At 32.8% G+C, this 72,089-nt stretch overlaps 3 protein-coding genes across 3 annotated transcripts; 1 reads left to right on the forward strand and 2 right to left on the reverse strand.

The window, feature by feature from the left end:
* Positions 1-3,301: 3,301 nt before the first annotated feature.
* Positions 3,302-4,655, forward strand: LOC140864963 (transcription factor MYB53-like). Its single transcript, XM_073269419.1, has 3 exons — positions 3,302-3,473; positions 3,628-3,757; positions 3,849-4,655. Exons 1-3 carry the CDS (start codon positions 3,341-3,343, stop codon positions 4,555-4,557), a joined length of 972 nt encoding a protein of 323 aa, XP_073125520.1. The 5' UTR covers positions 3,302-3,340; the 3' UTR covers positions 4,558-4,655.
* A 6,170-nt stretch (positions 4,656-10,825) lies between these two features.
* LOC140862253 (uncharacterized) lies at positions 10,826-12,694 on the reverse strand. Its single transcript, XM_073265258.1, has one exon. The coding sequence runs from the start codon at positions 12,692-12,694 to the stop codon at positions 10,826-10,828; it is 1,869 nt and encodes a 622-aa protein (XP_073121359.1).
* Positions 12,695-15,073: 2,379 nt separating this feature from the next.
* On the reverse strand, positions 15,074-22,582 carry LOC140860116 (diamine oxidase [copper-containing] 1, peroxisomal-like). The gene is made up of 12 exons (XM_073262930.1): positions 22,138-22,582; positions 20,351-20,460; positions 19,925-20,230; positions 18,899-19,011; positions 18,479-18,809; positions 18,179-18,394; positions 17,854-18,090; positions 17,309-17,494; positions 16,984-17,124; positions 16,514-16,782; positions 16,100-16,181; positions 15,074-15,376 (listed from the first exon to the last, which is right to left on the reverse strand). The coding sequence occupies exons 1-12, from the start codon at positions 22,352-22,354 to the stop codon at positions 15,242-15,244; spliced, it is 2,343 nt and encodes a 780-aa protein (XP_073119031.1). The 5' UTR covers positions 22,355-22,582; the 3' UTR covers positions 15,074-15,241.
* Positions 22,583-72,089: the final 49,507 nt, after the last annotated feature.

Here is a 72,089-nt window from a genome sequence, read left to right on the forward strand (position 1 = left end):
AAAATAGTCAAACACATGTTGATCATATTAAGTGTCATTAAATACGCTTAAGTGCAATTTTTTAAAATACCAAAATAGATTAATAACACGAAGAAATAACATGAATTATCAAATTTATTAGTAAGTAATGCTAGCAATGTAAAAAATGTATAATCTTGGATAATTAAGTGTATCAATGATGAATATATGCAGCACATATTGAAGAATATTAATACTAATATTTTAAAGTAGTCTAGTTAAATTGAGTTTGTATTTGATGACAATTGATATAAAATGAATGATATAATAAATTGAATTAGACTTTGGCAAAAAATCAATGCATTCTAGTTAAATTTATTATATTTAGGCATTATTTACTCCATTAATTTGTGTTAGATATTTAAAATTTTACGTTTAAGCTCATATTAATACCACATATGCTTGCTTACTTTCGCGCTTCGATGTATTTCGCGTTTTTTAGAACATATTATTAATTGATAATAAACTTATTTTTATTATATGATTTTTTAGATATGTAGGAAACTATTAATTAATATAATTTTAATACTTTTATGTTTTTAAGAACTTGAAATTTATTCGTTTAATATTAAATTTATGATAATTTTATCATTTTATTTATTATTTGAATTAATATAATTAAAATTTTAATAAAAATTGAAAGCGTTTTTTTGCGTTTAAACTCGTAGTAATCTCGTTTAAACTTGAAAAACTTGAAACTTGACCTTCACGTTTCAACGCGTTTCGCGTTTTTTAGAACCTTGGGCGAGAGGTTTATTCAAAGTGGCAGAAAATTCAATTAAATCAAAATTATTGAATAAATATAATATATTGAGTGTAGTAATTGCATGTTTTTGTTCGCAAAACGGTTGAATCTTAGCGTTTAATCAGCTTATACATTGTTTGATTTCAATTATACAATCATGTCTGTGATAGTTTTCTTATAAAACAAATGTGAGTTAGATGTTAGAATATATTAACAAATATATATATATATATATATATATATATATTTGTTAATATATTCTAACATCTAACTCACATTATATATAATATATATACATACATATATTGTATGTACCAAAAAGGACATTATATAGTTTTAAAACAAAGTACGTCATTGCTTTTACAAAATTTCTTTTTAGGGATCGAATCATAGAATTATTATCCAAAGTGTTATCTGATCAAATGATCAAATACGTTATAAGTTTTTTTTTAAAAAAAAACAAAAATTTGATAAAATAAATTTAAATAATTACCTCACCTGTCAGACGACTTGATTTAGATACTTCTCAAATTGCACGTACGTACGTCAATCAAATTACTTAATTAATTCGTAATAAACATTTCTAACTAAATTTTAATTGTACGTAGCTTTCGGTTTCACTTTTCCCCACCAAGAAAAATTGTCTACACATAACCACACTCAACATCGCCTTAAAACGCCTAATTACACCAATATTTTTTAATTATTATTTTTAATTATTACTAATAATAGTTTCCTTCAAAGTCAATTTCTTTGTGGCCCCTGCACTTTTTTCTCACACACTTTTTTTTTCTCACACTTGTGTCGGTAGAATTTGGCATTCAACATAAATTTATATAATAATTATAATAATGAATTAAAAGATTATGACATTTTTGTTTTTTCTAATCTTCTGCTAACAACTAATTAATTATATGGTCCAATTATAAAGTTCCATTTACGCATGATTTAATAGGAAAAAAACTATTAATGGTCAATTACACGAATACAATTGGTCCATATTTATATATTATATATTGATGATGATTAATAAAATGGGAAGGGTCCAATATTATTATATAATAATAATTTTTTTAAAAAAATTAGATAGAAAATGAACGTAAACAAGTGGCAACCTGTCCAATAATGTGTATATAACTTCCAACGTGTTTAATTTAAGGTTAATTTTCGTGATATTTAATCAAGGCATGTGAGGAGCGTTAAGTGATATTTAATTGCGCCAACACAATTTGATGTCATATAATATATCATGATTAGACACCCCTTGCATGGGAATTAGTGGTCACTACAAAGTCATTAGTGGCATTTGTTACTTGTATCATGTGAACTTTATTAAAATATATCGGCATATAAAATTATCATTGTTGGATAGAATAGGTTTTGAGTTGTTTTATGGTTTAAAAAAACTTGAGTTGTATTATATTCATCAGTTATAGTTATAGTTTTTGGCAAAACACTTAACAAATGTTTTTTTTAAAAAAAATAAAACATATTTTGAGATATTAGAATTTTGATGTATAAAAATTTGATACTTAGTACCAATGAAAAAGATATGATCGAGAGAAAAACATATAATCCGGTTTATCAGATAATCTTTGTTTAATAATACAATGTAGATAATAACAGTGCTGCTAAAAATTATAATTATTGTCAATGGTGCACAACTAAATTTTTTTAACCACGCGGCAGTTTAATATATCATGTTTCGATCGTTTTCCTAGCATGAATAATTATTGTTTTTGAAAAACCATCTTCCCAACTATTTCACTCTTTATGATCAATGAGAGTCAAATACGTGATATTCATTATGATGCTAGCTATATGAAAACAATCATTTATATTTGTTATTTCAGATTCAATCTTTCAAAACACACTCGAAGCATCATTTTATCACAAATTTTAAAAAATTTGAACAATCCCAAATGCAAGAACTATTGATCATTTTGCATATTGTAATCTCAAATCTTGATTCAAATCCAATCACAAACCAAGCTAACCGTCTCCAACACGAATAATCCAGATCAAAATCAATACAATAAAAATTGCAATTATGTTCCAACAACATCGATTTAATTCACATTCAATACATATATCGTCAATTTTCATGCTTAATTACACTTAAATATTTATAGTTGCTCCTATCATACAATTATTGCCATCTATAAATATTATTTACTTAAAAAGACATATCTTAAAATCCAAACAAATCCAATGCAAAAAGCAGCACCAAAATTTACTTAGAAACCACTTGATCGCTTCACCCTATACCCCACCATCCCCCTCACTCTCTTTATTATCATTTTTTCCCTTGAATTCTAAGTATGATTAAATTATTTTTTTTTTATTTTCTGTTAAAAACCCATTAAATTTTGAGAGATTATCTTTCAAGATTTTCACTCAAAAGGGTTGATCACAGGTCTTTTTAATCACAGTTTTGTTTGGGGTTCCAAACACCTAATCACACAGTGTTAACCAACACATTTAGGCCTTAAAAACTTGCTGTCGTTTTTAAGGTTGTCATCGGAACAAAACCTCGTTTTCCACTACTTCACATAACAGAAAAACAAAAGCGTAGAAATGGGGCGCCATTCTTGCAGCTTGAAGCAGAAGCTGAGGAAGGGGCTTTGGTCACCCGAAGAAGATGAGAAATTGCACACTTTTATTACAAGATTCGGTGTCGGTTGCTGGAGCTCTGTGCCTAAATTAGCTGGTTTGGATTTTGACTCTTTTTTTCTTGAAATCCCACTTCCATTTTGCTGTTTTTGTTTGTTGGATTGTGTTTCTTGTGAGTTTTGAGTGGAAAGATTTAAACTTTTTTTTTTTTTTTGAGATTGAAGTTGTGTGGATTTGTGGGATTAATGCAGGCTTGCAGAGATGTGGGAAGAGTTGCAGATTGAGGTGGATCAATTACTTGAGGCCTGACCTTAAGAGGGGAATGTTCTCTCAAGAAGAGGAGGATTTGATCATTACTTTGCATAAAGCTCTTGGAAATAGGTATGAAATTGTGATTTCAAGTGGGCTTTTTTAAGAAGATAAGATCAACAAAATCTTGATTGGTTTGCAATTTGGATACCTAAAATTGCAGGTGGGCACAGATTGCGACACAGTTGCCAGGAAGAACAGATAATGAGATCAAGAACTTTTGGAATTCTTGCCTCAAGAAAAAGCTCATCAAACAAGGCATTGATCCAAACACACACATGCCGGTACCCGAAATCGAAGTGAAGAAGGAGAAAGACTATGCAGACTCTGTTTCACCACAGATTCTACAGACTAAAGGGCTTCCGAATCTGTCGAATTCGGTCGAAATCGATCATCAAGACTATCATCTAATGCAAATCCCAATCCAATCTTTGAATGGCAATCTTGTTGCCAAACAAGTGTATGATCCTCTGTTCTTGACTGAGTTCCAAACAAGCATTGACTCAAATGGTTACAGTCCCAGTTTTCTTTCACAGAGTTTGATTCAGGGAAATCCCATGATGAATCATAACAGCTATGGATTCAACTCGATGCCGAATTTGACGACTTTCGATAGGCAAAACAATACAGATTACTCAGAGTGTTCATCTTCAAGAAACAACAACTTGGTTGAAAATGGAAGCACATTTTGTTGGGAAGCTGAGAATAAGCTGGAATCGATGTTTCAGTTCCAGTTCAGTGGGATTCAGATTGAAGATGAAAAACCAGGTTTGATTCAGGCTCAGAATTCCGGTGATTTTTGTGGGTACCAAATGGGATCCTTGTCTCAAGAATTGATTGGGGGAAATCTTGATGTGTTCCATGAATTGTGAAGTGTAAAACTTGGCTTTTTTCCCTCTTTTTTTTATTTTACAGTTTGAAATATATATATATATATACACACACGGATGTTGATATTTGTAGGAAAAGATTTGAGGTGGAAATATGTTGTTAGTGTTTTACTTTCTTTCTTTTTTTCTTTTTTCTTTTTTTTTTTTTTTCATTTTTTCCCTTCTTATTTTTAATCGAATTAAATAATATAAAGTTCTTATTGTAAATTTATTCAATTCATTGTATTGGTTTGAGGTTTGGTATATAATGTTTTTGATTTGGTTGTGAATTGATTTTCTTGTGGAACAAATCCATTATGGCAGTGAACATCATCTCACAAATGTTTCAAATTTCAGGTTGAAATGTTTAGGTTCAAATATTATTAATGTTAAATATATGTTATAAGTTTTTATAGTTTAAGAGAAGTTTTGTCAATTTCTAAATTCTTATATTTTATCATAAAAACTATGGCTTCAAAGTATTTGGATTAAATATATTCAAAAAACAATATCGAGAGAAAGGAATGGCTCAATTTAGTTAATCGACTCATGAAAAATATTATTTTTGTGATCAAAATATACTTTTTATTGGAGTATTAATGAGGTTGACCTGTCTCACCGATCAATGTTTATGAGATCGTCTCACAAGAAACTTATCTTTGATGTGGCCTTATTTTTTAAAAAAATATTAGCTTTTTTTTGTAAATAGTAAATACATAAAAACTTATGTGAGACGGTCTCACGGGTCATTTTTGTGAAACAAATGTTCAATTTGATATGACTCATAAAAATATTTTTTTCACGACAAATATAAATCAAGTCAACTCATATCATGAATATAAATCTGCAAGATCATCTCATAAGAAACATATTCTTGTAAATATTTCGATATGTTTTGTAAAAGTTTCATCAAATATGTTTAGTAATTGTATGATTTTATGAAAATGTTTTATTTTAAGCTATTTTAATTAGCTTTGGCTTAAATCAGGGAGAATCTAAATATCATTTTAAATATCAACTGCATATATGATTTTAAATAAATAATAATAATAATTTCTGCATAAACACTTATGACATTTTAATATTACACTTTAGTCCAAAACATAATTTTTCGTTGAAATAATAAGGCACGCAGTTCGAAAAACTTAGGGGCATTGGTCGTAAAAAATTCTTCATCAACAAAAAATAATTATTTAAAATATCTGAAAATTTTTATGCATTCATTATTGCTCGAGACAGAATCTCCATAATTCAATGTGTCATCATCTACCTCGTGGTCTTGTAGATCGACCACCTGAAAAGTTGTAAAAAACTCAGGGGCATTATATTGGTCGTAAAACAACAAAACACAAGCAATTAATCTATTCAACGTTGCTTGGTTCGAATGATGAAACTCTGATTATTTGCAGACTTGACTCAAATGTTCGATGAAATAAAAATAAATAATAAATTAATTTTTTTTCACTAAACAATGCTTTACAGTTTAATATAGTTTATCAAAAAAATTTGTTATGACACCATAATTTTCAATATCATTTGTTGTTGTCGCAACTATAAACAAAACTCGAAGATTCGAAACTTTAGTTGGAATAACTGATGATGCGACGGACCTCTTGATCTAATAATATCAATGCTAACAAATGTAAAACAATTCTTTCATCATGAAATGGCGAACTATAAATTTTTCGTCCCAAACGGCATACTTAAAATTCAATCAAGGGCACGCCATAACCATACCTATCATGTCCCCCATCTTCTTGAATTAAGCCTACCCAAAAACCAAATTTCTTGTTTACAAATTGATATCCAATAATAGCATATATTAACTCCTCGAAGCTTGAGTAAAGTTCCCATATATAATTTCAAACTATTGCTGTAAAGTTATGATATATTTGGCTGCCAAAGGGCAAAGAGACAAGTGTCATTGCCTCTTCTACTTTAGTATGCCACAAAAAAATTTCCCCATCTTTGAGTAGATAGAATTCTCTAGTCCATTTTAGTGTTCAGGAATTCCCAAAGCCAACCCTTTTGTCCATTTTAGCTTCTATAAATTAATCTCATGAGAGAACCCACTCAAAAGCCATTCACTATAAATAGAATTTGGATTGGAAATTTTTTGTATCTAAAAAATAATAAGTATAATTGTAAGATAATATCATATATATATATATATATGTGTGAGAAAGATTAACTTGATTTATAATTGCAGTGAAAAATAATAGTTTTTAACATAAAAATAATAATTATCACGAACCGAGTCGGGCCAGATATCCGTTCACAAAATTGATTTATAAGACGGTGTCACAAAAGTTTTTATGCTAAGAAAACATAACTTGGAATTAGAATTTATTTGTGATTCGGTGAATCATATGCTACAAGGGACTTGAAAGATTCTCGGTCTCGTTCCAATATTATTGGTTCTCATTGGTCATCTATATTATTAAATTTCGGTATTAATAATTTATCTTTGTTTTACTTCTTCTTCTTTTTCCAATTCAATCCTTCTCCGATATGATACCGTCTGTAGTATCACATCAGCATTTCGATCGATGAAAAATGGCTGAAATTACCAAAATTCAAAATATACATGACTAATTAAACCAAAATTTGATAACAAAGATGACCAAAATCGAAAACCATCAAACATGGAGAGAAAAAATACAAATTCCTATGGGAAAATGACATATATCACCCCTGTGAAATCTCGAGTTTGCTGATAACCCCATATGAAAGTTTTTTGAGCTAATAACCCCATGTGATTCTAGTACACACCCTTTTCAGCTAAAAAATGACAAAAATACCCCTACTTTAAATAAATAATTAAATTAATTTTGTTTTATAATTATATATTTAATTGAATAAAATAATCAAATTTTAGTTAAATAACTATGAAAGTTATATATAATTATTTTATCTTAATATTTGTTATACGAGAAATATTTTTTAATAGTAAATTAATATTAAATTAAGTATTAAGTTTAATTATTTTTTAAATACAATTTAATATTTAAATTAATTAAAGTGATTATATAAATAAATTTAATTAAAAATATAAATTAATGCATTGATGTTTTAATTTAAATTTTCGATAAAGGGTGATAAAAGAGTTTATAAAAGTCATTTAAGGGCAGTTTAGTCATTTTTTAAACCGAAGGGGAGGGGGTATGCTACAGATCTAGAATCATAGGGGGCAACTAGCTCAAAAACTTTCATAGGGGATTATCAGCAAACCCGAAATTTCATAGAGATGATATATGTCATTTTCCCAAATTTCTATACATACATGTATGTATATATAATTTATAAACTTAGAATTATATCATAAAAATTTGTTTGTCCAAGTTCATTATGATCTGTTGTCACTCTCAAGTCTTTCCAGCAGTTATGGAGGCAGTAATTAGCCTTATTGTGATGAGAGCCATAGGTCTTCAACAAACCAATTGCTACATGAAAGGGACATCAATTCTGCACCAAAAATACCCACATATATATGCTTAATAATATTCAAACAAAGTATATTTAATACATAAAAATAGATTAATTTATAAGAAAGTTCAAGACAAAAATTTGACTACGAAGTCTACTACCCCATCAATAGCGCCAGCACAAGTTAGTTGTACATGAAAATTACCCAAAAATCACCAATCATGCTAGCTTAGATTTAACAGGAAGCCTGAATTTGCTCCGTACGTCCCATCAAGTGCGGTGAGTGCCGGTGACATAGTTTTCTCTCAATCTCTGAATCTGCGAAGAAAAATAAGAGGAAAAAAAGGAAAAGAAAAACCCAATGCAATAAAATTTTTGAAAAAACAAACAAACAATTAGGCTGCAATTTTAGGTGGAATGCTGCAAATGAATACATAGGCATAGGATGTCATTAGTTCGTTCCTTGTGTTATAATTATTTGCTTGTCCCAAATATTAATAGTCCAGTTTATGCTTTTAGTAGTATTTTTTTTTTTTTTTTACTATTATACTCCTATCAACTAAAATTTTGAAAATATAAAATCACTTTTTTGAATGAATTAAAAAAGGATAAAATAGAGATTGTGTTGGTAAATTTTGTTTTTCTAACAGTTTTCTTAATTTATGTAAAACAAACAAACAAATCTACATATGTAGGACGGAGAGATTATTAGAATACCATAAAAACTTATTTATTTATTTTTAAAAAAAATTCAAATATATATATTTCAATTTCTATATTTTGTTGCATTTTTTTAATTAATATACTCTTATTGATTAAATCTTAGAAACCATGTAACCATTTTTTGAATAAACCAAATAATAGAGGTGATCACAGTGCGGTTTTATAGGGGTGAATAAACCAAATAATAGGGGTGAATAAACCAAATCTTAGAAACCATGCAACCATTTTTTGAATTGCCCTTTGCGGTTCGGTTATATTTTATTTTTTTAATTGCAGTTTTATATATAAAATTGGTTTCGCGGTTGTGAGCGATTTTAAGCGATTGCGGTCGGTTTGCAATTTTTTTTAATGATAAGTAGAATGAAAAAATTTCTCAAATTATTTAAAACAATAATAGAAAACAATAATAAATAACATATTTAAAGATAATATAACCACAAATATATAGTACAAATTATAATTACATAAAAAATAAAGCATCAAATAGATAAATAGGATCATTTAGGTTTCATTTTTAGTCATGATTATAAATAACTTTGAAAAATATTTGTTGTGCTAAAAAAGAAAGAAGATAAAATATTGAAAAAATGTTGCGAGAGAAAGTGACGGAGTACAATTAGAAATAAAGAATATATTATATATTAAGGTGTCGTTAATAACATTATTTAAAGCAACTATATAAGGCAAGGCGGTGCGGGCGATTTTGAGTAAAAAAAAAAACCGCATCATGGAAGCGGTGTGGTTTAATATTTTTTTAAAAAAACTGCGGTTATTTATAAAAAATGAAAAAAGCGGTACGGTCGGTTCGGACGGCTATTGAAAAATTTTGATCAGCCCTACCAAATACGCATGAAATATAAAGTTTGTATATAAATTTGTTTTTTCAATAATTTTTTTAATCTGTGTGAAAAACAAGCAAACTTAAATATTTGGGACGTCGAAAAACATTGTATTATATGCATTTGTAGTGGCCCAAAGAAAACGAATTTATTCCTAAACCCCATCTTAGTAAATGGATATCAAATACAGATTATACTGCACGGAGAGAGTAATTAGTAAACATGTCTTTAGATTCTTCTTCATGGATATCATTTAATAGTGAAAATAGTTTTAGATTTCATTTGCTTCAATTTGTTTCCTTTATAAGATTATCGGTTTTCAAAACGCACTATATATATTGCCTTTGTAAATTTGCTAATTCAGCCCATTCATAATTGCAATCTATGTGTCGTTTGACAGTTGAAATAAACAAATATCTGAAGATCATCTGCATCATTTCGCAATTGACGAATTTAATTTGATTTTTAACCTCATAATTAAATTGTCGGAGTATGGTCTTAAAAAAGTAAATTTTTTTATTAATCATTTTACATCATAGTACGAAAGTAAGTGCCGCACTAAGATCAAAATTTGATGCCATGATTAAAAGTTAAAACATGATAATTTACAAGCTTTTTTGCAATTTTCGATATCTATGCTACGTATTAAAAAAAAAAAACTTTAAAATGTAGGCATACAAAGTGTGCAATGTATATATGTGTGTGATTGTGTGATTATATGGATATGGGTTGAAAGAAGGGCATAAGAGGCATTTCACAATTGAAAAATGTTTCGGGGCGCATTGGATGGCGTCACAAATTGGATAAGAATAATCTTGACATCTTTTTTCAGAGGTTGCAAATATTTTCTTAGTATATCAGCGATTGATGATTAAGAAACCGGTTCATCTGTCAGTTGAGCCAACCTCGCCTACAAGCATTGGATCCTTGTCTCATTCAATCACTAGCAGTAATATATGAATACCACTATATATATATATATAGCAGATATATCTTGTTTGTGTATGTTGAACACAAAAATCCAGGAGAAACAGCAGAAAATAGCAACCATGCCACTTCTATTTCAACCAAAATTCTTGGCACATATGAATGTATATATACTCGCGAGTCGCGACTACCACGAATAATATATCAATGAATCCATACGCAAACTAAATAATTCAGATCATTAACTCCATTGTCATCTTCATCCGACTTTATTTATTTCACAGGCGAAAAACGTAGACAACTAACATAAAATTCCAAGAACGTGCGTTGGTGAGAGGCGTAAAATTCTCAATTACCTAGGGATGTCTATGGATATGATGAGCAGCAGGCTGATAGAGCATGAGCTGGTGTATGGCCTTGGCAAAGAGGTCCCTTAAATCAGGATTATGAGCCGTAGCTTGTCGAGCCATTCCCTCGAGTATGCTCAGAGCACGAGCTTGTTCGAGAACTTTGCTGTTCCCGACGTTTATAGCAAGGTTACAAAGTAGAACGAGCTCAGGCAAATGCAAATTACCCCTATCGTTGTTTCTAAGCAAATTCATCAGCATCGGCACACCATTGGACTCGATGATCACCATAGAATTCTCCACGCGATTGAAATTGTCCTCACATATGAACTTGCTCAGAGCTTTAGCTGCTTCGGCTGAGACATCAGGATTCCTATGACTAAGCTGAGTGACCAAAGGGGTGATTATTCGTGTCTCCTTCGCGTGAAACATTTTTGCCAAACACCCGATGGCCTTAATAGCCGGTATCACCAAGGGCACACCAGTTCCTTCGTTTATCACCCTTAAAAGCTGGTCTAAAACGGCCTTTGCTGCCGGTGAAGTTGGCTTAAAAGCAGCACGCTTAAGATCAGAGTTATCTTCAGCCACTGAAGCCAACTCCATCACAACCAACAAACTATTAATCTGCAAGTCCCCTCGCTCCTTCTCGATAATCTTGGCCAAAACGAGTAAAGCCTTGGTCTCGGTAATCTTGGTGCTATTCGACAAACTCCCTCTCGCCAATTTCCACAGCGCGGTCGCACAACCCACTTTAAGGCTCGATCTAACCTCCGGCAACTCCGCATCCCTTTCCTTCTCCTTCTTATTATGATCAAGATGCCTGCTCCCATCAAAACTGCTACCACTGCCCTTTCCACCAACCCATTTTTTCTCCATCTCTTTATTGATCAGCACAAGAGAATGGATGCTATTAGCAGGCTTCCGCGAATTTGTATCCTTGAACTCTTCTATATTCACATCCATACCTAAAAGGGCAACCAGGGGCCTCGTCACATTCTCCTTCCCAAACTCCTCCTGTGCTTCAACATCAGTTTCCGACATCCTCGACACCAATTCCACCAACTCAACTTGGACACTCATGGGTGCCTCCGAGAGTGCTTTGGCGACGACCTGAACCCCGAGGGCACTCGAAATCAATCTCACACGATCCAGATCATCGGCCAGATTACACAAAGCACGCGCCGCCGCTTTTTGTGCATCAAGATTCTTACTTTCTTTCAACAACTTCAAGAGAGGAGGTATCCCCTTTTCCTCTACTACAATCTTTTTATTCCTATCATTATTTCGTGTCAAACTAGCTAGCTCCTTCGCACCCTCGGCCCGACCCATATGCACAGCAGCGATAAAAGACCATACCATAGAGAGATTAGGATCATTGGTAGCAATAGGAGGCAAAGTTAAATCAATAGTCCCATTATCCGAATCTTGACTAAAAATAGAGAGCACCCATTTGATATCAGCAAGAGAAGAATCAAGTAAACCTGAAACCTTTCTGAAATCCGTGGCGGTGGTAATGGAGAGAACGTGGCGTAGGACGTTGGTTTTCTTGTGGCGGCACTTGCGGGTCAGGGTCAAGGCGCGGTTGAGGGTTTTGTTCAGATCATCCATCACACGGCGGATGGGGCGGTCGTAGGCGCCGGCGGGGGTGGTGGTGAGGCGCGCGGTGGAGCGGAGAAGATGAGAGAGCTCCACCACTTGTCTGGCAAGTTCCGAGCTTTCGGCCTTGAACGACTCCGCCTCCTGAGCTGATTTGATGACTCGTTCTGCCAGAAAGATTCGCAGCGAGAGCTCGTCTTGGATTGGCTTTTCGGTTTCAGCCGCCACTGCGGCCATTGAATTTTCAAGATTTTCTTCAAGTCCGAGAGCTGCAACTTTCATTCAAGAGAAGCAAAGAACATGAAAGCTCGCTCGGAGAAGAAATTGCCAAGAGCCGATGCATTATTTGCCTTTAAAAAAAAATTGAATTTGGGATAGAATTGATGAATCTTTTGTGTGAATGAATTTAATCCTTGTTTTTGTGTTAGAACCGTCTCCGCATAAAGCAATCAATCAAAGATTCAAATGTCTGAATCATTCAAAGAACCCAACGTTTTGACTTGCTTCGTATTTGGTCTCCATTTCCTTACGTGAGAGTGGTTCGAATACTATATGGTGGGACAAAATTTTATTCCGTCAATTTTTCATTTGAACACAAACATGTAAAATTCATCAATAAGTTTTATTTTCAAATGAGATGTAAGTTCATCTCTTATAAATATACTCAAAGTGTTTATCTCGATCTGACATAGAAATACGGGTCTAAACGAATCGAATCAAGTCGAATAATGATAAAATTTTAAGATTCGAATTCGGCTCGATAATAGTATGTTCGAGCTCGAGCTCGATTCGAAACTCGATAATTTCAAATATTTTCGCTCGAGTTCGGCAAGAAATGAAGTTCGAGTTCAGCTCGAAACATTCGAACCTATTCGCGAAATATTGCTCGAATATATGGTTCGAAAAGGTTCGAAATGTATATATATTTATTATATAATTATATTATATTAATTAAATATTAAATCTCGCGAACTATTTGCGAACTATCGAACAGTGTATATTTATTATATAATTATATTATATTAATCAAATATCTTCTTTTACTTAAACATGAAAGTGTAAAAATGTTGACATTGGGAAAATTGGAGATGTTTTTATTTTAACCTTTTATCGGAATCTTTTTTATAAATATAAATATAGGTGGAAAATCTTTTTTTTTTTTTTTTTTGATAGAAATCAATGAAAATTAGAGTTAATAAATAAATGGTTGGTATAAAAATAATTAACTTTAATTTAATAAGACCCCGGGGCACCGTTTGGTTTTAGGTATGGTATAAGTAATATATAGATGAGTAATATAATGTAATAAAAAATAAATAAAAAATGATAGTTAAAATAATATTGGATTTGATTGATAAATTATAGTATATTTGATTTGATTGACTAAATTTTATAATAAAAATGTTAAATGACTATTTTGTCATTTTAATAATAAATAAAATAAAATTTATATTATTTATAAGGGGTAATATAGTAATTTAAATTCAATGATTTGATTGATGTGAGATAAATAATTAATGATTTGATTGATGTAAAATAAATAGTTAATATATAAATAAATAATATGATAAGAAAAACGTGAGATGTGATGAGATAAGTTATACATATATTGGTAATATGTTGAACAGAACGGTGCCCAAGTATTTCACGTAGCCTTTTAAATTATTCAAGGACTATCTTAAGTTGGGTGGAACGTGAAAGGAAAGTGCAAGGAGATTTCCGAATTCCGAGTCATACTTTATATTATGAGACTATTGATGAATACATGTATGGTTGACCGTTTTTTCTCTTTTCTTTTCCTTTTTCCCATACAGATAATAAAGTATAAACAGATAATAAAATGCATTATTCTTGGGATTTACACAATTTGCGGTATTAAAAAAAAGTAGTTTTATATTAAATTTAGCTTTTATTTTGAAAAGTTAGGTGCTGTGACCAATTGTAGAAAAAATATTTGGGAGGTGTTTATTGAGGTACTTTTTCATTTCTTCTAACTTTCATAAAAATATGAAAGAGGACGACATAATTAAAATTACAGCAAAGGCTTCATCATAAAGTGGTTATTAAAGAGTTTTTTTTTTTTTTATATAAAAGGTTATTAAAGAGTTCTTGTTTTATTAATAGCAATAATGATTTTATTAATCTATATTTATTTTTTATGGAATAACTAAAAGAACTAATTGACTTATTGTTGATATTTTTGCCCGTGTATTCGACTCGATAATCTATGTCATTCGTTGATGAGTAATGAATTTATAGTTATTTTTTTATGGGATGAATTATAATGATTTATATTACACATCATTGGAGTTTTATTGCACATGTATTAATGGCACATTTACACCATAAATTCATAGCATTCAACCTGTCTATTTTTGTTTCCTTTCTATGCTTTACGTGTTTATGTGGGGAATTATACATATCACGCAAATACAGAGATACTAAATTTACAAAATTATTCATCCTCCGAATCCAATCCAATACAATAAAATAAAATAAATAAAATGAGAAATAACTAATTTATCATTACTAAATTAATTGCTTCATGCTTGATATGCGAACTAGACAAATTACTTTTCCTAAAAATTATACTCACCAGATCAACCTGAAATAATATTTATATATTCTTAATTTATGTGTGTATCAGTGTAGATCATTGACTACAAAAATATATATATTAAACATTCAACTTCAAATATAAGAAAGGGCCACAAAGTAATGCGCAACTCTCAAACAAACTACTCCGAGTTTACATGACACATACTTCAACTGAAGAAGTTCAACCCACAATCACGAAGAAAAAATAAAGAGACCATTTTCTACAAGCTTTCAGAGTTTTGCCATTAGACTGGACGAAATCGACTTGGCTACGACGTTGTCTTTTGCATCACTCTCTTTGCCATCCATCTCATAAGCACTAGGCGGGACATCGACTGCAGGCGAGCAGTTGAAGAATCCATGTGGCTGCGCACCAACAAGCAATAATGTTATGACTTGTGAGCTCGATATTGAAGAATAAAGGGAACTGGTGAATGAAAATCAGCGCCTGTTTATTGCAGAACTCGGCATATCAACCCTACAAGAAGTTCTAGGGGAGAATAAAGGCAGACATCCCCACAAATGGGGAGATGCTCATATTCACAAGTAATTTTGGTTTGCGCTCCTAAATATCTACGCCCCCGCCAAAATTTTCTAGATTAGTTCTTATCAAGATGTCTCAAGACTCTCAACAATATGATAGCCACCTATGATTTAGGAGATTCGACACTCTTTGCATTGTGGTGCTGAGGGTAGGCAAATTTACTGTTTGGCATCTTCTGTTTGTTGGGTATCGAATAGGTAAGCAAAGAAAAAGCATTTTCATCATGCATGGATATGGCATAGATACACAGAGACAATGTAACTGTGTAGTGTGTACTCTCTCAAGCTCACATTTTTTTCCTTCTATACAAGGCCCCCAATGGAAAACACAAAATAAAGCTCATTCAGGATAAGTTTAGTGAGGAATGAATTAGGCAGAACAATTTTTTCGAACAAATTATAGAAAACGGGTCGGTATGGCATTGTAGATACTTATGAAATTGGATTGACTACGTTCTCTCGTAATACCAAGGGAGAGTCTAATGAGTAAAACTATAAGAAGTCCATTCATGGCAACCAAGTCAAAGATTCAATAGGATAACACACCTGAAGCACAAAACCAATGTGTTCCACCGGCATAACAGGCCAGTCTTCTAACCGAGGAACATGCGTAATTCCAAAAATATACCTGCATTAATAAAATAAAATAAAATGAAAAGGAGGAAATATCTAGTGTTTTTCTTTAGTATAAGTATTAAGTTAAAAATCAATGACCGGTACATATCTAGCCAAAAACAATTGTGTATGACGGTTCAATTATATTTTGAAACAGGTAGGTTAGGCCAAAGCGAAGTCTATCTTTAATATACACATACTTAGATTGCACTGTAATAAGATGAGAAGACAAAAATTGAAAAATGAAGTGCTAGCTTTGAAACATACTGCATTTTGTCGGATCCCAGGATCATTACTTGCAAAGAAAAAAAAGGTTATGTTTTATAAGTGAAAATGAAAACTAACCACAGAACAATATCCGCTTCTTCCAGAGGCCGATTTTGCTTCACCCAAGAAGCCAGTCCCTCCCCAACACGTGGATTCTGGTTAGGAAACTCCCCACCAGGAAAATCCTCCCCTCGTGCATATGGTGTAACCCAGAGGTTATGCTTCAAAAATGCAGCTCTTCTCAAAAACTTCGCCTCAGGACCAGCCAAAGGCAAACAATTTGAACCAGGTACCAATTTGTAGCCTGTCAGTTGTCCATTCCGATTGACAGTTCTCGTGTTTCTCACCTGACATGTTCAACGGTTTGCAGGTCATTTCAATTTGTTATCATAAAAAGGAAAAAATTTTAATAGGATAGGCAAAAATCATCCACCTAGCAATCAAGAAATATAAGAAAAAGAAGATTCTTCCCATCTGACAGATAAGAAATGTCCCACTATAAAACTTTTAAATGAATTTGGCAAAAAGAGCATGATGAGAAAGCTTACAATCCAATGACGAGCAGACAGTGGATCACAGTCGCGCATAGCTTCTAATTCAGATTTAAGTAAAGTTTCCTCAGCATAGAATGCATTATTGTGAACATTATCCTTTCCAGGTTCTTCAATTCTAACATTCACTTCAACAACCTAAAGGAAATGGGAAAGATTGCAGAAGAAAAAAATATAAAGATCAATCATTTGATTTCGTCCTGAGAAAGTGTCCATCAAAATATTTATCTTGGTGCGGCAAAAAGTTCAGTAGAAATTAAATACCAAGAATGTGCCAAGGTTCAACTTAGCACCAAAACAACAATAAACAATTGCAACATACCTGATTCTGCATTTCTCCAGGCTTACAGTCAACTGCCATATCCATACGAGCAACAAAAAAGTGTTGATGAACTGGGGCATACAATCCTGGCGCAATTGTTGTGCCATATTTTCTATACTCTCCAGGTTGCAATGCTCCTAAACTGAGAATTCCAGTAAGTTTAACCTCTGCTTCAATTTTCCCATCCTGCACTCAAATATACAACACATATCTTGAATGGGAAGATAATAAAATAAAGTCCATTGCTTGGAATAATGGATATTGTGTTCTCTAACACACGGTCCAATATGTATGAAATACGACACATGAAAATCATCATTTCATAAATGGGCAAACACTCAAGACTTGAACGCTGATCACAGGACCATTCCCTCGGAGTGTTTGATACCACATTAAGACAACCTTTCATCAAACTTGGCATTTCTAGCAACCTCGACAACTATGCTCATGAAGCATCATCTCATAAATTTAAACTGCACACTTCTCACTTCCCTCTTTTGTAATTCGTAATCTAAGTAACGCCGTACAGAAAAGTGACAACTTGCCTGATACAAATGCCAGTAGAAACCATATTCATAATTAGCCACAGTGCAGATAAAAGAAACTGTAAGACGCCTTGATCTTCGAACCTCAGCTAGCCCAGTTCTCCAATCCTGATGCTTCCATAGGATTCCATGATCTTCTTCATGTAAACATACACAGTTTTCAACAGTATCAACTCCTCCAGTAAAATTTGTGAAATGGGCATCAAAATATTTTATGTATCCCAAACAATCACATCCCTGAAATGGTAGCATTTCATATTGAGAGTTTAATGGCCAGTAACCTAAAATAAAAAAATATAAAACAATATTGGACAAAAAGGTATACCTTCTTGAGGGAATGGGCATTCTTCCCAAGGCCATCTTCCCCAGCATCAAATGCATTCTTTCTGTAATGTGGATCGTTGGGATCCCCATAGGGCACAACCATCTCCACGAAACTAAGCCGCTGGGCTATAAGCCTCCGGCCCCGACTACCATCAACATAGGCCAAAGAATGGATAACTAAGCCCTCTCTTGGCGTGAAACCAATCCGGAAGTTCCACTGCAACAAGAATTTAAACGATGAGTACATCTAAACTGTGATAATGAAAAGAGTGGACGAGTAAGAAATGGAGTACGTGAAAACCTTCTGCCACTCTACGTAATTTCCATTAATTCGAAAGCTTGGACCTTCAGACTGAACAATTTGAAGGGGTTTGACATCACTTCTGTCCACTCCCCCTCTTGTTTCGCCAGCAGTGTAGTTCCTAAGTGGATCAGCAGGAGGCAAGGGAACAAGTTTACGATCTTCAAATTCTATCACAACCATATTTTGCATATCAACAAGAACATGAATTCCCTCAACTGGTCGAGCATAACCATTTTCCAGCGGGCAGTCACTCTCTGTCCGACAAAATATAAGTGGTTTTGCAAGTCTACGACTAGGAGCATCAGCATCACTGTGGTAACCGACACACCTGTAGCCATGTTTGGACATAAAGACTGTCATCATAGATAATCTGAATGGTAGATAACTCCATAGTATTTTTTTATATAGTTTACTAACCATGGATCAACCATGACTAGATCCATATCATCAATACCCCTTTTCCTCATTGCCTCTATAAATGGAGGGTAATCTTTTACGACTGCTTCACATTCAGCATACTCTGTGGCATCCTACAATTGGGAGGGGGGAGGGGGGAGGTTTTGCATACGTTAGACCCTAGATCACGTACCAGAAGTTAATAAAAACAAGAAATGTTATAAAAAAAATCATGCAAGATTTACATATCAACCCATGTTTTCATAAAATGGAAGGACATATCAATTCTATAAATGAACCTATGCGTTAGTTTGTGACTTCAAATAAAAAGCATATATGGAGAGCGCGTCTGAAAGCACAGTTTTTCAATGATATTCACCAGTCACTGAGATGACTTCATGATCAAGAAAATTGGCATACTGAAGAATAACTGACATAAAGCACTTGTTTTCATATGTGATATGAGTGGATGCAACTCCAAACAATTACTATCTTTTGAGTAGACAAACTTTCAAACACCAATTAAGCTCAAGTACAAACCGGCCTGTTACTAAAATTAACAAGCCATTAGAAATAAGCATAATGAACAAATAACAAAGTTTCGCAAAACCCAAACAAAGGAAAAATTGTGTATACATGCATGTGCTCTGACCCGTGTTGAAATTTTATATGCTATTGGCATGGCATAGAGGAAGTGAAGAAGACACAAGAAATCAATGTTGTGATAAGTGAGAGAAACATAAAAAAGCGAAGCAGATATATTATGCAAAAAGATAGGAATGATTTTGCGCATTAAACAGTTATTCATCGAGGAAAATGGTAAATAAGATTCATCACTCATACTGCATTTTATATGACACTTCATCAAACAATTGAATAATATGTTTCTTTCAATTTGAAGCAAGATTTGATGCAAGATGATTGTGATAGATTAATCAAATTTTCTAATCATTCTAGTACGAGTAATGAGTTCATAAAGATGGGATGCACCCAAGACCAAGCCCAAGAAAACAAAACAACTAGTGAATTTCCATCTAGCTGACATACCATAGGAGGTTGAACATCGGGGACAACTGTAGACGAAACAACTTTTCCCCTATGATGCCCACCTCGAGTTGTTGCATGTACTTCAGTCAGCTCAACAATCCATACACTAGTCTCATTAGACTTTTTGTTGTAAACAATTAATCTGGCTCGTCTTGGAGGGAGCTTACTATGCATTGCTGGTCCTCCTTTGGATCTAGGCAACAATGAAGGTTGAAATGGGGGGAAAAAGTAAGCATCTGCAAGTGCCACTACGTATTTATCAGGTTCCACTAGAACCACTTCAATAAATCTCATGCCATCTCTGACCTGAAGAGAGAGATAAACCAAATAATGAGGGGAATATACTCCAACAATTATATCAACTTGTTGCACTAATAGCGTATGCATCATAACTTTGATCATAGAAAGAAAATGACGAATTTAAACCTCGGGGGTTGCTCCAGCTGCTCTGACCGTTGCCACTGCCACAGATATTTCAGCAGCAGATAAAGGATCCAAAGGATGTTTGGTTTGAGCCTTTGTCATGATCTGAATCCCTGAATGGCGATTCATCAATCACAAAAAGGAATCAATCAACAACTGAATCTTCAAGTTTAACTTTGACAAGTAATTTCAGAGTGAGAGAACATCTATCAATTCTTCAAGTCAACCAGTACAACAAAAGGTGTCACTAGAAACTTACTGAAGCATTCTCCATGGATATATGAATCTGATATGATGTTAACTGATTGGTTGAAAAAGCACAACAAAACTGTTGATTTCACATAAAAACGAGTTTCCTTACGTACTTGAGAAAATAAAACTATAACATATTGGGCATTGCATGGAAATCCAAATAGTCTATGAATAACTAATAACTATTTCAATTAGCTGTTGAAAATCTTGGACGCAGATGTCCACTGGAAGACCATTAACGCAATAAGCCATTATTATCAATCTATATACCTCAACTAAAAATAAATTTTGCCTTCAGCTTCAAGAACAATCCGTCCCTAATAAGGAATAAGGTACCTAGGGTGGCTCCTCCAACCCACACGGAGAAAATATACACAATAATGGTGATGAGTGAATAATGAATGATTCTACCAGGCGGACACCTTAAGCTAAAAAACTATTTCCGCCTCCAATAAATCATAGAATGTACAAAATTATAGAACTTTCGGAAACCATTTACTCATACATGCACCCAAAGGCCTCAAATGTGGGAGCTAAAGTGTGGACCGTGGAACACCAGTTGGTTTCACCACCGCGCTAAATAAATCTGCTACTATAAACTATTTCACATTAATTGCTGCACGGCCCACAACTAATTTGCTATATTAATATGGATGGCAAATTGGCAATAATTTAACTGAAAATGATATGCAAAAGAAGAACGGAGGAACTACAACACAAAAGAAAGATATTTGAACTCCTTTGAAAAAAGAATAACAGAGAACTACAAGTCTGTCTCATGAGATGCATGTTGTATACAGAGAATTTTCAATTAACTGATTCTCAAATTTTAATCGGTTGGAAAACAAAGCATACACATAATATGATGAAGCAAGACAGTTAAAATGACAAGAACGTGTGTAACTGTATATCGACTGTTGAGAAAGACGAGAAATTTGCACAAGTGCGTACACTCGTACTTTCATGAACCATAAAACATAGGGATCAAATGCCAACCAAACGATTATAGCCCCAATACATCATATTCCATTAAAAAGCTAAACTTCAATGCTACTATCACTCTATATGGCTTAATTTAAAACAAACAAACAAACTGAGGGTTCTGTCTATAAACTATTGATCATTAAGATAAATCCAACAAATTATTTATTTTGCCTGGCAGATAACAGCAAACAAAATAATCGATAATATGTAACATCCAGAAGAGGAGAAAAGGTGTAGTATAATAAAGCAATGATTGTCAAGGACAGCCCATAAACACTCGCAAAGTATTTAAATTGAAGGACAATCGGGACTTGAACTCCAAGACATGGGTTTTTTTTAACAAGACCAAGACATGGGTTACGGTCGTAAATTAATGCATAACTCGTGCGCGCTGTCTATATACCCATACCATATAACAAATAAAATGCACGTATACTCCAGAATCAATGTCCTACACATATTCGCGCTCAAAAAAAAAATCAAGGAGTCCAAAGTTCCAAACACCGGTCAGTCGGTTGCATTTGGAAGAAAAAAGAAAACGGAAAGAAAAGAACCTTTATTGCTGGCCTTAGTAGACGGCTCAGCTCTGATCAAGGACGCTATTTTCTTCCTATCCTCATCACCTGCGGCATTCGAGACGCCCCAATCAGAGGCCGCCTCACGTCGGACGAGAATGCCTGCTGATCCTTCTCCGGCCGCCACCGCGGGTGGAGCACAACAAGAAGGGTCCTTCGAAGGAGCAAGCGTCGCCTTTTTCTGAGTTGTGGCCATTGTAACTGGTTCGCGAGCTCGGATCCACCGTAATGCGAGTCGCAATCTACTGACATACAGCAAATCACTCGAACTCCACTCCGCGCCACCAAAACCGCCGCCGCCGCCGAGAATAGACACAGGTTCCTGCACGTATAGGCCTGGGGAATGGAAGAGGGAAGAGCTAGGGCTCCGGCGGGATCAATCTATATCCGGATGTACAGTGTAACTTCCACACAAGGGAGAAAGGGAAACAGTCTGCCAGAATCGGAATGGGCAAGCGGGAATTTATAGTGCCACGTTGAGGGGCTTTTTCGTAATTTCGTATTGACATTATTTTAATTATTTGTTGGGCGAATTTAGGATTATTTTTTTGCGGATTTATTTATCTATTATTTATATTTATTTATTTATCTGTTTGATTGAATATTGATAAGTGCTGGAGGCTGTGATAGGATCTTTCTCTTCTTGTCATCCATCAACCTTCAACAACTCAATTGGACGTATTATAAAGTGAACCCGTAAATTATTTATTTAGTTGATCGTGATGCGTATGTTTTCTAAGAAAATAACGATAAAATATTTTTTAAAATAAGAATTATTACTTCTTGAAATTTAAATCATGGAAAAGAAATAGTGCTATCACAATATAGTAAAATCATGTAGTTAGTTTGATAAAATACATGTATTTTAGGCAAATATATACCTAGATGGCTAGATCATGTGTGCTCGAATTAAAAGATTTGATGTATTTTGGTTATTAATTCTTCATATCTCTTCCTAAATTACTCACTTCAAATCGAATCATTACATGTTAGAGTCCAATAGCTGACTAAATATAACTATATTTCATATAATGTACACATTATATGTAATGTATGATTTGATATATTACAGATCCATCAAAATTACCATTGCATCTAAATAAATTAACGGATTAGTGAATTTGAAATTTCCAAAAATACTTCCCTCCAAAAATATCGAATGGATTTTAGATACATTTCAAATCTCTTAATCCAGGCATACCATTAATTTTTCCACCAAATTTTATGTTGGGATTTTTTAGTTTTTTTTAAAAAAAAATTTATTATATTCTGGAAGGGATTTTTGGGAGTTTTTTTATATATAAATTCTAGGGATAAAAAATAATAAAACTCTCATTTAACTATATAATAATATTGAGAGTGTGAAATGTATTAATATTTATACTATATATAAAGCAAAAGCATTTATACTATATATAAAGCAAAAGCACCTTAATGCTTCCTTGGTATGCTCATTTTAAATTTTTTTTCCAAAAAAAATCCACGCAAAATTATCAACTTGTAGAAAGAAAAATTTAAATCAAACACTTAAAAAATAAATTTATATTATATACACACATAATATTTGTATAAGACGTTACACACGCAATGCATGTGTGTTGCGGCTAGTATTGTATTTATATACATAAATACATTGCATAATAAATACAGAAAGTCATTAAAAAAACAAATGTAAAAGAAATAATCATTTTGGATTATAAAAAAAACGTACAAATTTCTATGAGATCGTTTCACGGTTCTTATCGATCTCATCTATGAAAAAGTATTTTTTTAATATTTATATTATATATAAAACAAAAGTACCTTAATGGTCTCTTGGTATACTCACTTTAAAAAAAAATTAAAAAAAAAACCCCCACAAAATTATCAACTTGAAAAAAAAATTTAAATCAAATACTTAAAAAATACATTTATATTATATACATACATAATATTTGTATAAAATGTTACAAAGATAATGCGCATGCGCTGCGGCTAGTATTGTATTTATATACATAAATACGTTGCATAATAAACTCAGAAAGTCATTAAAAAAACAAATGTAAAAGAAATAATCATTTTGGATTATAAAAGAACGTAAAAATTCCTATGAGACGTTTTTTATCCGATCTTGTCGATGATAAAGTACTTTTTTAATATAAATATAAATCAAGACAACTCATCTTATCTTATGAATATAAATAAGTGAGACAATTTATAAGACAACTAATGAAAAAACAAATTCATTTTGTAAACGCATAGAAATGTAGGTATTTGGGGGGATTTGTCAATGCTACTTTCCCGAATGGGGATCCAATGACTCAATTTTTTGTACGTGAGATGTTCATGTTAACATCTTGCGTGAAAAAAATAATAATCAGATATTGTAAATGGCCAGTGTTCGTGTGCTAGCATCAACAGAACGTATTTGAGTATGTAAATATCGATTAACTTAAATAGAGGGCCTCGTGAGTTGGCACATTTATGATGATCACCTTCAGACAGTTTGTTGGAGTGCACTAAGGCCCCGTTTGGTTTTAAAAGTCAGGCCAAAAAAGCACTTTTTTAAGTGCTTTTCAGTTAACAAGGTGTTTGGTTGACCAAAAAAGTGCTTAAATAAGCAGTACTTTTTAAAGTCAAAATTAGAGCTTTTTCAAAAGCAAAAAATTGTAGCTTTTAAAAACACTTATTTTAAAAAATCTCTACAAAATTCAGACGAGCTCTAAGTGTCTCTATTGTGTAGAGCGATCGAACCATGACGCTTGGACTTCTGTGCGGTTTGAAAGATTTGAGTTGTACCATTACCCCTAATTATAGCTTTTGGTAAAACGGCAAACACTTGGTTTTACAATTGGTATCAGAGTGAAGCCTGTCAAGGTCATGGATTCGATTCACATTGATTGCAAGGAGTGCAATTATTAGGAGAGAGATTGTTGGAGTGCAATAATTGTCCATGCTGAGTAGAGCAACCGAACCATGACGTTTGGGCTGTTGTGCGATTTAAAATATTTGAGTTGCACCATTATCACCAGCTATAGTTATTGGTAGAACGGCAAGCATTCGGTCCTACATAATTTGATGGTTCTATTTGAAAAACTTGTCCATTTGAATGTGAAGCAACCATTTAAATCGCACTCACTTGGTTTATTCGCAAGGACAGGTTTATATCAGTTTTAGGCTCTATTCTATCTCAAATTTTTTTCCTATAAAATTTTAAGTAGGTCTCCTGTGAGACGGTTTCACAAATGAGACGGGTCAACACTACCCATATTTGCAATAAAAAGTAGAGTAACACTCCTGTGAGATGGTCTCGTTCGTGAGACGGATCAACCATACCCATATTTATAATAATAAGTAATACTTTTGGCATAAATTGTAATATTTTTTAATGGATAACTCATACAAGAGACCCGTCTCATAAAAATGACATTTGAAACCGTCTCATAGGAGTTTTTGCCTAAAAAGTAATATTTTTTCATGGGTTACCCAAATAAGATACCCGTTTCATAAAAATGACCCATGAGACTGTCTCATAGGAGTTTTTGCCTAAAATTTTTTTCTTAACTCGTCAAAGTCTATTTTTCCACACATAAAGCTCATTATAGGTAGAGCTGCTCAAAATCATCAACCCAACCCAACCCAAGGTGGGTTGCGGGTTAGGCGGGCCGGCCCGCGGGTTGAATCACGACAAATAAAAATAAATAAAAAATATTATAATTAATTGTAAAAATCATTTCATAAATAAATATTAATAGAAACATATTAATAAAAATTTTAATTATTGATTTCATGTGTGTAAATTTTATATAAAGTAATTAACACAAAAAAATTCAAAACTTTTATTAAAAAATACATATATAACAATAAAATAAAAATAAATTATTAATTATCTAGACCCACGGGCCAACCCGCGCGGGTCGCGGGCCTAGGGTTGGCCCATCTAGGCCCACCTTTTGTTGGGTTGAAAAAATTTCAATCCAATCCATTTAAATTGTGTGGCGGGTCGAGCCTAATCTAATTATAGGGCACAACATTTTATAACAGTACAATGATATGACTGTTTTTATTTTATATTAATTATATTAATATGTATATGTTTTCACACAGGTTAAAAAATTTATTAAAAAATAAATTTCAGGAAGCTATTTCTAATTTTCTATTCTTATTTTAATGCATGTTTTGATAAAAATAAAAAAAATTGTTGGAAGTAGTTAATCTATTTCATGGTAAGGATATATTGGTAAAAGAATAATAAAATAATATTAAATATAGAAATTGGATTGTATATTTGGAATGAATGAAAAAAATGTGAAATTAATATTTGATACAAGTGTAGTCAATAATTTATTATATTTTTTTAGTAATAATATATAATATATCACATTAAGGTCAGATGCATCCCAACTCTTTCGATTTTACGCTAAAAACACATGTAAATTATAATGGACAAACATGTGATTTTTCATTTGACTTTATGCGTTAAATAATTTGAAAAAATCAGATATGACTTGTCGTATTTAATCCTATTTTTAGGACAATGCCATGAAAATAGGATCAAATAATTCGCCCTAATAGAACGCTCTTGACTAATCTTATTCAAAATATCTTATAAGTTTTATGAGTTTGTAAGCTGTCAGCTCTTATTTTAAAAATAAATTGTTAAAGTGTTTGGATAAACTTATTTTAAATAACTTAAAAATGTAGATGTGTTTAGTATTATAAGATCTTTTCATTGTCAAAATTATCAAAAATAATATAATGATATGCAAATAATATAAATAGTAATGTATAGAGAAAATAGTTTTAAACATATATATATATATATTAAAAATAAAGCTATTTTCAGTTTTAATTTAGAAAAAAAATTGATAAATTATATAGAAAAAATGGGCAGATGACATGGTGGAAATTTAATAAAATATATAAGGATAACATGGAGGAGTAATCAAAATAAGATCTTTTCTAAAAAAGCAGGGGTGACCCTATTTTTTTAAAAATAATTTATAACCTGTTAAACAACTATTTGACAGCTTATAAGTTATTTGACAAAAAAATTTCAAACAAATTTGAAGAGCTTCTAAGTTCTGAAACAACATATAAGCTCTGTCAAACATGATATAAATCAATTATTTTCAATTGAAAACCGCAAAAGCATGGTAATCAAATAATACAACTTTTATAAAGAGTTTTGCTATAAAATCATTGATCTATAGTCTCGTTTTTTCTTTTCCAAAAGTAGAGATATCAAAATAGGTTAGTTTAACTGAGTTAGCCTGCTCCGCCATATAAAACATGTGGCTATGATTGGTAATTTTCCAACTCACAAACTGGCGACCCGCCCCCGTCCCGCCTAACGGTGGATTATTGCTGGTTTGGGGTCGACCGCCCCACCCCACAAAATTACAAGTAATCCCATTGGGTTGCCCGCTCCGTCACCTAAAATAAAATGTGGTAGATTTCTATGAACACAGATCTTATGAGAGAATCTAGACATATTTTTTATTTAACCAGACACATTTTTCACGTCAAAGTATTATTTTTTAGTATAGATATGAGTTACATTTCACATATCGTGAGACCGTATTACAATGGACATACTAATATATGAAAAATATTATATTTTCGGTTGCACTTGAGATGGAGTCTTCATGGTGGAACCAACTCTTTCAAGAAAATTAATTGCGGAGGACTTTGTTTAGTCTTTAGCGTGTTAAATTGTTTTACCTTGTTTAGTGTTATATCATCTTCTTCTAATTTTAAAAAAATTATCTACAAAAGCAAACTTAACTTTCATTACCATCAATAAAATTAATAAAATGAAACAAATAAACAAATAACACAAAACTCTTATTAGAATATTTTAACGGGTATTAAAAGTATTGTTTTTAATTACAAGTATAGATTGGATCGACTCATCTCACGGATATAGATTCGAGAAATCGTCTCACATGACTAGGGGTGGTTACCACATCGTACCGAAAACAATATATCGTACCGAAACTTCTGGTATACCAATTTTTTGTACATATAACTAGAATACTGATTATGCCGAAATTTTACGATATATCGAGATTTTTGTATGGTATCGGTATATACCGTTTTATATCGAAAAAAACATTATATTTTTTAAAATTTAGAATTTATTGTTGAAAATTATTATATATTTTTCATTTTTATACATTATTTCGGTATTCTGGTACTATATACCAAAATTTTCAAAATTCACACCGTTACCATATCGAAAAATTCGATATCATTTTCGTAACAAAAATTCGATAAATTAGGTATGGTAATTAATGTCGATATACAGTAAATTCGATATTTTTTCACTTCTACAAATGACCTACTTAATAAATCATATAATAATCTCAAGAAAATTCGATATTTTTTTCCACCTCTACAGATAACCTACCGAAAATACGTTGATAGTGATAAGAAAACATATTTCACTTTCTTTTTTAGATTGATATATTAGTTTTTTTTTCCTTTTCAAAATAGTTAATTTTATTCTGAAAAGCCTCATATTAATTTTTTTAAAGAAAAAATCATTTATCCAATAATTTTATTAACATGTCATTAAGGTGGTCAAATATTTTAGTAAAATATAATTATTTTTTTTAAAAAAAAATTAATTTTCTTGAAGATTATAGGACTCCAAGAAGCACGTGTTATTTTGGAATGAGCATATTTAAAATAATTTCCCAATCAATTATTCTGATCGAATTTTCTTTTAGGTTTGGCGCTAGCTAATTAGAATCCGTTAATCATACTTTTTATAAAGATAAAGATAAAAACGTTTTTTTTATGGCATATATATTAACAGTTGTCATGCTATTGGCCTAGGAAATCCATGAATCGTTTGAATTATCTTTATTATATTATAATAAAAACAACCTTTTTATTTTAAGTATTAATTAAATTTTTTAAAAAAACCAATAAAAAAAGAGTAAAAAAAATTAATGTTCTATTTCCACTATCCTATTTTTTCAACTTCTCTCAGGTTTTACTTTTACTTAATAGAATGAGATTACATGTGGGTAAATCATATTACGACCATTAAAATAATTTTGAAAGATGTGAAATAATGATAGATAAACAATAACATATTTACTTTGAGTGATTAATTTTGGGATTGAAATAATGATTAAGGGACTAATTATAGTTTTATCTTCCGCCTATGATAAATAATCTTATGTTTAATTTTGTATTCATATACTTTGGATTAGATTATTATTGAATATTGCAAATTATTATTGATTAACATGTGAGTAATTTTACTTATCAAAATTATTGAGTATAAAAATATATATATTTTTTAAAAAATAAATAAAATTGATAAGCTAAGTTATAAAAAGAGATAGAGAAATTGAGAGAAAAACAAATGAATTAAACTAGGGTATATTAGGATTTTTGAGGATTTTTTTCCATAAATATTGTTCAGGTTAATTTATTTATTATATTTATATTAATTATACCGCAAGTAATTAAGGATGAGAAATCTCATAAAATTATGGTTGAGTAGAATCGATTCTTCGCAAGTAAACAATGGATGATATTGAATTAATAAGTTCATTATATGATTTATCAAAACAAGTAAACAAATCAGACCTTATAATATTTGGTTTTATTTCCTCACCCAAAAATAATTTATTTATGTCTTCAAAAAAACATAAAACAAAACATATTTTTTTATTTTTTTTCACTTAAATTTTTCCTTATGTTGTATTTTATCTAGTTTTCACACACAACGTGTGTATTATTTTTTGCTAGTTTATATTATAATTTGACGTCGAAAAAAAACATAAATTTATTGCTCTTATCTTACTATCTCATTATAGTAGATGTCTCTTAATTAACTAACTTTCAATTAATTGGTGAAATTTGAGATAAAATTATGATTATATCCTAACTCAATTCACAAAAAACAATAATTATTACGCAAATTTTTCATTTTATATGATCTTATATTTTTTAGTCATTAAATATTTTATTATTTACCAAAATGACAGCCACTTTGTGACCTTTGATGTCTAGTTATTACGAAATGACATACAATTACTTTAAAATTTATGTATATGTTGCGTTTTAGTGACTATTTATTTATGAAAACGATATATTTATTTTTTTATATAATTTTTTTTTTTAAAAAAAGACTATACAATCACTTATAAGTGCATGGGAGTACTAGTTATTTAATTAAATTTGAGGTATCAATATTATTAAATTACAATTATATATTCATTGTATGACTTTATTAATGAAATTTTCTTTTTTTCCTAAGACAACCTTTTCTTAAAAAAATCATCTCTCTTTTCTTTGTCTATATTTTATAATTTTCAATACTTTATAATTTCTAATAAAAAAATACAGAAAAATATAAAAATAACAAAAATTAACACATTTAAATAACATATTTTCAAAAGTATATATGAGCACGTAATACGTACAATCTGACACATAACGTATAAAACTTAAGGTGGAGAAGATATCTTACTTATATATTCACATTTAATGTCTTATTTAATTTAATTTTCCACAATATATAATAGCTGATTTTGAAAGAATTACTTGAAGAAAGAGATTGAATCAAATTAACTTTCAGACTTTCGTGAATGAAACGAATTAATGACAAAGAGATGAGTGGTTAATAAATCAAGAAAGAATTTAAGGTGAACGAAACGTGCGTAAGTGGTGCTGAGTTTCTTGATAATGACATATATTAATTAGACATTTATCTACCTATCTAATTATAGTTATAATTATAATTATAATTAAATTTGCAACTTGCCCTTATGTGGATAAAAGGTAAGATTAACAGATGTTATGAAAAAAATTAAAAATAAATATATAAATGGTCACATAACTAAACCTACAAAATTTGAACCTTGGAGTCAACTACGCGCTCAGCTGTCATGCAAACTTTTCTGATTTTTTTAAATATTATTGTTGTCCTCCCATAAATGGAAGAGATATATGAAAAACTAAGTTTAATAAAAGATAAAAAGATATATACATATTTATACTATATATATATATATATATTAAATTAGTTAAATCTTGTTTAAATTTTTTGAAGTCAAAATCTTATTTAAACTTTAAATTATATTATCATTAAATAATTTTACTGATGGGTTTTTCCCTCTAAAATAGCCATTATCTTTAATCTAATTGCAATCCTGTCTATATTTTTAAATTCTATTATATATTTAAAAAAATATTAGATTATGGAAAAATAATTATTTTGAAAATTACAAAAAATGTTGTCTTTAGATAATTATTCCAACTGTATAAGCATATAACTCATGCAATTGAGCAAAAATATACAATTTGAGCATTGTTCATCTAATTTGGTCATTTATGCATGTTGTTCATTTTTAATTCTTTTATTGATCAATTCACATGTGTGTCCATTAATTTGTATTTTTTATAAAAAAAAAATAGTATTTTTCAACAGATCTAGTGCCACACTATAGCAATATTCATCATCATGTCAACAATTTCTTGAAACATCACATTTTTTTTGTGCATGTCTTTTCAGTACTTCGATGAAAAAATATTAAAAATTAAAAATTTAACTAAGATTAAAAATTAAAAATGTAAGTAAGATTGTAAGTTGGCCGATAAAATAAAATAAATGGAACATTGCAAGTTACGGTATCAAAAATTATGCACACTGAATAAAAAAAATCAGACTCAAATAATGTTTGATACTGGTATTGAATGCTGGAAAATAATTAATTGAATGAATTGTGGAAGAAATGAGCTTGAAAGGCTTGTCCCAATTGTTGAAATAGATTCAAATTTGGTGAATAAATTGGAGGAAAAACTTGTTTTGGTTTGTCCCATATTGGAACAACTTCAATGTATTGTTCACCTTATATAATCCAACTTTGGATTATGGGATTGGGCCCTTAGGGCACCGATGTTTTGTAAAGGGACAAGATGTTAATCGATGCAACAAACACACGCGCGGTCGGGCGGCTCGGCGTGGCGATGCGAGGTCTTATGATCCGATTATTTTTTTGAATAAAATTTAATTAAAAAATAATATTTTTGTGTGCGCCCGAGCGGTCATAGCGCCAAAAGTGCGAGACAATAAGTTGGCTAATGTTGGCCGCCCGAGCGGTTGTTTTATACCGCTCGAGCACATGCTTTTTTTCCAAGACAGAAAGGTTGGGCGCCCGAGCGGTAAAATATTACCGCTCGAGCGCGCCTTCTGGGCTCCGAAAAGTTGCTTCTCTTTTGGGTTTTTTTTGTCATGAGTTGCATCCTTAGGCCATAAAACGTGATCTTTGGAGTCATAGTATATATATATGACTTTTATAACGCAAAGAAACTAATCTGAAACATTTGATAACGTGAAACATTAGATTTCAGAATTTCTCTGCAAATTCTTCCCTCACTCTCTCAAAAGAAAGTTTGCTTATTTTCGTTCACTGAAGTTCGTGATATTTGTAGTGCTGTTATATCACGATCGTTAGTCGTTGTATCTTAGAGATGATTGCGGCCAACGTTGAGCACTATTAACGGAAAATTTCGTCTTGCATGCGGATAGAGATATTCTCTCGCTTCGACTTTGTTCATTATCGTTGTTGTTGTTGTTGTTGTTGACATTCAAGTTATACAGAATTCGGAATATATTTTCATAACATTGAATTTATTTTAAACTTTCCAGTAACAATAACATGACGAATTAGTATTATAAAGTGAAATACTAATTATTTTAAATCAAATTTTTTCAGTTATGCATTATATTTGTTAGAATCGATAATATGTTTGGAGAAAGCGAATTAACGTCGTATAAATAGTTTATATTAGTGTTTTCAAACTCAAGTGATTCCAGCTGAATTAAACGTTAAAAACTAATTCTCAATCAGTTGGACAAAACAATAAAACCATTGAAAATATTTTTCAAAGTATGGAAGGAGTCCATTGCACTCGATGAAAATATGACACAAGATTAGTAGCACAATACTTTTTACAAACTCACTTCAATTGACCTTAAATCATAACTAGCTAAAACTCCAAGAAACTGAATAATACACTCAATTTATTTAGGAATTGATTTCTGAAGGTTACAAAATTTTGTTGGAGAAAATGGGTTTTGAAGTCCATTAGTATTCGAGACTTAATCGAGGATGATTCGTCCTATGAAATCCAAAATTGACTTGAAAATTAGAATCTATATTTTGAGTAGATATTTTTGGAATATTATGTTAGGATCGGTTGAGTGTGTAGAGGGAGGAGTGTGAATACACTTTCAAATTTTTCTAATGAGCTCATCGTGAATTAATCAAGCAGTTTGGTGATTGAATCCCGAATTTATCTTTGTGTCTAATGCAAGTTGACAAACAATAAATGTGCAAAAATATGTCAAGAAGCAGATTCTAGACATTTAATCTAAATGTGTATGCAAGACTAATAGTATGTAGGTAGACTGATAAAAAACATGACAAGATGTTTATCGATGTTAGGAGATTTCAATTACTCCTACGTCACTGCCTTCTTTCACCTCGAAAAAATATCACCAAAATACTTTGAATTTTACAATACAATTGCAAAACCACACTCAAAGACTAGGACTTACACAGGACAACCTATCTCTCTAAACTCCTAGTTACAAATCAGTTTCGGTCCTAGACTGATAAGATATAAGTGTTACAAACTCGATTTGAATTTGCACAAAAATGATCCTTAAAATGATCAGAATAATTGTTTAAGTGTTAAGCTACGAATTTCTTGATCAGATTGCTTCACATACTTGAAAGCTTGAATGTTCAAATGTTCGCGGGGAGAAAAAAGTTGTTCTACGACTGATCAAGATGCCTATTTATAAGCTTCGGAATCCAACGGTAATATTTTTGAAATGTGTCTGATAAGATTAGAATTATTCCCGTTTTCTAATCATTTTCACCGACATTCTTTGCACCCAACATCTTCTGGGATCGCGGCATTATGTAGCAGAGGTGTCAGAGTACGAAAAACTTTATCCAATCCAAGTCGCGATGGTATACTGATGTAGTGTGAGGCGTTCAATAGATCCGACTACTTCTTTGTTAGTACTTGTCTTCGCAATATTTGTTTGGTAGCTCAGTTTAATATCTTCCGTCTAGTATCTCATGCGAATGTTCGGTTTGGCTCTTGTCGCATTTTTTAGTTTAGCGTTTTTTTTAATAAAGTCAATCTTTTTCTTGAAGACTCGGTTTGGCGATTTTTCTTTATAAAATCGCACTTCTCTTTTTAGGACAGTTTAGCTCTACAGTTTAGCTTCTTTCGAGATATCTGTTTAGCTCATGTAGACAGTTTAGCTCTTTAGTTTGGGCTCGCATCAGTTTAGCTCATATAAACACCAAAACTTAATTCTCAACATATTAATTTTCTCAAAATTGATTTGAGTGAATGAAAAATTAATTATTTAATATTGGTGTATGAGGCCCAATTAATTGTATAATATGGAAATGAGAATTGTCTCACATTGAAAGATGTTGTCTTTCTATTCCTACATATATACTATATTACTATATATTGTATATGTCAATAGATTGATTAAATTCAAGTCAACCAAGTCAAGCCAACCAATACGACTTTAACTTTCCGTTGATGTCCTGTTCCATGACGTATTGTAATATCTGTCAAAACACAAGACAAACAATTTCAGTTTTGCACATGATCCAAATCCAACAAATTTCACTATTGTTTTCAGCTCATGAATACAAATAATAGACTGAATCAATAAACAAAAAACACAATATATCCTTTAAATGATCGAATAAAAATTATTAGCCTATGCTTGAAGACTTGGAGCAGCAAGATGATTCTTATGATAAATGCGAGAGAACTTTAATGCTCGAATACTCAAGATTTTGGTAATCGATAGTCTCTGATTATTGCCTATGTAAACACTTGAATTTTCCAATGTTCACGATCTTAGAGAAAAATAAAGTTGTCCAATTAAAACAAATCAGTTTTAGCTTGCTATAATTTTAGTTCTGACTATATATTTATCTTAGGCACCGTTTAGTAGCCATTATTATTAATCTATGTATAACTTATCTCATCCAATCTCGCATTCTTTTCGACATATTATTTATCCATCTATTAATTATTAATTTTACATCAATCAAATAATCAATAATTTATCTTACATCAATCAAATCATTTAATTTAAATTACTATCTTACCCCTTATAAATAATATTATTTTATATTTTATATATTTTTAAAAGGATAAAATATTAATGTAATTTTTTAATATAATATTTAATTAATAAAATCAAATATACTATAATCAATCAATAAAATCCAATAATATAATAACTATCATTTTTTATTTATTTTTTATTACAATACATTATTTATCCATATATTATTTATCTCATCACTTAAACCAAACGATACCTTAGAGAAAAACCGAAATTTGCCGTATTGATAGGCTTATACTAGGATTTTTCTAATTTATCAAAAATAGATCACAATATAATAATTTCGTTTTTCATTTAACTTTTAGTTAATTTTTTCCCAAAGTATTAACATAAATTCATGTAATATTGTGTTGGGGGTGTAAAATAATTGTTTCTATTGGATAGAATGATCACCATGATGCTTTTGGTGTTGTGCAGTTTAAAATAGGGGAAATTGCATATATTATCCTTGTGAAATCTCGTGTTTTTTGATAACCCTCTATGAAATTTTTTTAAGCTAATAACCCCCCGAGATTCTAGATATATAGCAAGCAAACTTTTACAAGTAAAAAATGACGAAAATACCCCTACTTAAAAAATGATTAAATTAATTTTTTATATAATTTATGTTTAATTGAATAAAATAATCAAATTTTAGTTAAATAACTATGAAACTTATATATAATTATTTTATATTAATATTTTCATTTTTAAGCAGGGGTATTTTTGTCATTTTTTGTTATTTTTAGCTGAAAAGGTTGTGCATGATACATATCTAGAATCACACGGGGTTATTAGCTTAAAAAACTTTCATAGGGGGTTATCAGCAAACGTGAAATTATACAGGGGTAATATATGCAATTTCTCCTTTAAAATATTTGAGTTGCACCATTACCACAATCTATAATTTTTGGTCTATATATATGTTGCATGAATACGGGTACGCGTATCGTTGCGTATCGGACATGACACAGATACGACGATACATGAAATTTTGTAAATATAAGACACGTTACGACTAATTAAGATACGACTAATAATACAAAAATAGTACATACATATATATATATATATATATATATATATATATATATATATATATATATATATATATATATATATAGTTTCTTTCAAGTGTCCACCTATCATGCCCACTACCATGCCCACCAATGATGTGGCACTATTCTATTGGACCTACAATTTATCACATCTTTATCACATCCAATTGAATAGTGCCACATTATTGGTGGGCATGATAGTGAGCATGATAGGTAGGCACTTGAAAGAAACTCTAGATATATATATATATATATATATAAATTTAGTATTAGAAATTAAAAATCCTAGAATAGAAAACAATAAAAAGGAGGAGAGGCAGCGGGCGGCGACGAGTGGTGTTAGGAATTTGTGATTATCGATGATGAAAGAATGAGAGCACTGAGCAGGAAATAATCGAGAGAAGAAGACCGAAGAAAGTACTAGTTAGGGCTTTTTAGGCCCAATTCATTTTAATATATTCATTAAATAGTCCTCAGAAATTTATTGCTTTTCAATTTAACCCTTGAAACTTTGATTTTTTATTTTTATTTTGCAATAGAGCCCAAACGTATCTGGAGGTCCTAGCCATGTCCGACTGGTCAAACTTAAAAAAAGTCAATGACATGGTTTTTCTCATTTCTGACACGCGTATTTGCATGTCCTGCTGTATCCGCTCGCGTCGTGTTCATGTCTGTGTCCGACACTTCAAAAGAAAAATATAGGTGTGTCCATGCTACATAGATTTTGGTAAAACGCCAAGCACTCGATCCTACAATTAGTATTAAAGCCAAGGTCATGTGTTCGCTTTTCATTGATTGCAAGAAGTGTAATTATTGGAAGAGAGATTGATCATGAGTTTGATTTTCATTGATTGCAAGGAGTGTAATTATTAAGAAGAAGCGCTTGGCTTACTGTGCGGTTTAAAATATTTGAGTTGTATCATTACCACTAACTATAGATTTTGGAAAGATTTGAGTTGCGCAATTGCCACCAGCTATAGCTTTTGGTTAATCGGCAAGCATTCGATACACATATTGCATTAATATCTAATCTAGATGCATTGGAGGATCAAAAGTTAACATTGACAATTTAGGAATCGATATTTTTATTTCTCTCTAAATTTTTTAATGTGTCGAAACACGTGTTGCATGCTTGTATAATATTTTATTTTTTGAAAATTTTCGTTGTAGTTTAAATTATAAAAATTGATCGGTTATCTTTCTGCCAATTATTTTTTGGGAAAATTGCATATATTACCCTTGTGAAATCCCGGGTTTGCTTATAACCCCCTGTGATTCTAGATATGTATCATGCACACCCTTTTCAACTAAAAATAACGAAAAAATGACGAAAATACCCTTGTTTAAAAAAATGAAAATATTAATATAAAATTATTATATATAAGTTTCATAGTTATTTAACTAAAATTTGATTATTTTATTCAATTAAATATAAAATTATTAAAAAAAATTAACTTAATCATTTTTTTAAGTAGGGGTATTTTCGTCATTTTTTAGCTGCAAAGGTTTGCTTGCTACATATCTAGAATCACAAGAGGTTATTAGCTTAAAATAATTTCATAGGGGGTTATCAGCAAATCCAAAATTTCACAAGGGTAATATATGCAATTTCCCCTTATTTTTTTGTCAAAAAAATGATTTGTTTTTCTAATTAGTACGGGTATTTGGAAATTTTAATAAATCACAGGGGTATTTTGACAATTTTGATAAATCATAGGGATGGTTTGGCAATTTTATAAGTTTCATGCAAAAATTAGTCGGCATACCAAAGTAAGTCTTTATTAATTAAGATAATGTTATGTGTATATAGAATGTTACATAGAGTTTTACACGTTACTATTAAATTAGGAAATCATTCCAAAACTTTCTAAAAATTGCTTCATTTCAAACTACTATTGTTTATTTTTGCTAAAAAATACTTTATGAATTTTTTAAATATTTTCTGTTACTTAACGTCTAGATTTATAATAGTCAAATTGAGTGTTTTATTTATATGATAGAAATTCTCAATTTACGAATAAAATTTATGACTTTAGTTTAGTATTTTTCCCATCAATAAAGTTGAGCTATTTGAAAACTGTAAGATTCAATGTTTTTTAAATAATATATATTGGTATATGTTGAGGTGTAATAATTATCTCTGTTTGGTAGAGCGATCGAACCGTGACGCTTGGATTGTTGTGCGGTTTAAAAGATTTGAGTTGCACAATTACCACCATCTATAACTTTTGGTAAAACGGCAAGCTCTCGGCCTTTCAATTGGTATCAGAGTCAATGTCGTGAGTTTGATTCTAATTGATTGCATGGAGTATAATTATTGAGAGAGAGACTGTTGAGGTGCAATAATTGTCCCGGCTTGGTAGAGCGATTGAACCATGATGCTTGGGTTGTTGTGTGGTTTAAAAGATTTGAATTGCACTATTACCACAAGCTATAGTTTTTGGTAAAGTGGCAAGCGTTCTGTCCTACATATGTAATCACTAAAATATCACAATATTTCTCGTCAAATTTTGAAAAATTAAAATTAAATAATATATATCGTTGTATACAATCACTAGGAGAAAAATATTATTTGAAAAGGGAAATTTTTTATTATATAATTAAGACACTCAATAATTTGTACAAAAGAATTATTAAAATTATTTTTAGCAAGACGAACAATTGTGGTTTGAAAAGAAACAATTTTTAGAAAGTTTTGGGATATAGTGTTAGTATATAGTTTTGGTGTTTGAAAAACCAAGTTGAGACATCAATGAGAATAATTTATCACGAGCTTAAAAGAAGAATCAGTCCAAACAGTCAGATCCAAGTACTTTTACCTGTTTCAAATTATTCAAAGGGAAACAAACCAGTTGAAGGAGTCTTGTATCTTCTATCAACCAGTTGCAGAACTAGTTCTGATCATCACAACAAATCTCGACTGCTCAAGGAGTCCAACTGCTCAAGGAACTTCTTAAACAAATCTAACTGCTCAAAGAATTTAGACTGCTACAGAGAACTGCTCAGAAGAACTCAAATGAATATAAAATTATTCCAAACTAAAGTGTATCAAGTCAGCCAAAACAATCAAATCAAGATTGGTATCCTAAAGCAAAATGATCGGTCACGAAAAACAGTTATGTTAATAACTGCTTCTCGAATCCCAAGATATTCGACTGCTCTAACGGCTACAAATGATGGACAATACATTATGAAGTTAGATCCGTTGAAATTCATACATCTTCATGAAGAGATCTGTGTGATACGTCACATTATCAAAGCTCAGAAAAATTAAGAGCTTTAAATGCAACTGAATTTAACGTTCAAAAGATTACCAAATATGAAACATGCAAGAAGCTCACTTCAAACTCCGCAGAACTGCTACTACCCATTTGCGACAAAAGTATCATTTCACATTTATGAAGGGATGCAAAAAAATTAAAGCAATTGAGACAATAATTTAATGAAGATGATAGTCGAACGTTGCTCGAAAAGACTACAAATAAGAGGATGAACACAAAGAGATCAAGTAGAACAAGAAATCCGCACAATAATTTACAAGTCTTCTAAACATCCTTCAAGAACTTTGAAAATATTTATCCTACCTGCTCACATTTTCACTTATAACAGTCAATTATCTGATCATCAAGGATCACGAAAGGCCAAGAGTCAACTTCCAATGACACATTTCAAATCGTTGAAGAGGAGTTTACTCACCAGTTAGAATCTCGGGATTTATTAAAACTATCATTTCATTTGTTATTTTAGTGTTAAGATTTGATATCTTAACTTGTGTTGTGCTAGGAGATCCGATCTAGGCAAGGAATAAGTCTTATGATTGGACTGAGTTGTATACAAGAGTTGAATAAACCAAAGTCTTATAGTGTATTCTTTCCGTATCGAAGAAGGGGTGACGTATAGGGATGACAATGGGTCGAGTCTAAACCCGGACCCGCATCGAACCCGGCCCGGCGGGGCGGGTCTAGACCCGGCCAAGCGGGTCCATATGCGGGTCCGGGGCGGGTCTCGGGTTTGGCCGGACCCAACCCGAACCCGCCCCGCCAAAAATATATATTAATATATAAATATTAAATATATATGTATATATATATTAATAATATATAATTATATTTTTATATTAAATAATCAATACTTTATTCATAATTTGAATTTATAATATTTTTGGGTTGAAATAATTTTAATATATCATGATATTTTTAATATAAAAATATATTATTATAAAATTTCTTTACTTTTTAATTAGTAATTAAATTAAAAATAATACATTTTAACTTGTGAGAATATTTTTTGTCCTAAATATTGTTAATATAAATTTGAAAAATAAATTTAATGATTTTTTTATTAATTTTTTAACTTATTTAAATTTTTTATTTAATGAAATTTAAATTATCTAAAATTTGGCGGGTCCAACGGGTCTAACCCGGATTGGACCCGCCGGGTTCACGGGGCGGGTCGGATCCAAGGGGAAGCGGGTCGGATCTCGGGTTTGCCCAAATCCGCCCCGAACCCGACCCGCTGCCATTCCTAGTGACGTAGGAATACCAACCCAAACTTTGATCTTTTTCGTGTGTCAATAATCAATATTAATCAACCAACAGGTAATTGTACGAAATGAGTCAAGTAATAGATTGAATAAATATCAAATGACTTGTCGGAAGAATAAATAATTCAGATTTGTGTATGAATATTTGGACACTTAATTACTCCTACCGTGTTAATCACAACTGGATTCACACTTAGAGAGACAACAATTCAACTGCCCAGCAACATACACATTAGAATAATTGAGTTGTTCATACCAAGAAAAAAAAGGGGTTTCATTCAAGAAAATAGTTTACATGTCCACGATCCCCAACACATAGCATTATACTATTAACATAGCATTATACTATTAATTATTATCCGCACTCTTAATATATTGTATCAAACTTAATTTAAAATATAATAGAATAAACTTTTCCAAAAATATACTAACACTTTATTCGTTCCTAATAATTATATCCCTCATTTAACAAATAGTTTCTCTGATATGTCACTCAAACTAAAAATTTCCTATACTACCCTTATATTAATATTTTGTATTAATCTATCCTTTTGGCTTACAAAATGGGGGAATGATTGATGTCTTTAACTTCCTCAAATGTCTGTCTTTATAACTGAAAGTTTCACTCGTTTCACCGAGAAACTTCAGGGAATCTTACAAATAAAACATTGTAATATTTTTCTTTCTAAGTTTGTATTAAGTTTTAATTTTATGTATTCCAAGAAAAAGACTACCATGAGTAGCTAAACTAGTTATCTCCTCCTCTTCAAAGGAGGTTGATTTATGTAATAATATGTTGTCTGAATAAATTTCCGAAACTCTTTCCTATCATGTTGTTCTCATTTAAAAATTAAGTTGTTACTATACACCTTAAGGTAGGAAACGAAATAAGGTTGTGCTAGTTGGTGCTGAAGGAGTCTGTGTCAGGAACCATCAGTTGCGATCGCGTGGTTTGGTTATGAGGAGCAACCTATAAAAGCCGATGGACATAACCCGGCAACAGTTTGGTCAAAGAGGTAATTGTCTTTAATTTACTTACGAAAGAATGATGAGATTAAGCTTTTAAATAATAAATAAGGTATTAAAGGATATAATAGGGATTATTTAGTTTTAAGAACATATTCGAGAAACTATTTAATGAATCAAGGATATATTTGGAACATAAAAAGTGAAAGAGATATAACACGAAAAATAAAAAAAATACAAGAATATATTTAAGAATTATCCCGTATATGTGCAATTTTTTTATTTATTAATATCTTCACTAAAATATGAAATGGGATATTGGGATTTCATAATGACCTATGCTTGGCAACAAATGGCATCTACGTCAAAAAAAGACAAGCCGAAACGACGTGTCCCGACATCATCTGAGCAAGAAAATAATTGATTTTATAAAAACAAATATTGAAAATAATCTTATGTTTTGGCATTTAAAAAAAGAATTTTATGTTCGAATTATATTATAGTACCAAGCTAGGCTGTCTCCTAGTCACTAAGCTTTACCAACGAAAGGTAAGATAAGACGATCAGGATAAGCTAATGGTGATTAGTGCTTTAATCCATATCTTAATTATGTCTAATGGGCCAATATTTATTCTTATATTTCTTTAATTATGTCAACTTGCTAACATTATAGTGCTTATGCATTGATAAATGTATCAGGATAGTGATCGAGTTGTAATTTGGGGCTATTTTAGAATATTAAACATTTTAGTTACGGATATAATTTTTTTTTTAGTGAAGCGACTAATATTTGTTTTTATAATTGGTGTTACGTACATTAAGGTCATGTATTTGATTCTTAATAGGTTATAAATTTATACGAGGGAGAGGATCAATTATTATCTACAATTTGGGAGCAATCAAAACACAGTGTTAATTTGTTTTTACCTTATATTTATACTATTAATAAAATAAGATTATTGAATAGTAAAAATTTTTTATGAATCCTCTTTCTTAATTTCAAAACCATCATGATCATACATTTCGCTAGCTGTAATAAATATTTAATTTAATAACGTATGCTTTAAAAATTCTTATTTTATCATCGTGAATAAAAAATGACATCTCCTTTTATAATATTACACATCCTGTGTGGCGAATTGCTAGTTTTAAAACATGCGTTACACCATCGTGACTCTATGTATTTATGAAAGAGACAAATATTCGATCATATTTTGGAATATGCTTGTGTTAGATTTTTTTTTTAAATGTCTACAAACCAAAAGATACTCTCAATGCATAGCACCAGTTCTTTTGTATAGTTGTCCATTTCTATATAATTTAAGCACATTATTTTAAAATTAGTTAACATTTGTCTATAAAATATACAAATTTTTGATTCGACACAAACCCAAAAATTATCAAATACGACCTCCCGAAAAACATCATACATTTACATATATGATGACACAAACTTTATTAATTGATTACACACACTTGGCGATACATGTCACAATGAATGAAGGTCCCTATCCAATGTCTTTGGGGAGTCAACTACATGTCATATTCAAGCTTTTACAGCTAGTGACCACCTAAAATTGTATGCTTCTTTAATTATCATCCACATGTGGCCTTCTTCATTATCAACTCTATTTTATTTCATGTATTGTCTTTTTTTTTTTCCCATTATTTTCACCACACTTTTTGGTAATTTGCCCCTGCCTCCAACATATCTATCTAGGTTGTACTTGCAATTTGTCATGCTCCACTACCATTAAGAGCTTTGTTTGGAATAAAAATTTGGATCCGTATTTTATGAATGAATTGGTGAAGGCATGGAGACTCTTCTAACTCGTATTTTTTCGCCAGACAAAAACAAGGTTTTTTTTAGGAAAAATTGCATATATCACCCCTGTGATATTCCGAGTTCGCTGATAACCCTTTGTGTAATATTTTTGAATTAAAAACCCCTTGTGTTTCCGGATCTGTAGCACACGCATACCATTCAGAATTTTACCATAAAAATGACGAAATTGCCCATATCTTATCTTCCTAAAGGAAGTATGAATCGGGAAAATTGATGTGTGTGTTTTGTTCGTATGAAAAAGAGGGTCACAGATCGGGGTTTTTTTTGGAAGATTGGTGGTCGGAGTTGGTCGGAAATTAAGAAAAACTAGTCGGCTTCGTGGTGGGTATCAACGTAAGATTGAAGTTGTAGCTCGACATATTGAGGGGAAAAAATGAAGAAAAAAATGTCGAGGCTTGTAGGGGAGGTGAAGAGGAGTCTAAAGCAAGCAAGGAATATCGAAAATACGGCTGGCCGGAGTCGTGATCGGAGAAGATGAAGGTGACGAGTTCAATGGCCGAACTGAATGGGTATGATTTAAGGGTATTTTGGACCAAATTTATATAAAAAAAACCCTTGCATCATCTATCAGCGCGTGAGCCACAAAACACAGCAGGAGGGGTGCGCGTGCTACAGATCCGGAAACACAGGGGGTTTTTAGCTCAAAAAAATTTCACAAGGGGTTATCAGCGAACACGGAATTTCACAGGGGTGATATATGCAATTTTTCCTTTTTTAAGAGAAAACTGTAATTTTGGTCTTGTATGTTTGTCATTTCGCGATTTCAATCTTCTATGTTTTCATATTTTAGTTCTGCATGTTTTGATTTTTGGCAATTTTAGTCATTTTTCTTCGAAAATGGTTACGCGACACTATACATATCAGCTCCACACCAGCACTGCATTGGTGCTACATCAGCGTCACATCGTAAAAAAGACTAAATATTGCTAAAAAAACAAAGATAGCGAACTAAAACCAAAATATGAAAATATATAAGGCCAAAATGGCAAAATAACAAACATACATGACAAAAAAATAATTTTTTTCTTTTTATACCAGTAACTAAGAAACCAAAAATCATGCAGTAATATAGCATAAGAAATGCATTGCATGTAGGGTTGTACTTGAGCACAATCCGAAAAAGCCATTATATTACTTGCCAAAAATTTTTTTAATATTTAAATATATGTATCAATGCATGTATTATATGTTATGTTATTTAATATATCGGACGCAAAAGAGTTTAACTTAATGCCATTAAATTTATTATATTTATAGGTTAAACACATTTTTGTTCCTAGTACTTCACGTCTCAAGTTTCCTTTAGTTACAATTGTCGTCATTTCTCTACTGGAAGGTTGGAGGTCGTCACTCTTGTTCTGTGGGAGATTTGATTTTTTTTAGCTATATATATTAATATAAAGATTAATTGGTTTTTTTCTCGTTAAATGTTTTATTGAAATCTCAAAATTTTCTTGGAATAATTGTATTTTAAAGTAAACAAAAATGACATGATGTTTTATTATTTCTATTTGTCTGGAGTAGTTTTGTTTTTATTGTTTTTCTTTATGTTGAGGTTAAGAAATTGAATTTTACTGAGCTTGAAATTAACCTTGTATGTTAGAAAAAGGCGTTTAGAATAATCGAATAAGTGCTTAAAAAATTGAGTGGAAAAGCAAATTCTTTTTACTTTCTTTCTGGTCTCCTCTTCAAAGTAAATTGTTAAATCTAATTGAGTGGAGAAGTTTCATGTTTTTTTGCTTACGATAAAAATATCTAAAACAAGGGCTAATTGTCCTGAAATCTCCAACACCTTTTTCAACTTTGTCATCAGTCCCTCTATTAAAACAAATATATTTGCACTTTCTGACTAAACGTGTTTCTATGTTTTCACTCCCTAATTGATATCAAATTACCCAATTGACCTTATTTTTAATGGAAACCCACAAATAACCTTTTTTTTTTTATTTCTTTGGAACAATAAACAATTTTATTGCCTCCATCCTCTTTACATCGTGTTTCACCAACTTCAACCCTAACCCCCAAAATTGAAGAGATCATGCATACGATATCCACTTACCATTAGCCAATAATCCGTTAGGTTGTGTATCTAAATTTGAGGCGCATAAGCTTCTTCTTTCTTCAAGTGAGTCCATCAATTTTTCTCTTCTATTCTGTTTTTTGAATCTTGGTGCACATCGTGCGAAAGAAATCCGTAAACCTTGAAGTTAATAAGCAGTGGGGCTAAACGATCCTTGAAGTTAGGATTGCATAAATTTGGAGAAATAAGCCTAAGTGAGTTGTGGGTGAATTTTTTTCGTCAATCTTTATGAATTTTTTTTGTTAAATTGCATCGTTTTTAGTGAATTTATCTACAATTTGGTTCAGTTTAATGATTTCCTAATATTTGTGATCGTTATTGTGTGATTTTCTATAAATTTTCGACATTTTTTGAATGCAACCGATTTCATTTCCAATATTTATGGTTTAGTATTATATTGATTTTGTGTTTCGTGTATTTAATTTTTGTAGGGATAATATTCATAGAGTTTATCCTCAATTTTTATGGTTGAGTTTTGTAATGAACAACTAAAATCATTTAATAATTACTGAAAATTCTTCAAAATATTGAAGCATTAAAGTTTGTCTGAAAATTCTTTAAATATGTTCGTCTTTACATAATATTTAAATATAAAGTTTGATTTCTTGTAAATATATATGTTCATCTCTACAGGAATACAATTATATCCTTAAATTTTATTGTTTAGTTATTTAATGAAAAAATTATTTGTTTTTTTTAAAAAAAAATTCTGAAAATTCTTTCCATTATTGAAACATGCATATCAATCAAGTTTGTATTTTTTTGTGTGTGTATTAGGTTCAGAATGGAATCTGGAAGTGGGTCTTGCAATCATTCATTTTGGGGTGGTTGTAAGTGCAAAAAGCAGTTGTTTGTTATTTTAATTCTCAGTGGTTGTAGTTTGATGGATATATTTGTGAGGCTTGGAAACAAATGTGCTGAGATTACTCCAGAATCTATGATTTTGCAATACTTAGTTCCACAACACAAGATGTGCGTGACTTTGAATGACGACGATGTCCTAAATATGATCCATCTTCATATGTGTTTGAAGTTGATCATGATTGAATGGAGGGCAGAGAGGAAAAAGAACATTTCAGCAGCCTAAATTTTTGGAGGTAAAATATATTAGATTTCTATACATATTGTATTTTTATAATTTTTTATTTTAGATCTAGTAAACTTGAAATCGTGCAAAATTTGAAAATATTATGGTTATATAATTTGTGCTCTAGTATTATAATATATATACATTTTTCTTGCAGATTATTACTTGCTAAAGATTGATAAATAGTTGAACGCATATTTAGCATAAGTGCACATGATATGAATTATTTAAAAACACTAATATTATTTACATCCAATATTTGACATTGTATACGTATGTTAAGTACTTAATTTGTGTATCTCACACTTAACACGTTTATATCAAATTGGCAGAGGTTGATGAAGAAGACATACAATCAAATAGTGGTAATGAATCCGATCAAGCCGCGTTGTGCAATACACTAGATGCTTGGATTAATTGTATCTGTGGTGTAGGTAAAAAAATTCAAGAATGTTGTTGAATTTAAAAAATGTAACACCCGGTATTTTTAAATACGTAAATTCGCATGCATAATTAGGAAATTTATTTATTGAAAATTTTAGATTTATGGGTTAAATAATTATGTGAAATTATTTGTGCATGTTTTAAGTTATTTTTTAGCATTTAACCCATAATTAGTGATTTTCACGATTTATGGAAATTAATTATTTTTGATCGCGTAGACGGGACCGTGGACGGACGAGATGACAACTTTCTATCCAATTTATTTCATGAGCATTTTTAGAGCCCAAAAATATTATTTTGAGTTTTATTTCCACAATATTTTTAGTATTTAATTTTATATAATTTTAGGAGTCCGCTTTTATTCAAAATAAGCCAAAATAATGACTTTTTAGTATTTTTAAAATTCCCTTAATTATATATTTCGGGATTTATGATTTAGTATCAGATTTAAATCTTTTAAGTGGAGTTTTAAATTATATATTTTGGTATATTAATTAAGTAAATTATGTAGTGTAATTATATTTAAAATTTTTAATCCTAAAACTACCCAACCCTACGCCCAAACTCTCCATCAGCCGCCTCACCCCCATCTCCATCATCTTCTTCGTCGATCCAACAGCCAAGGAAGACTCCATAGCCACGTTTTTTAAGGTCCAAAGCAAGTTGTCATCGTCCCGTCGTCCCGAATTCGTTCTACACGCTCCTATCTCTTCCTTTAACGGTGCAAGGCATGTCTCCTTTCATTTTAATGTGCCATATCAGAGTTATACGTGTGTGTGTGCGTGAGCATCGGTTTACTTCAAGAATTTTCAGAAAAACGAGATTTGTTATGGTTTTATGCGTTTGTTCTTGTGACTCTTGATCATATTCATGAAATTCTTAGCCATGGTTCACGTTTTTATTGCATGGCTTGGTCCAGGGGCTAGGGCTTGGTCCAGGGGTGTCCTAGGGTGCCTTAGGGACGAGCAGGAGCAGCTGGTTCGGTCTGGTGTGGGCTAGGTTTGGTCAAAGGAGTCGATAGTCTAGGGTTTTGTGGAAGGATGGATCGGTCAGGGGCTAGGGGCCATGGCTCGGGTTGAGCCATGGTGGGTTAGAACCGCCCAGACGTGGGCTACGTCTGGGCAGTGGTGCTCCGGCCAGGGGTGGTCGGAGCTGGCCGGCAGCAGGCCATGAAGGCCTGCTGCTCACGGCCGAGAGGAAGTCGGGTAAGGGGGGATCGGGTTTTGGGCTGGGGCTGGGGCTGGGTCAGGTCTGGGTGATCTGGGTCGGGTCTGTGGGGTAGTGGGTCGGGTCAGGTCGGTCCGGGTCCGGGTTAGGTGGGCCGGGCTCTTGTATTTTAATATTTAAATATATGACGTTTTTAATTGATTTTTGTGCCAATTAATTAGAAATAAAATTATTTGGGCTTCTAAATAATTTTATTTGGGCTTTTTAAAATTTTTTTAAGTTAGTCCAATAAATTTTATGGGCTTGTGGGCCCATAGGAATTTTTGGGCCAGTCAGTGTATTTTTGGGCCAGTCTAAAATTTTATTGGGTTTAAGTAAGTTTATGGGCTTAAATATTTTTATTTAGGCCCAATTAAGTTTAATTCAGTTATTTGGGCTAAGATTGGATTATTGGGCTTTTATTTAAGTTAATGGGCTTAGAGTGAGTGACCAGCAGTCTGGACCAACCCATGAAAAATAAATAAGTCCGGAATATATATTTAATTATTTTTTTATGCATAAAGTTTATTTTAAGTATAAGTATATTATATTATGAAAAATTAATTGAATATATATTACGGACATATTTTCAGTGCATGCATTCATGAAATAATTTTTATGCATGATTTAATGTTTAAGGTTGAGCAAAAGAAAAATAATTTTTATGTTGGAATTTGAAGTAGTGTGACAATTTGAGGGGGATTCGTCCCCATATGTGAACTATTGAAGGGCAGTTTACTGCCAATTTAAGAGGTGATTCGTCACCGCCACGTACGTTGGTTTCCACGCTGATCAGTATTTAATGTATGATTTAAGGTTACACTATGGATACAACCATGCGATGTTAGAAAATACTTTGTTCAACAATGTTTATGTATTATGTATGATTATGATATTTAAGTTAATTTAAGTTATGTTATGTCATGATATTTTTTAAGCATGCTCATTCATGTATATGTTATGTATTAGTATTAAAGTGATTTAAATTATTTTAAACCCTTGTTATGTTAGCATGTTGGGCCTCTAGGCTCACTACACTGGTATGGTGCAGGTGAGTACGTAGAGGAGGAGGTGGTACCCATCGGCGGCGAGGACATATGAGCGGACATGCAGTGACCCCGTGACCGTGATAGTCGTCTGAGTCTTTATGCATGTTTTGAATATTTTAGCATGTTATACATTTATTTATTTATTTTCAGTGGTTGACAGTATGGAATATTTTATTTAAATATTTTCAGTGCATGCAAATTTTATTTATTTTTGCTTATGTCAGTATTTTATTAAATGTTTGACTCAGATATTTAATTTATTAAAGGTTGCATTTTTATTTAAGTTATTTATTTTTAAATCTATTTATTCTGTGCATATATGTATGGGCATGTATGTACGTATTTTTACTTAGTAAGTATAAAAAAAAAAATATTTTCCGCATATTTATTTATATTTAGAGAGTTAGGATCGTTTCAAAAAATGTGTTAAAAATTATGTTATTGCTACAAGACGGTTATTTTTTATAGAAATAATGATAGTGAAAAAGTAATCGCTCCTTGTACTGAAAAGAGTTGTGGATGGAGAATTTATGCTTCTAAATATCAAGTGGACAATTTATTTGCGATCCGAAAATGCAATTTACATCATACATTTGTTCGTTCATTAATTGAAGTTTTTATGTCAATGCGATATTGAATTTTTTTTGGATGCTTACTGACCATGATCTTGTATCGAGACATTTTCACGCTATAACTTCAACCGGAAAATCAATTGTGTTCCAGCTTGGTTAATATGACTCACTCTACGTTGTGCTCGATCGACGATATATAGTACTCAATTAATGTGTACACGGTTATCGATTAGAAAACTAATGTACTCAATAAGATATATTTTGTACTCGATAATTTCTTTAATTGTCCCATCATCAAGTAGGACTTGTGCTCAATCGACGATATATTGTACTTAATGTAAGAGTGGGTGCCCAGTGAGCCAACTGTGTGGCTATGGGCTTTGATGACTCTTTGTATAAACAATCTTTTGTTTAATATTATTTACACTTTTATTAATGGCAATGACTTTATATTACTTCATATTGTTATATTGTGATATACTATTGTTGTTTTAATAAAGACCTTGAATATACCATAGTGTATGTAAGATGTGGTAGAACATGGAGATGTCTATCATGAAATACATCTTATAGTCACTGTATATTCTAAACTGTTCCTAGTCGATTGAGCCGTCCGATAATAAGGATAAGGATCGCTCGAGTTTGAGACTAGCATTTGCGATGCGGAGTACCACGTTTCATTGGTAGGGAACATGGAGATGTTCGAAGCATGCAAATGGATATTCATAGGATGAATAATCGAACTACCCTATCCGGACTTTCCAAGTGGTTATCACTTATCGAGTGGATAAAGTCCGCGGTTTTGGTTGTACACCATTAGTCCTTACGACTTGAAACATCATGGAGACTCTATATGCTAGTGCTGTGCTTTGACTCGTTTACCGACTCTATGGGGGTCATCAGGTGTCGGGATTGGGTACAGCTACGACACATATAGGAGTCGATGCATTGTTGTCAAGGATTCACCACATACTTGCGAGTGTGGATATCCTATGCGATCTGAGGAGATATTAGTGTGACAAATCTCTGGCCAGAGTACTTGATGTGATTTAAGAAATGGTTTCTTAGTAGCACATGCGATGTCACTAATTTGATCTTCAAGATGTATTGCATAGTTATCGAATCTTGAGCGACTCTCGATATACCAATGGTTGTTGATTCGATCGGGATATATGGATGAAGGGACCGTACTGTACGCTAACCAAAATCTACTGGTTCTTGTAGGCACTATCAGTGATACCTAGGGAATCATGGGGCGATGTTGCTAGGCGCTTTACCATGATTCGTTGGGCAAGTCGGAAAGTGTTGTTCCGAGTCACAAGGAGTTGTGAGCCCACGGCTAGCTGTATCCCTGAACCATTGAGGGTCACACAGTGTAATGGAGTTTTTAATCCCCGTTGAGATAGTTAAATTTAAAGAGTTAAATTTAATGAATAAAGAAGTTGGACTTCTTAAATAAGAGTAAGGGAGTAGGATTTCCTAAAATGACATAGGGATGTACATTTTTGGAAACCACTGAATTCGGATTCAGGAAAATTTATTTTGACTTTAAAATATGCAGAAATGGTTTCTGTGCACATTGGTGAAATCGGTTCATCAATCGGAGTCACGATGAATTTTATATTAATTTCTGAACATGCGGGCTTTGCTTGTCGGGCCCTAACTTATGACTAATGGGCCCTAAGGTGTTAGTGGCCTGCATTATAAATAAGTTATTGCAGTACAGAAATTAAACACAACAGCTCATAATTTTTGAGACAGAAAATCGAAACCCTCCTCTCTCTCAAAAGTTTTCGGCCGTCCCCTCCCTGTACTCTGCCCGAGAAATTCCGGTCTGTGATTTTGAATTGCAGTCAGGAATAACGAATCAGATTCGTTTAATCTCTTCGCAGAAAACTTCTGATAGATTTTCTAGTGCAATCTATCAGAGGGATTTAAAACCTCATTCGTGGACCTGATTGAAGGAGTTCATCAGTTCCTGGGAGATACAAGAAGCGCAGAGAAATCTGTGTGGTGTCCATTAATCTCGATTCGAGATTGAAGGTAAAATTTAAATTAATTGTTATTTGAATTTTACACACACAATAATTTAATCGTTGAATGGTTGATACCCACACCATGGAATTGTTCCATGATAAAATTTTAAACTTCCGCTGCACCGGGTATCAATCGTGATTGATCTGAACGCTAGTTTTCTAACAGTGGTATCAGAGCCAGGTTGCTCAGATCAAACGATTAAATTAATCAATTGTACAAAATTTTTGAGTCTCGATTTTTGAAACAAAATAAATATTTTTAAATAAAAAAAAAAAAAATTTTTCGGGGCAAAACCCGGGCAGCGATTGGATCGCTGCCCGGTGGGGCAGCAATTGTTGCTGCCCCGGGCGGCGCACGGCGCCGCCCAAAGTGGGCGCACGGCGCCGCCCAAGGCGGCGACCGTCGCCGCCCAGGGCGGCGCACGGCGCTGCCCAGGGCGGCGCTCGGCGCCGCCCAGGGGCGGCGCCAGGCGCTGCCCTAAGGGGGCAGCCGGGCTGCCCCCGGCCCGCGCCCCGGGTGCGGGCCGGCCCGGGAGTGTCCCGGGTGGCCCGCGGGAAAAATTATATTTTATTTAAAATTAATTTTAATGTGTTAAAATTTTATTTTTGGTCCGGTCAAAAATTGTTTTTGATTGGTTCACGAGATTTCGGATCGAATTGTTCGAGTCCGTAAATTTTAAAATTGATTTTTGGATAAATTTGAATTTTTGGAAAATTTTAATATTTTATCCTTAAATTGAATTTTGAAATCAATTATTTTTGGTACAATTGATGATAAGATATGATCTTATGATATATTAAGTAAAATATGATTTTATCTGTAAAATTGGATTTTATAGATAAAATATGATTTTATTTGATATAGAGATAAAATATGATTTTATGTGTAAAATATGATTTTATATATAAAATATGATTTTATCTTGTTTAAATTTGAATTGCCACTGCATGTTATCCAATAAATTAATTTTGAATTAAATATTATTGGATAAGGATGATCGATTGACATGACCAATTTTGTAGGTGTATGTTAGGAATTTACATTTTGTTTTATTGTTGTTGGTTTTATTAATGGGCCTGGTTTATGGCCCGATATGAATGTCATATGTAATAAAAGTGGGCTTGGTTTATGGCCCGTTCCCACCCCTAAAAATGTATCCCCTGCTTGTCATTGTTATTTATTGTAAATACATTAGATTTAGTGGGAGATCAAGATTTGAAGATGGTGGGCCCAGCAGACAATAAAGACTGAAGAAATGTAAATTGGAAGCACATGTAATAGGATTGCATTGCATACTGCATATTACCTAGGATTGGACTAAGACCCGTGATTGGCAACCACGGGTCAATTAGAAATGGAATCGATCATCCTATATAATATATGATATTATGATTGTATGCATGTTTTAGACATAATTGCGTGAATCCGGCAAGCATGCAATAATTTGAAAAATTGATGAGACAAATATTTTATAATTAAAAATCCCTCATTTTAAATATGATTTAAAATTGATATCAAGATAAATAAAGGAAATTTAAATTTGTTTAAATGTTCCTACCTTCCATCAACGGTCAATGTATGTGATGCTACCCGCGGATACGGTCCGGCTCATATTATTGGGGGGCCCGTCCGTCGGAAAGCTGTACATTGGATCGACACATGTTGTAAGTTGGGTGGAACTCCCATGGGATCGGCTCATATTATTGGGGGATCCACATGGCGACCGTCCATCACAACTTAATATTGATGGGTCATCTTGACATGTCACTTTAAACGGCGTCATATTATTGGGCCCTTATTGGACATGAGGTAAATACATGGGGGTTGCTTTGGAAGCAATTGGGCTCTACCTTTTGAGAATTATGGTTGGCTGATATTATTCGGGACCATAAGTTTGTCAATTGGACTCCATGTTCTCACTAAGGAAAAAGTTTCCCGTTTTCACTAGAGGGTGGTGAAATCGTTAAAATAGTGGGAGTGAGATTCATAAAATTAAATTTCGCCTATTTTATGTCTTAGTAAATTGTTAAACAATCATTGATATATGTCTGTTTTTCTTTTCAGTATTTCATACGATGAATTCGCGTAATCCTTTATTCTCGATCCTCGAACAAAACAAGTTGACTGGCGCCAACTATACGGAATGGTTCCGGAAGTTGAAGATTGTCTTAACTTCGGAGAAAATGCTCTACGTGTTAGAGAAAGCACCTCCGAAGGAAGCACCAGCTGATGTAAGTCCGGAGGAATTGGCCAAGCTTGATGCATGGTGGGACCATGACATCAAGACCAAATGCTATATGCAAGCCTCGATGTCTGATGAACTCCAGAGGCGATTTGAGGACACGGTGAATGCTGCTGACATTCACGCGCAACTCAAGGAACTTTTTGGGGCTCAATCGAGGGCTGAAAGGTTCGCAACTGTTAAGGAGTTGATGACGTGCCGCATGCGTGAAGGGACTTCGGTCCGTGATCATGGGGTACGAATGATTTGGCTCATACAAAAGTTGGCGACCCTTGATTTGGTGTTGGAGCATGAACTCAATGTGGATTTACTGCTTCTGTCTCTTCCTTCTTCATTTGATGGATTTGTGATAAATTTTAATATGAACAAGATAGAGGCCACCCTTGAAGAGATGGTCAATATGCTCGTTACATATGAATCCACACTTAAGAAGGATAAGCCCGTTTTCTTGGTGGGCTCCTCATCTTCTGCTAAGAAGGGGCCAAGTATGAAGGGCAAGAAACGTTCTGCCCCACCCAAGAAAGTCGAGCCCGAGAAGAAGCAAAAGACAAAGGCTTCAAACAATGGAAAATCCAAGGATGTTTGCCATTACTGCAAGAAGCCGGGACATTGGAAGCGTAACTGCAAGGAATATCTAGAGCAGTTGCGAACTGCAAAGGGTATGTTCTATATTGAAATTAACGTTTCGCTTAACACTACTTCTTGGGTATTGGATACCGGATGTGGATCTCACATTTGCAATGATTTGCAGGTGATGACAAGAAGTCGGAGGCTTAGAATGGGTGAGACCCAGCTGAGGCTCGGGAATGGTTCCAGAGTTGAAGCTACAGCCGTAGGAGACGTTTGTTTAATTTTGCAGAACGGTTTTAAGTTATTATTAAGAGATGTTTTATTTGTTCCAGATTTAATTAAAAACATTATTTCTATTTCTATGCTTGATAGAGATGGTTATTCTTGCAATTTTGTGAATGGGATTTGCAATATTTACAAGAATGAATGTTTGATTGGAAATGGACAACTTGAAAACGATCTATACAACTTAAAACTAAAAGACGTTCCAATAAATTATATTGATAAACCGGCGACAACAAACAAAAGGAAAATCGATAGTCAAAACCCGGCAAACCTTTGGCACGCTAGACTAGGTCATATTTCCTCAAGGAGGATGAACAAGCTAGTGGGAGAGGGCATGTTTGATATGTCTGATATTAACTCTCTACCTACTTGTGAATCCTGCCTAAAAGGGAAAATGACTAAATCTCCTTTTAAGGGGAAACCTGAGCGTAGTCAAAATCTGTTGGATTTGATCCATACAGATGTTTGTGGTCCATTTAGAGTTGGGACTCAACATGGCCACACCTACTTCATTACCTTTACTGATGATTATTCAAGGTATGGGTATTTATATTTAATGAAATATAAGTCTGAAGCATTTGAAAAGTTCAAAGAATTCAAGGCTGAAGTAGAAAACAAGCTAGGTAAAAGTATTAAAGCACTTCGATCGGATCGAGGTGGAGAATACTTAAGTACCGAGTTTTTGGACTATCTAAAAGAGAATGGGATTCTCTCTCAGTGGACTCCTCCTATGACACCACAGCTGAATGGTGTATCGGAGCGTCGTAATCGAACTTTGTTGGACATGGTTCGATCCATGATGAGCTTCACTGAGCTTCCACCTTCGTTTTGGGGCTATGCGCTTGAAACGGCGGTATTGTTGTTGAACAACGTCCACACTAAAGCAGTGGACAAAACACCATACGAGTTATGGAATGGCAAAGCTCCTAAGTATTCGTACTTGAGGATTTGGGGATGTCCTGCTTACGTGAAGCGGACAGTGGGAGATAAGTTGGATAGTCGATCCAGTTTATGTTATTTTGTAGGGTATCCGAAGAATTCAATCGGATATTATTTCTATTATCCTGCTGAAACAAAGGTGTTTGTTTCTAGGAATGCCACCTTCTTGGAGAAGGAGTTCTTATTGGATAAGAAAGGCGAGATGATGGAACTCGAAGAGGTTCGAGAAGAACCCGAAATACAAAATAACGATCCTACACCTCAGGAACCATTGCTGGACACGCCTGAACCTAGAAGATCCGAGAGGACTTCTAGACCTCCTATTCGATATGGTCTTCTTCTTGAAGGGGATCAAGATGAACCCGACATTGGATGTGATCCAAGAAACTTCAAGGAAGCAATTTCTGATGCGGATTCGAATTTATGGCTTGAAGCTATGCAGTCAGAATTGGATTCGATGCATACAAACCAAGTTTGGTCTTTGGTAGATCCTCCCGATGGAATTGTTCCAATAGGGTGTAAATGGATCTACAAAAGAAAGCTTGGACCTGATGGTAAGGTATTGACCTACAAGGCGCGATTGGTGGCGAAAGGTTATACTCAAAGGCAAGGAGTTGACTATGATGAAACCTTTTCACCAGTTGCTATGTTCAAGTCCATAAGAATCCTTATTGCCATAGCTGCATGGTATGACTATGAGATATGGCAAATGGATGTGAAGACTGCTTTTCTTAATGGAGACATTAAGGAAGAAATCTATATGAAGCAGCCAGAGGGGTTCACATCCATGGGAAGCGAGCATAAGGTATGCAAGCTTCAGAGATCAATTTATGGTCTAAAACAAGCATCAAGAAGTTGGAACCAGAAATTTGATGAAACAATAAAAGATTTTGGTTTCATCAAGAACCCGGAGGAACCGTGCGTGTACAAGAAAGTAGTTAAGGATGCTGTGACATTCTTAGTACTTTATGTTGATGACATCCTACTCATTGGGAATGATGTAGGGATGTTGCAGTCAACAAAGATATGGTTATCAGGTAGATTCTCGATGAAGGATTTGGGTGAGGCATCCTACATTCTTGGGATACAGATCTATAGAGATAGATCTAAGAGAATGATAGGACTCACACAATCAACCTACATCGACACCATATTGAAACGATTTTCAATGGATGGGTCCAAGAGAGGACATCTACCCATGTGTCATGGAGTTTCTCTATCCAAGTCTATGTGTCCCAAGACTGATGCAGAGATAGAGAATATGACACATGTACCATATGCGTCAGCTATAGGTAGTATCATGTATGGGATGATATCTACTAGACCGGATGTAGCATTTGCTCTGAGTGTCACGAGCAGATATCAGTCTAATCCTGGTCAAATGCATTGGAAAGCCGTGAAGGACATTCTTAAGTACTTGCGAAGGACTAAGAATATGTTCATGGTTTATGGAGGACGAGAACTCAAATTGGAAGGCTATACCGACTCTAGCTTCCAAAGTGACGTGGATGACTCGAAGTCAACCTCTGGATTTGTATTCATGCTCAATGGCGGTGCTGTCTCTTGGAAGAGTTCCAAGCAAGACACCACAGCGGATTCCACCACTGAGGCTGAATACATTGCAGCATCAGCTGCTGCTAAAGAGGCCGTTTGGATGAGGAATTTCGTCCAAGAGTTGGGCGTCATTCCTGAATTTGTTGGTCCAGTCCCGGTGTACTGCGACAACACGGGTGCCGTTGCTCAAGCAAAGGAACCAAGGTCTCATCAAAGATCCAAACACGTACTGAGGAAATACCACATAATCCGGGAGATTGTGGAAAGAGGAGACATCATTGTCGAACGAGTGGCCTCTGCAGACAATATCGCTGATCCGCTTACTAAGCCTTTGCCAGGACCATTGTTTGACAAACATCGCGAAGCAATGGGTCTACGTAGTATGACTAGTTGGCTATAGGGCAAGTGGGAGATTGTAAGAGTGGGTGCCCAGTGAGCCAACTGTGTGGCTATGGGCTTTGATGACTCTTTGTATAAACAATCTTTTGTTTAATATTATTTACACTTTTATTAATGGCAATGACTTTATATTACTTCATATTTTTATATTGTGATATACTATTATTGTTTTAATAAAGACCTTGAATATACCATAGTGTATGTAAGATGTGGTAGAACATGGAGATGTCTATCATGAAATACATCTTATAGTCACTGTATATTCTAAACTGTTCCTAGTCGATTGAGCCGTCCGATAATAAGGATAAGGATCGCTCGAGTTTGAGACTAGCATTTGCGATGCGGAGTACCACGTTTCATTGGTAGGGAACATGGAGATGTTCGAAGCATGCAAATGGATATTCATAGGATGAATAATCGAACTACCCTATCCGGACTTTCCAAGTGGTTATCACTTATCGAGTGGATAAAGTCCGCGGTTTTGGTTGTACACCATTAGTCCTTACGACTTGAAACATCATGGAGACTCTATATGCTAGTGCTGTGCTTTGACTCGTTTACCGACTCTATGGGGGTCATCAGGTGTCGGGATTGGGTACAGCTACGACACATATAGGAGTCGATGCATTGTTGTCAAGGATTCACCACATACTTGCGAGTGTGGATATCCTATGCGATCTGAGGAGATATTAGTGTGACAAATCTCTGGCCAGAGTACTTGATGTGATTTAAGAAATGGTTTCTTAGTAGCACATGCGATGTCACTAATTTGATCTTCAAGATGTATTGCATAGTTATCGAATCTTGAGCGACTCTCGATATACCAATGGTTGTTGATTCGATCGGGATATATGGATGAAGGGACCGTACTGTACGCTAACCAAAATCTACTGGTTCTTGTAGGCACTATCAGTGATACCTAGGGAATCATGGGGCGATGTTGCTAGGCGCTTTACCATGATTCGTTGGGCAAGTCGGAAAGTGTTGTTCCGAGTCACAAGGAGTTGTGAGCCCACGGCTAGCTGTATCCCTGAACCATTGAGGGTCACACAGTGTAATGGAGTTTTTAATCCCCGTTGAGATAGTTAAATTTAAAGAGTTAAATTTAATGAATAAAGAAGTTGGACTTCTTAAATAAGAGTAAGGGAGTAGGATTTCCTAAAATGACATAGGGATGTACATTTTTGGAAACCACTGAATTCGGATTCAGGAAAATTTATTTTGACTTTAAAATGTGCAGAAATGGTTTCTGTGCACATTGGTGAAATCGGTTCATCAATCGGAGTCACGATGAATTTTATATTAATTTCTGAACATGCGGGCTTTGCTTGTCGGGCCCTAACTTATGACTAATGGGCCCTAAGGTGTTAGTGGCCTGCATTATAAATAAGTTATTGCAGTACAGAAATTAAACACAACAGCTCATAATTTTTGAGACAGAAAATCGAAACCCTCCTCTCTCTCAAAAGTTTTCGGCCGTCCCCTCCCTGTACTCTGCCCGAGAAATTCCGGTCTGTGATTTTGAATTGCAGTCAGGAATAACGAATCAGATTCGTTTAATCTCTTCGCAGAAAACTTCTGATAGATTTTCTAGTGCAATCTATCAGAGGGATTTAAAACCTCATTCGTGGACCTGATTGAAGGAGTTCATCAGTTCCTGGGAGATACAAGAAGCGCAGAGAAATCTGTGTGGTGTCCATTAATCTCGATTCGAGATTGAAGGTAAAATTTAAATTAATTGTTATTTGAATTTTACACACACAATAATTTAATCGTTGAATGGTTGATACCCACACCATGGAATTGTTCCATGATAAAATTTTAAACTTCCGCTGCACCGGGTATCAATCGTGATTGATCTGAACGCCAGTTTTCTAACACTTAATTCATGTGTACATTGTGCTCGATTAGAAAACCAATGTACTCAATCAAATATTTTTTGTACTTGATAATTTCTTTACTTTGTCCCTCATAAAGTAGGATATTAGTTTGATCAATAATTTAAATCAATATGTTGGATTTACCTTGCAACGGGATCTTGTACATTTTAGTAGCTAGTGTATATCACATCTAATGATGCTACTATAAAATGGTATATTTTCTTCAGTTTTACTAATGACACGTTGCATGTCATATGGATTTATCTGCATTGAAGCTTTTGTGTCAATGCTATCTTGAAGTTTTTGGATGTTTACTGACCATAATTTTTCACCCCGACATTTTCACACTATAACTTCATCCAGAAAATCGATTGTGTTCCAGCTTGGTTAATATGACTCACTCTACGTTGTGCTCGATCGATGATATATAGTACTCAAATAATGTGTATACGGTGCTTGATTAGAAAACTAATGTACTCAATCAGATCTATTATGTACTCGATAATTTCTTTAATTGTCTCTCATCAAGTAAGAATTGTGCTCGATTGACATTATATTATACTCAATTCACGTGTACACTGTGCTCGATTAGAAAACCACTGGACTCGATCATATCTTTTTTGAACTCGATAATTTCTTTACTTGTCCCTCATAAAGTAGGATATTAACTTGAACAATAACTTAAATCAATATGTTGGATTTACCTTGCAACGAGATCTTGTACATTTTAGTAGCTAGTGTCACATCAAGTGATGCTACTATAAAATGGTATATTTTTTCTGCTTTACCAATGAGATATTGTATCTCATATGGATTCATATGTATTGAAGCTTTTGTATCAATGCTATCTTCAATTTTTTGGATGTTTACTGACCATGATTTTCACCTCGACATTTTCACACTATAAGTTCATCCGAAAAGTCAATTGTGTTCCTTAGCTTGGTTAATGTGAATCACTCTATGTTGTGCTTGATCGAAGATATATAATACTCAATTCATTTGTACACGGTGCTCGATTAGAAAATTAATGTACTCAATCAGATCTATTTTATAATCGATAATTTATTTAATTGTCCCTCATCAAGTAGGACTTTTACTCGATCGACGGTATATTGTGCTCAATTCATGTGTATATTTTGCTCGATTAGAAAACCATTGTACTCAATCAGATATGTTTTGTACTCGATAATTTATTTACTTATCCCTCATAAATTAGGATAATTAGTCTGATCAATAATTTAAATCAATATGTAGGATTTAACTTACAACGAGATCTTGTAAATTTTAGTTGTAATGTATATCTCATCAAGTGATGCTACTATAAAATGGTAAACTTTTTTATGCTTTACCAATGAGATATTGTATCTCATATGGATTCATCTGTATTGAAGCTTTTGTGTCAATGCTATCTTTAAGTTTTTGGATGTTTACTGACCATGATTTTCACCTCCAAATTTTCACACTATAAATTCATTCGAAAATTCAATTTTGTTCCTTAGCTTGGTTAATATGACTCACTCTGCATTGTGCTTGATCGATGATATATAATACTCAATTCATGTGTACACGGTGCTCGATTAGAAAATTAATGTACTCAATCAGATCTATTTTATAATCGTTAATTTATTTAATTGTCCCTCATCAAGTAGGACTTGTACTCGGTCGATGATATATTGTACTCAATTCATGTGTAAATTGTGCTCGATTAGAAAACCATTGTACTCAATCAGATCTTTTTTGTACTCGATAATTTATTTACTTGTCCCTCATAAATTAGAATAATTAGCCTGATAAATAATTTAAATCAATATGTTGGATTTACCTTGCAACGATATCTTGTAAATTTTAGTTGTAATGTATATCACATCAAGTGATGCTACGATAAAATGGTATACTTTCTTCTGCTTTAATAATAAAATGTTGTATCTCATATGGATTCATATTTATTGAAGCTTTTGTGTCAATGATATCTTCAAGTTTTTGGATGTTTACTGACCATGATTTTTAACTCCATATTTTCACACTATAAATTCATCTGAAAACTCAATTGTGTTCCTTAGCTTGGTTAATATAACTCACTCTACGTTGTGCTTGATCGACGATATATAATACTCAATTCATGTGTACACAGTGCTCGATTAGAAAATTAATGTACTCAATTAGATCTATTTTATACTCGATAATTTATTTAATTGTCCCACATCAAGTAGGACTTGTACTCGATCGACGATGTATTGTACTCAATTCATATGTATATTGTGCTCGATTAGAAAACCATTGTACTCAACCAGATCTTTTTTTACTCGATAATTTATTTACTTGTCCCTCATAAATTAGGATAATTAGCCTGATCAATAATTTAAATCAATATGTTGGATTTACCTTGCAACGAAATCTTGTAAATTTTAGTTGTAATGTATCACATCAAGTGATGCTACGATAAAATGTTATACTTTCTTCTGCTTTAATAATAAAATGTTGTATCTCATATGGATTCATCTTTATTGAAGCTTTTGTGTCAATTTTATCTTCAAGTTTTTGGATGTTTACTGACCATGATTTTCACCTCCACATTTTCACACTATAAATTCATCTGAAAAGTCAATTGTGTTCCTTAGCTTGGTTGACTCACTCTACGTTGTGCTTGATCGACGATATATAATACTCAATTCATGTGTACACGGTGCTCGATTAGAAAATTAATGTACTCAATCAGATCTATTTTATACTCGATAATTTATTTAATTGTCCCTCATCAAGTAGGACTTGTACTCGATCGACGGTATATTGTACTCAATTCATGTATACATTATGCTCGATTAGAAAACCATTGTACTCTATCAGATATTTTTTGTACTCGATAATTTATTTACTTATCCCTCATAAATTAGGATAATTAGCCTGATCAATAATTTAAATCAATATGTTGGATTTACCTTGCAACGAGATCTTGTAAATTTTAGTAGCTAGTGTATATCACATCAAGTGATGCTACTATAAAAGGGTATACTTTCTTCTGCTTTACTAATGACATTTGTATCTCATATGAATTCATTTGTATTGAAGTTTTTGTGTCAATTATATCTTGAAGTTTTTGGATGTTTACTGACCATGATTTTTCACCTCGACATTTTAACCCCATAACTTCATCCGAAAAATCAATTGTGTTCCTTAGCATGGTTAATATGACTCACTCTACGTTGTGCTCGATCGACGATATATAGTATTCAATTCATGTATACATGGTGCTCGATTAGAAAATTAATGTACTCAATCAGATCTATTTTGTACTCGATAATTTCTTTAATTGTCTCTAATGTAAGGCCCGAAAATATTCAATTATTAATTATGGAATTTGAGAATTAAATTCCATATTATGGGCTAATATTGATTTGAGAAGTTATGAAAATGATAGATTTAATTTCCGAGCTGAAAATATTTAATTTGAGAATATGCGGATTTTGAGAATTAAATTCCGAGAATTCTTAAATTAAAAGAATAAATATTCGATTTGAATATTTATGGAATTGAAGATTTAATTCCATGTTTCGAAAATTAAAGAAGATGAATTTGGAAGATATAACTTGATCAGGGACTGATTTGCACATACTGACATTTGAAGGACTAGAATGCAAAAGGTCAGGATTATTTAATTAATCCGAATTTAATTTATTTTAATCCGAGAATATTTAATTTGGGAATATTTAGAGTTGTGATTTAAATTCTAATATTCTTAAATTATTTAGGATTGAAATTGAATTAAAACGAAGGCCGAGGACTGAAGTGCAATTACTGAAGACTTCAGGGACTAAATTGCAAATTATGCAATAGCTATCCAATTTAATCAGATTATTCGGTCTATTCACGTGTAAGAAGGAAGAGGAAAGTCAGAAGTCTGAACAGAGAGCCGAGAGCTCAATTTTTTTTCTTTGAATTCGATTGTTTCAAATCGCCGTAACTTTTGATCCGTTCGTCCGATTTCGATTCCGAAAGATGTTCTGGAATCCTTGAGATGAGTACTTCGATTTGATGTAAGTTTCTTCTTTGTTCATTAAGGTTTGAGAATTCGAAATGGACAGATATCAGAAACTTGTGTGGAAGTGTTGTTGTTGAGCTTCTAAACTTGTGTTCTTGAGGATTGGATTGAAGATTGATTTGTATATCATGTTCTTATGAATTTCCAACTATGATTCAATCCATATACCTGCTGATATGTTAATTTTGAAGCTTCAACAGCCGATATATATGTGAGAATTGTTAATGATATGTTCGGAATCGCCGAAGTAATACCGATATGCCGTCGAACTCTTGAATTGAAATGATTTGCTATTGTTTTTGGATTCTGAAGTTGCTGAACTATTGGCTGATGATTCATTGTTATGTTTATGATAATAGCTGTTGGTTTGAAGAGTTGAATGACAATGAACGGATATGAAAAACCGTAAGAATGGAGTTGAAATTAGAAATGAATTCGATACCGTAACGATTCCCGATTGTCAATCGCTACGATGTTTGGTTATGTTTTGAAAACATACTGATAGTCTACAATTGAGCTAATGATCTTGGGATTGTATACTGATTTTGTTAGATGCAATCTTTATATTTCAGACATGCTACAAGCTCAAGCAACTCAAGAAGTCGAATTGTGAACCGAGGAAGTTTGCTTGAGATTAACTCGATTCTGAAAGGAATGAATTGAACGAAGATTAATGTACATGTTTTGAGGTTGAAGAATTCAGAACGGACAATATACGAAGGTAAAAGTGGACTACGATTTGATTGGGATTACAACTCGAGATGGTTTGTATCAAGTTCCCTTAAATCACATACTTGTTTGCTTAATTGCTCTTATGTGCTTTCATTTGAGTTGTTGAATAAGTTTTTGATGTTATGAATGCCTTGATGATGATATATGTTGCATTCATCTTGAAGACTTATTCCTTGATTTTGAAATGAACGGAAACGTTCGAATAGACGATTTGAGGAATCTTATATGTATGGCCTGGGTGGTTGATTTAGCCTAGCGTCTGATTTGCATATATGATTGCTTCAAAGTCTAGAGAAGGAAGATAAGTAACCCCACCTCGAGCGGGAGAGTCGGTGGATTAGTTATGATATCTACTTCTCGGGATCCCAACCGACGAATGATGAAATGAACCTTGTTTTGAAAACATGCGTTGTATTTACTGTTATATCATGATCTTGATATATGTTTGATATGCATGTTTAGTTGCTTTTACTGGGAAATATATTTCTCACCGGAGTTATCCGGCTATTGTTTTGTTGTATGTGTCATTGCAATAGGGGGATTGGAACAGGGCAAAAGCAATCATGAAGAACAAGGATTGAAGAGATATAGTGTGAGGATCCGAGTTAGGAGTTTTTTGAACTGTCATGAAGTTTATTGAGTCGTAAACATGATCATTTTAGAAGTTACTTGTATCAAGACTTGTTAAGGATGATCTAAAGGTCTTGTTATTATATTTGAAATTTGAGTAATGTTTCAAATATTTGACTCCAACATGTTGTATCTTGAACTAGTTTTTATATGACAAGATTATTGCATGTTTATGAGATTTTGATTATGTTGTAAAGCCTTGGAATGGTTTATTCCTAACAAGTATAGCATGTTAGAATGCATGTTAGATGTTATGATTGATTAAACCATGTCTAGACTTTTGTAAGAGATGATTTTGAATCAATTGTAGGCTTGATTTCATTTTTGACAGCAGCTGAGCCAACATTTTTTTTTCTGGTGTCGTGGCCGGCGCACGGGCGAGCTACTGCTCGCGCGCGCGCGAGCCAGCCCATGGAGTCTCGGGCTCGTTGAACTGCGCGCGCGCGAGGGGTGATGCCCGCGCGTGCGCAGGGCAATCCATTTTAAAAAAAAAAATTTTTTTTACTCTTTTGTTTAGACATTGTTTCTTGTCTATTATTGGACATTTGATTAAATGAGAGATTAGAACTCGGGTCGTCACAACAGGTGGTATCAGAGCATAAGTTCTTGGACTGAGATAGAAGCTGAGCGGGGTAGATTGAGTCACATGCATGAATTGTATTGCATGATTATGCATTACTTGATTTGATAATTCGATGATTTGATAAATTGCATGTGAGCATGATCTATATTTGAAATTCAATTGCCTGATTTACTGATTTGTAAATTTTTGAAATTTTTACCGTTTTGTTATAAGATTTTTCTCGGGTGATGTAAGCACCCATACTTGAATAGAACAGTGTTCTTTGGGTGACGTAAGCACCCCAGACTGACAGACTAGTATGGCCAGACTGAACAGAATGGTATGGTCAGATTGAACAAAACAGAACGGTATTACTCAGCTGAATGAAGTATCTCTGATTGAACAGAACAGAATATCAACGAATGAATAGATGATGTTGTAGGTAACAGTTGGCTTGAAGAACTTGACTAGTTGTTCAAATACCGGAAGTATTCAGATGAATATCGGATCAGATTGATTGAATACCAACTTCGAAACCTAGCAACCAGCTGGTGGATTTTGATAAATAAATGATAAGAAGGCAGAGGTATGTTGATTGTTGGTAAGTGCTTAGAACAGAATTTTGTTTATAGTTCTTTGCCACAACAAATAGAAATGATGAGAAAGAAAACATACCCTGTAGAAGTTGAATATTTTGAATTAGAGAAATGCCTTCTTAGAATTTTCAAGTCTATTACAATTCTTTGAATTGTAGATGCTGAAAAGCTCAAGATTGAATGAATTATTTAATGGCTTGAATCCGCAGATTATGTCTGAATAAATGTTGATGACTGAAACATTTTGTTTAAAGACATATCTTTGTCTAAAAGAATTGAAGCTGAATGATGAGTTAGGAAAATGGAATTGTAGACATGAAAGAGTCTGTGAGATACTCACAACTCTATCTACAATTTGTATTTTAGAACAGATATGAGGTGAATGATATGAGAAGAAATCTCTAACTCTAGCGAATCGAGATGGATTAGTCTGATTCTGAATGCAGAGTATATTAGACATTATTACACTTTTTGTGGAAGAAGATATCTGAACAAACAGTGTAAGGACAAGTCAGACAGATGTGCTAAAATTTATTCAATGAATAAATAGCAAAAGTATATAGAGGATCAGAATGAAATTGCACCTGAGAATGAAATTTCAGGTAACAGATTTATTTTGTTTTGACCTGGTTATTATTGGTGCAATAGATACATAATAGCTGAAAGCTTATTATATGATTACCTCTGTATCAGAAAAGAGATTTTGTGAATTGAACTGAAGAATAGAACTATTGCTTCGATGAACTGAAACTGAACATGATATTGTTCATGTGAGAATTTACCTAAGTACTGATTAGTGATAGTTGCAGATTATTGAATCAATGGATTTTGTGATTTAACCAATCAGTATGATGATAAGAAGCGATAAAATTAGATCAACATGAACATGATATGCATATGAATATGATGATATGATATAGAATCTCGAATTAAGATTCTATGATTTCGGTTTGCTATATGATGTTTGATTACAGAAATATTCCGAAATCAGTATATTCAATGCACGAGATATGTTCAAGATCTAAATTAGCATTGATAAGTACGCTACTGAATAGAGATTACAGATATGTTCCAGTAAGATTTTTTTGACTTTAGTTTAAGTTGTGAACTGGAATTCAATATTGAATTGAATAATTAAAGAATTTATGAATTACCGACTTGATGAGATTATGAATTGGATATTAATTTTGAGGTTTAGAAGATATATGATGATATGAAAATCAGTTACAGATGAGTCTTTTCTTTGATTATGCTGAATCGATTACATCAACTGGAGATATAATTCTTGAATGATTTAATATTGATTGGCTCTCATGGCACATTGCTTTCGTTTAGAGCCTGTGTTGATTTACTCATTCTGAGTTATGTGATGCAAGTGAGTTGTTTTCACTTTGCAGAGTTTGTTATCCAGAAGATTTGATTTTGGATGACCTTGATTGAGGGATTTTCTCAATCTTCATTTATTTCTTTTGATTTTGAGAATTATTGATCCTTTGATGTTATTTCGGCGTATTTAAGATTGTGACTCGTAACTGATAGAAGAATTTGAATATGATCCATGATTTTTGGTTTAGATGATATGAATTGTCGGTATTTGGAGATAGAAAAAAAGAATGAAATAGGCATCCGATGAATTGATTTCAGATTTCTGTGTATTCTGATTTGAATATTCAGATGAATATAACACCAATCAGAATGATTTTTTTCGATTGGAAGGAAGGCAGAATTATTCAAAAGATTAAAACAACACAGAAAGTAAACTGAAGTGATTAGAATTCAGTACAGAATGCCAGATTGAGATATGAATTGAAGCTTCAGATCCGAATGAATGAATTATATTATGATTGATTATTTGATTGTGCCTGATATTTCCGGAAAGAGATATCAGAATTTGAGGAAATTCACAACAATGAATTCAATATTCATTCGATAATTGTTTTATCAGAAGATAAAGCAAATAGAAGTAAGAGAATTAGTACGTTTTTGAAAGTTAAACGTACAACGAATTTCTGATGAAGTTGAAAATCGTTGATCAGATGAGTTCAATATTAGTTTGGAAACTCCAAACATTGAACCAAGATTATAATTTGAAAGAATATTTTGCAACAACTACCGTGATGAAATAGTATAGATGAGGTAAACAGGTGGTAGATATGAACTGATTCATGAACATTACTGTATACGATGATCTGTCTGTATGATCAAATCACTGAATTATGATTAAATTCGTTGCAAGATGAACAGTAAGCCAGGAAATAATGTTTTAGATTGAAACATTGGGTTTACTATTAATTTTAATACAGAAGATCCGAAGACATTGAGTACTTTTTGAGGAAAAGGTACAATATATTATCCTTGAATGGGAAGATTAGTCAGAGATGATGAATCGAATTTGTGAGAATGAACTTTTTATCTGATATGATACCGAGTATCAACAGTTCTGAATATTTTGAAATCTGTGACTACAACATATTATACTATGATTAATTGATAGTCCGAATAGACTAATCAGAATTTGGCAGAATACTCTGTATGAGATGTGACGAACAACTATCCATTCAGATCCGTGAAGAAGATAGAGATATGATGAAAGTACGGGAATGATTAAAATCTATTGCCCGAATTAAGACTTTAGATTTATTTGACAGAATGTGGCATCGATTGATTGACTGATATTCTGAGAGTTGAATTCGATTGATGGATTATCTGAGTCGATTTTCCAAATATTGAGGATATTCTCAGAACTTTAATACCTGATTCGGTATTATTTGATTTGATATGTTTCCACTTGAAGATTATAATTCCTGTAATAGCTATTGAGCCGATTTTGAGATAATGTTATGATATTGAAAAGAACTCCGATTTCTTGTGTTGTAATGATATTACCGAGGTATATGACATCAGATCAGACATGATTTGTCGATATCCGATCGGAGTTGATTCGAAATACACAACGAATTTGACGATGAATTTGTATGAAATGAAAACGGAAAAGAAGAACCAGAATTAGTAATTGAATGATAGATATAACTTTGGAAGCTGAAACGGATTAGTTAAGCGACAAAGTTATTCTTGAAACATCATTCAATTCAGAATAGAGAAAAAGCAGAATTTCATTTACAGATTCAGAATATGATGTTGAATATTGAACTTCATTGAATAAGATGTCAGATGGAATTGACGATGGGAAAGATTTATTCTTTTCAGTTTGATACAATGAATCTGAATTGTTTCACGTATCTACAGTAAGGAAATATTGATAGATTCCTTCTGTGTACTTGAATCAGACAAGAGGAATACTGAGAGAATTATATTCAGTACTTAGAGTACAACCGAACAAATTCGAGTTGAATGATTGAAGTGAAAATAACTTCAGATAATCATTCAGTCTATCAAACTTGATATTTGGCTTGACTACGATTTCGAGGACGAAATCATTTCTTAGAGGGGAGGAATTGTAAGGCCCGAAAATATTCAATTATTAATTATGGAATTTGAGAATTAAATTCCATATTATGGGCTAATATTGATTTGAGAAGTTATGAAAATGATAGATTTAATTTACGAGCTGAAAATATTTAATTTGAGAATATGCGGATTTTGAGAATTAAATTCCGAGAATTCTTAAATTAAAAGAATAAATATTCGATTTGAATATTTATGGAATTGAAGATTTAATTCCATGTTTCGAAAATTAAAGAAGATGAATTTGGAAGATATAACTTGATCAGGGACTGATTTGCACATACTGACATTTGAAGGACTAGAATGCAAAAGGTCAGGATTATTTAATTAATCCAAATTTAATTTATTTTAATCCGAGAATATTTAATTTGGGAATATTTAGAGTTGTGATTTAAATTCTAATATTCTTAAATTATTTAGGATTGAAATTGAATTAAAACGAAGGCCGAGGACTGAAGTGCAATTACTGAAGACTTCAGGGACTAAATTGCAAATTATGCAATAGCTATCCAATTTAATCAGATTATTCAGTCTATTCACGTGTAAGAAGGAAGAGGAAAGTCAGAAGTCTGAACAGAGAGCCAAGAGCTCAATTTTTTTTCTTTGAATTCGATTGTTTCAAATCGCCGTAACTTTTGATCCGTTCGTCCGATTTCGATTCCGAAAGATGTTCTGGAATCCTTGAGACGAGTACTTCGATTTGATGTAAGTTTCTTCTTTGTTCATTAAGGTTTGAGAATTCGAAATGGACAGATATCAGAAACTTGTGTGGAAGTGTTGTTGTTGAGCTTCTAAACTTGTGTTCTTGAGGATTGGATTGAAGATTGATTTGTATATCATGTTCTTATGAATTTCCAACTATGATTCAATCCATATACCTGCTGATATGTTAATTTTGAAGCTTCAACAGCCGATATATATGTGAGAATTGTTAATGATATGTTCGGAATCGCCGAAGTAATACCGATATGCCGTCGAACTCTTGAATTGAAATGATTTGCTATTGTTTTTGGATTCTGAAGTTGCTGAACTATTGGCTGATGATTCATTGTTATGTTTATGATAATAGCTGTTGGTTTGAAGAGTTGAATGACAATGAACGGATATGAAAAACCGTAAGAATGGAGTTGAAATTAGAAATGAATTCGATACCGTAACGATTCCCGATTGTCAATCGCTACGATGTTTGGTTATGTTTTGAAAACATACTGATAGTCTACAATTGAGCTAATGATCTTGGGATTGTATACTGATTTTGTTAGATGCAATCTTTATATTTCAGACATGCTACAAGCTCAAGCAACTCAAGAAGTCGAATTGTGAACCGAGGAAGTTCGCTTGAGATTAACTCGATTCTGAAAGGAATGAATTGAACGAAGATTAATGTACATGTTTTGAGGTTGAAGAATTCAGAACGGACAATATACGAAGGTAAAAGTGGACTACGATTTGATTGGGATTACAACTCGAGATGGTTTGTATCGAGTTCCCTTAAATCACATACTTGTTTGCTTAATTGCTCTTATGTGCTTTCATTTGAGTTGTTGAATAAGTTTTTGATGTTATGAATGCCTTGATGATGATATATGTTGCATTCATCTTGAAGACTTATTCCTTGATTTTGAAATGAACGGAAACGTTCGAATAGACGATTTGAGGAATCTTATATGTATGGCCTGGGTGGTTGATTTAGCCTAGCGTCTGATTTGCATATATGATTGCTTCAAAGTCTAGAGAAGGAAGATAAGTAACCCCACCTCGAGCGGGAGAGTCGGTGGATTAGTTATGATATCTACTTCTCGGGATCCCAACCGACGAATGATGAAATGAACCTTGTTTTGAAAACATGCGTTGTATTTACTGTTATATCATGATCTTGATATATGTTTGATATGCATGTTTAGTTGCTTTTACTGAGAAATATATTTCTCACCGGAGTTATCCGGCTATTGTTTTGTTGTATGTGTCATTGCAATAGGGGGATTGGAACAGGG

This window comes from Henckelia pumila, chromosome 4, assembly GCF_033568475.1.
Source record: "Henckelia pumila isolate YLH828 chromosome 4, ASM3356847v2, whole genome shotgun sequence".
In the NCBI taxonomy this organism is placed as follows: Eukaryota; Viridiplantae; Streptophyta; class Magnoliopsida; order Lamiales; family Gesneriaceae; genus Henckelia; species Henckelia pumila.

What these genes read in the sequence shown, in the direction of transcription:
- LOC140860116 (XM_073262930.1), bottom strand. Translation starts at nt 22,354, where the DNA reads ATGGCCACAACTCAGAAAAAGGCGACGCTTGCTCCTTCGAAGGACCCT. An exon ending in TCTACTGGCATTTGTATCAG is followed by an intron (nt 17,495 to 17,853) that starts GCAAGTTGTCAC and finishes ATTTGAGTGCAG; the next exon opens with GATGGGAAAATTGAAGCAGA. An exon ending in ACATTGGTTTTGTGCTTCAG is followed by an intron (nt 15,377 to 16,099) that starts GTGTGTTATCCT and finishes GTTGGTGCGCAG; the next exon opens with CCACATGGATTCTTCAACTG.
- LOC140864963 (XM_073269419.1), top strand. Translation starts at nt 3,341, where the DNA reads ATGGGGCGCCATTCTTGCAGCTTGAAGCAGAAGCTGAGGAAGGGGCTT. An exon ending in CTCTGTGCCTAAATTAGCTG is followed by an intron (nt 3,474 to 3,627) that starts GTTTGGATTTTG and finishes GGATTAATGCAG; the next exon opens with GCTTGCAGAGATGTGGGAAG. An exon ending in CATAAAGCTCTTGGAAATAG is followed by an intron (nt 3,758 to 3,848) that starts GTATGAAATTGT and finishes CTAAAATTGCAG; the next exon opens with GTGGGCACAGATTGCGACAC.
- LOC140862253 (XM_073265258.1), bottom strand. Translation starts at nt 12,694, where the DNA reads ATGAAAGTTGCAGCTCTCGGACTTGAAGAAAATCTTGAAAATTCAATG.